Raw genomic sequence first — 72089 nt, forward strand, 5'->3', positions numbered from 1 at the left:
TAGAGAATAGAGGGTGCATTCAAGCAAATGTGATAGGGGATTGTAAATCAGAGGGAATTATATGTTTGCTGGTACAGCTTAAATATGGATATTGTAGGGAGATCGATACTTCTAAGCATTTGGATCTTAATCGTATTCCAAAGAATGGTGCCATGATTAAATTCTCTATCTCTGCTGTGTGACTTTGTATGCAGTCAGATCAATAGATACCTCATTTCATTTGAGTCCCCTGCACCTCCCAGCAACTAAATATATGACGCTGCTTCTTTTCATGGTCAAGTTCATTTTCCCACCCCTACCCTTCCTCATGTTACATTTGTTGATAAGAATATGCCATTAGCAAACACTGGATGGAGCTATTAAATTGCATTTAAACTCTAAATACACAGACACTGTATCTTAGTCTGAAGTAAGGAACACAGATCTACAGTAATTAATTCTTCTGATTGGCACAAGGATGGAAAACAAACAAATCACCCACCCTGATATACTGGCTAAGAACTAACATTAAGATAAATTTATAGAAAGATGGTCCCTTTCATTAATTTTTGGATTGAGATGCACAGCATGAAACGTCCTTCACAGTTATATTACCTATCCTCACTCTTTAGCCACTTGTCAGGGTTGATGGACACTGTAGTCCAACAGCTGGATCAACTAGAAGCCCAAAGGTTTCCTTTCTCTTATTGATACTCTTATCACAGAAATGTTAACTCATCTGTTGTACGCAATACTAAAAATCTGCCCTAAGTCAGGACTCAATAGGAGAGGACAGTGTTTAGTTTCCTGCTCCTAAGTACTTATTTCTTTTACTGAAAATCACTGCAGCTGGAGCTGGAAATGTGAACACAAAGAAGAACCTTCTTCCCTTCTGAAGCTTGCGTACCTGGCTGCAATGTGTCACATAGATTTAAGATGGAGCATCTGTCTTCTTCAGTCACATATTCATATTCATATTCAACTGCAATTTTTCTTTTCACAGTGAACTCAAACCACAAATCTCACAGGAACAACCCCAATCTGGTTGACCACTATGAGAACAGGATCCTGGACTAGATGGTCCTTGGGCCCCTTCCAACTCTACACCTTTATGTTTCTATGAGTGCAAGGCCCATCTAGTCCAGCATCTTGTTCTCACAGTGGCCAACCACATTATACATTGATGCACTCCAGATTTCCTATAGTAGCCAACACATAAACAGATATTATAATACAGTGGTACCTCAGGTTACATATGTTTCAGGTTACATACGCTTCAGGTTACAGACTCCACTAACCCAGAAATAGTGCTTCAGGTTAAGAACTTTGCTTCAGGATAAGAACAGAAATTGTGCTCTGGTGGCGCAGCGGCAGCAGGAGGCCCCATTAGCTAAAGTGGTGCTTCAGGTTAAGAACAGTTTCAGGTTAAGTATGGACCTCCGGAACGAATTAAGTACTTAACCTGAGGTACCACTGTATTGCATATTCATGAATACAAATATGATTAATACTTACAAAATTATGTTGCAGAAATATACTGCACAGAACTTGAGGCTTTTATGCATGTTATAGGTATAATGTGCAATGTGTATTTTTGAATAAAAAAATGTGTATAATTAGTTGGTGGGGGTTTTTTTCACTGATAGTGCACAAATGGCTTGATGCAAGAGGCAGTTGGTTGTAGGCAAATGCCTTTGGATTGGAACAACCAAACTGCATGTATAAATCAATTTAAAACAGATACCACCTCCCCTTATGCTGTACATTTCCCAGTGAGAGGCAATCCCTTCTAATTTGAACCCAGCCTTGCTTCAGGACCTGGGCTTGAGTTTATGCAGTGATCTCTGTCCTCTGTGGTTTTCTGAAACCAGTTTTCAGATGATTCTTTAGGATATAGAATAATATCTAGCCCCACCTTGAGACTTATGAGCTACTTACTGACAATCCAAGATCCAACCAAACATAACATTAGTCCCCATAACATTAGATGTCAGCCCCATTGGTGTGAAAAACTAAATTTCAGAGAGAAATAAATGTACCTAACTTTATATTGAGTTGGATCCAAACTATTCAGGAGCTTGATGGTCTGTGCAGTTAAGCGCAATAAATGTTTACACTATTAAAACATATTTAAATGTATATACCTCTGAGAATGTTACTACAGAACTAATAGATGCATTTATGCTGGGTACTTCCTTACATTATGGCAGCAAGACATATTAAGGTCACCAAGAAAATCAAAGGCATAAAGAAGCATTTGTACGGGAATGTTTATCTACTATATTAGAAAGGTAGGAGATCTGCCACACCGATGTAAATTGGCCCACATTCAGTGGGGCTAAGCCACATTTCTCTGTCTTGCTGTTCTGCATGCTGAGATTCTAGTAAAACTAGCCAAATTCAAACTCTCTTAGGCAGTACAATTAATTAGGTCATTCTCAGCAGTGTGATAAAAGGCATCACAAGGATAATACCATTAAGTCTTTGATGTTGCTGAAGACTCCCATTATGTCCAGGAATGAATGAATCGGATGCGTTGGTTGGAGGGCTGAATATCTGTCATTGTGAGCATCAACAAAGAGTTAGGAAACACATGGTAATATTGCCATGCCGTGGGTGTGCTCTTTCACATGAAAATTCTCTGATGTTTAGGTAGGGAATTGGACTAATAAACTATGCTTAAGTGCAATCTTGAATTGACATCTCTGGGGGTAAAATGACTACAGCTGCAAAAGAACTTTTTGGCCTAGAGACACAATGCCTCTTTATAAATAACAAGTAAGTCTTATTATTGTTATCCATTGCTCATAAATTAGAGTATAGATTTTGTGTTCTTTTGTATTAGAGAACAAGAAAGCTAATTCAGTGCACTTCAGGGGAAAATCCATACTAGAAGAAAAGCAATGTTTTAGCTGCTGACAACCGATTTAATAATTCTATGATAATTAGGCAAAACAACTGATGAGGTCCTGCAAGGTGTTATCAGCAACTCTTTATTTCATAGAAGGAATTGCCTCTGCATTATTATTATTTTTCTGAGCAAGAGGACTGCTCTCCTGTGCAAATCACTGAAGCAGATCTGTCAAAGAATCTCACCTAAAAGCAACGTTGGAGGTTAAATAGGAGGAGGTGAGTGAGGGTGATTCTGTCCATACGTGAAGGATATGATAGAATCAGAAAATTCAACAGGTCCAAAATGCAGAAGTTAGATTACTGGCAGGGGTTCCTTGTTACAAACTGCTCCACTGGCCACCAGTTTGTTTCCAGGCAAAATTCAAAGTTTTGGTTATGTTATGACCTTAAAAAAACCATATACAGATTAGGCCTAGGCTACCTGAAAGACTGTATTCTCTCACATGAACCTGCCCAGGCTCTGAGATCTTCAAGAGATGCACTTCTCTCAGTCCCACCACCCTCACACTTGGTGTGGACATGGAAGAGGGCCTTCTCAGTGGCTGCACTGGAATTCTCTTTCTAGAGAAGCTAGATTGGTTCACTCTCTGTTGTCCTTCTGCTGACAGGCCTTTAGGAACTTTTTTTTTAAGGAAAGGATGAATTTTTATATTGTCTTAATTATATTACAGTTTTTATGATAATCTTTTACATGTTTTTAGATTTGTGTTGCATCTGCCATGTTTTAATCTGTAGAAGCCCCTAAGTCCCAGTCCAGGAAAAGTACTGGATATAAACAGCAACAAACAAACAAACAAACAAACAAACAAACAAACAAAGAGGATGCTGGATCTCCAGGACATCATAAAATGGTGCATTGTCAGCAATGGGGCTCCCAGAATTAGAAAAAAACAGAACAGGATTGTTAAAAAGGTGAATGTTTGGGGCTTTTCCTCAGTTTCTGGACTCTACTTTTTGAGGCACTGTACCTCTGAATGCCAGGCAATGGGAATCACAAATGAGGAGTGTGATGCTATACTCAGGTCCTCATTGCGGGTTTCACATAGGCATCTGTTTGGCTACTGTGAGTACAGGATACTAGACTGGATGGGCCATTGATCAAGCAGGCTCTTCTTACACTCTTATGAGTTGTCATTTCATGGGTCAGTGGAACCAAGATTAGAGGTCCACTGGTGATGGTTCATAGGGCATCTGGTGTGATTTGGGTTCTGTTGAAATAGGGTGCTCCCTCACAAAGATGGCACTCATGGAGTACACAGAGGAATAGGGTCCAAATTCTAGCACTTGCAACTCCTGATAGGTCAGCTAAAGCTAGTGCAAATGCTGCAACATGGTACAGAGGAGTTCCCAGTTTCTCATTTATTGGTTGTTTTATTCAGTTTCATTTTAAGTGAGAGCTGGAGAAGAAGCAGCCAGAGACAGTTGAGGCAGTCATTTTTTTAAAGGGTGGGCATTTTGCCTAATATACCCCTTCCATAGTAGTACTTCTGTTCATTGACCCAATTGTTAACTTGTGGGAAAGCTTTCGCAAGCTGTTGTATATGCAGATTGTGGAATGCATGTATCGGAAAGGTGTTTAGCAAAGCAAATTGCAACACTCAATAGCTCTATCAATTTCATCAAGCAACATTTTTATATCCTCCTTTGAAGCAGTTTGAAGATGAATAATAAAACTGCTGGCAATCAGCTTTAAGTAGCATAAAGCTTGCCTTAAAAGGTGATTAGTCTCATCAGCAGGGTGTCTCAAATAAATTAGCCACAGCAATTCTAAAACCTGGTGGCAGTTAAATAGATGTTCTGAACAGAAGAATCACAACAATTTCCCCTCTAATGCTTTCCTTTTCTGTCTAGGCCATTCCTTAATCCCAGTCCTTAATCCCAAATTTGCCTTCTCAATTTGGTTGCTAACTAGCAACTAGCACCCATGTTCCTGACTGGGTTTTTTGGAAGTCCGACAGAGCAATCCTGTGCTTATCTACTCAGAAATAAGCCCAACTGGGCTGAGTTGGATTTGCAGCCTTAAGAGAGTTGAAAATGCCACTAGGGATACAGGACCTGATGTATACTGAGACAGTATCTGTTCCCAAAGATCTCTTGTTGACATCTATTAACAATTAGCTTCTTTTGACTAGCAACATTTTATGTGGATTGGTTGTTGCATTTAAGTCTCTCTACCCTAGAACAGATCTGTGTAATTTATTGCCTACAAGCTGCATTGCTTTGGATAACCCCACAACCTCTTCTAAACCTCAATTTGGGTCAAGTGCCACCCAACATGGAAGGAAAAGTGAACTGTCAGTGAAAAAGGAGATCATTCTGTTCCTGCCCTAGAACTATCCTTCCTTCCTTCCTTCCTTCCTTCCTTCTTTCCTTGAAAGAGAATGTGGGTGTAAAACTTTACAGAAGGGAAGTATGTGAGTGGGAGGCTGCTGATGGAAGGGATTTGTGGGAATGAGGACTGTGTGAATATGGGGATGTGGGTGGCTGTGAAAGAGAGAGAAGAGGCAAGGGAGACAGAAGGAAGTGAAAGAAGATGGCATGACAAAATGAGAGCAGGAAGAGATGTCCCTTTTTAGCCTGTGTTTCTCTTCTTCCCAGATATGATGAACGAACTGTGTGTGAGAGAGAGGAGGCCGGAAATAGATGAATTTATCCACAAATTGGGTTTTCTCAATTTCTCATCTTCATAATTTTAATTTCAATTCTCCACATTTCCACATTGATTTGCATAAAAAAGTAACCATGTAAATTCATCAGCATTTTGGTATGGATTTTCCCTAGTCACATATGTATGCAATTTTGCCTTAATACACATTTTTGCAAAGCAATGCATGCTGAATGTATGCTATTGTCATGAACTGGCAGGACAACAGGGAGGAGGAAGAAGATCCTGGAGAAGGGTTCAGCTGTGACTGGGACCCACCGGGACAAGCTGGGGATGGGAAAGGAGAGGTTGGGATTGTGAAAAGTACTCACAGAATGGCAAGGGGGTGGGGCTCAGTGTGCAGGGACCAGAAGAGCAGGACCCATCATCAGAGCCAGGGAGGCCCCTGTCTCCATGAACAAGATGGGCTCTGAGGCATATGGAGCAGCTGGAGGTACACTCTGGGAGGTTGAAGGAGGCAAGGACACACAGTCTAGTTCACTAGCTGGCCAGGTGGGGCTCATTAGCTCTGGGAAGAGGTGTGTGATTCTTCAGATGGATTAGGCTCAGGACAGGTGAGGATCACATGCCTCATCAAGCCCAGGTGCTACAATCAAGACAAGCAAGTAAAGGAGAGCAGAGCTTTGGTGCTGTGTCTACTCAACTGCCCAAGGTGATGGACATTGGCTTGGATTCTCCAGGACCTCTATGGGACTGTGCTTCTGGGCTGTTGGACTTGGCTTATGTGTTTTGACTCCAGACAATGTTTCCTGACCATTGAACTTTGATCTTGACCTACTGTATACATCAGCAGGACTTGCCGCCAGGTGCGCCCGGGGTTCAGGACAGTTATTTTCACTACTATATGCATTTCTATGGACAATTTATCCTGGAATGCACATTTTTGTATACTTTACTTGGCTGAAGAACTGCATCTCAAAATTTGGAGAAATGTGAATTGTGGAAGATGGTTGTTTTGGTTCATGTAAAAGATAAAGGTAAAGTTCAGTTGCAGACGACTCTGGGGTTGCAGTGCTCATCTCGCTTTACAGGCCAAGGGAGCCGGCTTTTGTCTGCAGAGTTTTTCCAGGTCATGTGGCCAGTATGACTGAGCCACTTCTGGTGCAACAGAGCACTGAAACCAGAGCAGTGCATGGAAACACCATTTACCTTCCCACTGGACCTATTTATCTACTTGCACTTTTTGTCGTGCTTTTGAACTGCTAGGTTGGCAGAAGCTGGGACAGAGCAACAGGATCTCACCCTGTTGTGGGGATTCAAACCACCAGTCTTCTGATTGGCAAGCCCAAGAGGCTCATTGGTTTAGACCACAGCGCCACCTGCATCCCATCCTTTGGTTCTTGTAGAAAGTGTTAATTCGGTAGCACCTCTAAATGCAAACTGAATCAAATTCCTCTCCCCATCTGTGTGAAAGGGGAGGGGGGCACAGCGGAAATATGAATGAATAATAAATGCAGAGGCAGGAGAAGAGAGAGGGATTTTCCTATCCCCTTTTTTCAGTCTCTGGTGGTCACTAATATGTAGCCCATGACAGGGTTGGGGAACCTTTGAAGCTTGACAGGCCAGAAGCTTGTATCTACAAGCCATGTAAGGCAAATTTAACAAATGTCTGTATTTATTGAATCATCCTGGAAATGCACTCCAGAGTGGAAGCCCTGCCTTTACCTGCCTTCTACCTGACATCATTTCTGGCAGTCCAAGTGGATGTGGTTTAGGAAAAATTGCCTCAAGGGCTCAAATTGGGATTCTTGCCAGACCTGATTAGGCCCACAGGCAGGGTATTCTCAATTCCTGCCCTAAAGCAGCAGTACTCAACTTGTGGGTCCCCAGATGTTGTTGGACTACAACTCCCATCATCTCTAGCTAGCAAGGGCAGGGATGATGGAAGTTGTAGTCCAACAACATCTGGGGACCCACAGGTTGAGAACTGCTGCCCTAAAGGAATGATAACCTTGGCACTCAAACGTTTGCTCACCGCTGTTCTACAAATAAATAAATAAATAATAATAATAATAAATGTCTTGCAGTTACGTCCCCCAGGAGCCCAGAACAAAGAATTAAAAAGGCACCTGAACTACTTCACTTATCTCCATTCAGCATATGAAGTAGAACTGAGACACAAGCTGTGATGGCTTCCATCTGAATTTCTGTGACCACAAGCCACTCCAGACTGAACAGCTCTTTTCTGCAAAATTGCAAGTCGAATTTCAATTAGTACTTTGCTGTAGCGCTCCAGCCTTTCAAAACTCAGGGTGAACTCTATTAATAATAATTTGCAAAATAATGATCCACACTATTTGAAATCAAGTGTAACAAAATGCAGCAATTTGGGTTTGAAGTCATTAATAAATCTAGCCTTTGTAGCTGCTGCCGTCATGGATGGGCTGGCAACCATTTGGACCCTTCAGTTGCTAAGGATAATCATACTCCTTTGGGGAAAAATTTACACAGATTTTTTGCAATAACAGACCTTTCTGACTATGCCCAGAGGCAATTAAAGTCTTTTAGGATTGTCACAGGAGAGTTCTTTTTAGGGTTTTCTCCTCACCCCCGTTTCTTCTCTGTAGTATAATGTTTTTTTTGTATCTGAACATGAAAATTGAATACCAGAATCAGATAAAGCTCAAAGTGCCTTCTAGGATTGCACCCTGGCTGTGACCATAGGGAAGCACTTTTTACATTTTTTGAGGGTGCCAAATGTAGAGAATTTGTCAAAGGGCTTACCTTACGGATGAAGTAGGAAAGGGTCAATTTCTTCTCTGGTTCTTTGACCCACCCACACCTTTGTCACCAGCTTGGGTAGTGGGAGCCTACTCAGGCGCCTTCATTTTCCAATAGATACCCAGTGGAAACATAGGGCTGGATTCAACTAAATCCTACTCAGAGTAGACCCACTGAAATTAATGAACCTAGGTTAATCATGTCCGTTAACTCTCCTCTGAGTAGACGAGCATAGACTATAACTCATACTATTCCCAGAGTGATCAATCCCTCTTTCCTGTAGCTCTGTGGGCAATAGGTTCTCCTATGAACTCTCAGTACCTTTGGACTACAGTTCTCAGGATTCTTTGGGAGAAAATATGACTGTTTTAAGTGGTATGATATTGCTTTAAATATATAATGCAGATGGGGCTTTCCTGTGAACGTATGGATTAATTTCCAAACAAATGCCATTTCATGCTACAGGAAAGCAAACAAGTTTGCCACTAGTTGTAAACTCAGGGCACATTTAACTTTCCCCCAGTTTTTTCCAGGCACAGGTCTGTGCTTAAGAGCTCAGTGTCCAAGAGGGGTTTTTTGTTTTTGTTTTGCCCTGGAGCTTTCCCTGTGAAAACCTGCTCTTCAGCACTCAATCAGAGCAAATGGCAAAAAAGGTTTTAAGTGGGTTGCTGTTTGCTCCGGTTGAGCTTTAAAGAACAGATTTTCACAGGGAAAGCACCAGAACAGGGGGGAAAAGGTGGGGGTGCACAGGCAATGCCTGGAAAGAGTGAAGTGTAAGTAAGCCCTCCGCTGGCAATAGCCACCAAAGTTCATGATAACTTGTTTGGTTTTTAATTTGACCCTAAGTGATTCATAATGCTTGCCTTATACATGTTATTTGTCTGGAGAGAGTAGAGCAGAAGGGAAGGGAATGTGCCAGGTGATGGTGTTTGGAAGAATCAGTTGCACTCTTGGTGATGTTTTGGATCTGATTTGGGTTTGTAAGTGGCTTAGAATAAACTGAACTATTTCTGACTTCAAACAACAACAACAGGCAAATAGATTTGCCACATTTAGTTGCCTACCAAACATCAGGGGAAGTAGTTGCCAATTACCGGTACTAGACGCAACAGGGAGTTACAACCCATCACAGCTCCCATACAATTTACTGGTGTGTTGAACATAAGAAGCTGCCTCATACTGAGTCAGGCTATTGGTCCATCTAGCCAATATTTCCTATACTGATTGGCAGGGATTCATTGCAGTTTCAGACTGAAGTTTTTCCCAGCCCTGCCTGGAGCCTTCCGCATGTAAACAGAAGCTGCACTGCGGATATATGGTCCTTCTTCAATAAGTTTGCAAACACATGTCAGATAGGTTATATGTATCAAACATTTTGAGGGGAGGAGGGAAGACACTGCAATCTTATCTTACCTTTTTATCAGCATGCCTAAAAAGGCAATGTGTGAATTGATCCTTTGTGACAGGGATGGGGGAAATGCGGATCTTCATCATCATTTACCTGTCTGTCACCAGTGGGTTACAACAAATTAAAAATTAGCATTAAAAACAGTTAAAACAAATTGCAGTCACATGAATGTGCAAGGGGAAGGTTTCCTGAAAACACACACCTCAAGTGTCGAAGGCAAGAGTAAGCAGGTGTGCATTCAGCATCTTCTAATTCAAAACCTACACAGTACTTCCAGTGCAATCATGCATATTTCCATCTTGCTATGCTTATGGAAAAGCCATTATCACTTTTTTTAAATCCCAGGCAGTAAAGCACATCATTATTTTACATACATAATCCTATCAAAGGCAGCCAGCTAGCTGCCAACTGAGCAATAATTCTGCCTGACTTCAGGGCCACTGAGTTGTATAAGGATTTCTAGATGCACAATGAGAGAGATAAGAGAGAGAGATTCTTACCTTGCTAACATTTTTTTCTGTTCATATCTGTGTGAGAACTCAGGACTCCTTATTGTGAGACCAACAGAGGAGAAAATCCTAATGAAGTTTGCAGGAGGTTCTGTCTAATGCATAGACAGCAGAGGTGAACATGTGCTGGTGAGAATGCAAAGAGATATGAAGTGAAGAACTTTGTAGCAACATCTGATTTCTTTTAGCGTTATGTATTTCAAAAGTTTCAGCTTCATCTCAACTGCAACTAGTTAGCAGGCTTTAAAAAAATCAATAAAATCTATGTGTCTGCTATGCTGTTAAGAGGTTCAGAAAATATTCTTTATGCTTCAAATGTTATCAAGCATTCTTTCCCTTCTTCCTCAGACTGCTGTTATTTAACCCTCTTATAATTATTCTTTGTACTATGGGAATCTTAAGAGGGTTTGAGATTCCAGAACTCCTGCGTCAACTCTTATATGCTCACAAGGGCTGTCCCATTGATTACAACAAAGGAAGCAGCCTGCATGGACATCTGATTAACATTCATTTAACATTTTCCTCCATTTGAATGAATAGAAAAGCATAGAAATCTGTTTTTACATATGAATTCTCCCCCCATTGCTAAAATTACTATCATGAATGGAATCATGTCATTGTTTTTCTTGCTGATGTTTTTATTGTGAAATCATTGAGATATTTTATGGGAAGTGATTAATAAATAGAAGAAAATAAAGCACGTCCAAAGCTCTAGAATACAATCAATTTCTCAAATGGGTAGTAGAATTCCTCAAAATGTAGCATTAAAGTCTAGAAGTAGTCTAGGTTGGATCCCCCCCCCAGTTGATTTACCTGGTTGCAATGTTATGCACATTAACCTAGGTTTGTTGCTGAGTAGACATCCATAGAATTGAACAAATTAATAACGCTAGCTTTGCTTTCCAGAGCATGTGCACACTGACTTGCATGCATGCACCACTTTTTAATAATTTCTCTTGAGTTTGTGTTCTCCCATTTTCCCTTATCAAAAATGCCCTATGCCTATTTTTTCAATTCCAAGTTACTTCTCAAATAAAAATGTCTTGTCCAAAGGTAATGAATGGTTTCTATACCACAGGAGAATGCTGATCTCATCAAATGGCATTATGCTTTAAACTGTAACACTGAAGAATAGCTCATCAAGGAGCCAACTGTGAAAGGAAATTACATATTTTGATAGATCTGGAGCTACAAATTGGGAACATAAAATTAAAGGCATTTTAAAGGATAGATGTAGGTAAATAAATGTCCTTATACACTGTGGCTGCATTCAGACATACTTGATTCTGTTTTGCATTGGGAAACCAGAAATAATGAGATAAGACACAATAATTGAGTAAATATATAACATAAGATCACAGTGAACTTATGCATAGGGGGCAGGAAATTAAACCATTTGTGCTTTGAGACCCCAACCACCCCCCAAAAATGAAGACACAGTGATGCAGGATTTTAGTTCAAGTGATTGGGCAAAATTTAGGTCACAACTTTATTGAATACAGAATGTGAGTGATATTGGCTTAGGCACTGGAATCATCCAAACTATATCAGACTCCCACCCACATTGCGGAGATTCTGATAAAAGGGTAAAACACTGCCAGAGGGAGCCCTGCCAATGCGAACCGATGAACTCCTTCCGGTGCCCCCGTGGGGTCCTGGTATGGCCCTAGCCCCTACCGTGGGGTTTCGGACAAGACTCAGGCCAACCCCTGATTCCTTTAACGGAATACCCTTGAGCTTGGAGGGGCAGGTGATGGCCACACCTCCCCTCCCCACACATTGCTGATCCAATGCCTAACCGCCTAACCTTACAAAGTTTTGGCGTTGCTACGTGATCGGTGAAAACCAAATGGCTCTGCCAATCTGCCAGATGAAAAATTCCTACCAGGCCCCCATTGCAAAACAGGCGACCAACAACATCCATAGCAAGGCCAACACACCAGATAAAGGGGGTGGGTTGGCGGGTGATCCGCTGTGCGAAGGCAAAGAGGTCCAGTAAACATTGCGCAGGGATTAAATAATGTTTTGCGGCCACCCCCCAAGCCAAGCCATTGGCTTTAGGGACCAAGTGACAGTGAAATGACCAACCAGAGTGGAGCAGGGCATAGCTCTGCCCACACCAGGAGGTGGGAGATGCCTGGGGACCCGAGTGCAACACATACCCTCCTTGAAGAGGATCCGATATGTAGGATATGACCCCAAATTTTATCAGGTTCCTAAGCCTGTTAACTAGGAGATACTGCCGTGCAGGGAATAAAGTTGCCCCTCAAGGTAGGGAGGGTGGTTTTCCTGAATCATGTTCCTTGGGACAGCAAAACACTAAGTGAATAACACTAGTTAACCTCAAAAGTGATCCATGCTCTGCCCCATGGATTGCAGAGTTCAATGTGCAAGATTGTGGCATTACTATTCACCTTAAATGTGCCAAGTTAACAAGGGCAATTTAACCAACCAATCTAATTACACAACACAGCAGTATGGAGTAGATGGGGGGGGGAATCCTTCTGCAGGCCAATCACAGAAAAGGACATACTTGGCTCCCTGCTAAGGTTACTAGTCAAACCAGTTAATTTTGCCCTTTGTCAACCAGACATGTGTGGTATAAAAAGGTTATGGGACTTCAGTAGGAAGTTACAGGACCACTGCAGGAAGTCACAGTGTGACCACCCCAAAACATTTGCAGGCACACACATTACTGAAAGGGGGCTGGTGTGACTGCCTTTATGTCATCAAGAGTACAAATCTTCATTAATGTTCAGTGAAAAGTGTGTCTGGAGCTGCTCACCCCATTTAATTGGTCTACAGGCCATAAACATAAAATACCATATAGGGTTATCAAAGACAACCGCAACAGAGAACAACAATATAGTTTCACAGAAATTGTGCCTTTAGAAATAGAGAATAACAAAATCCAAAAATGATCCCAAATCATTTAAAAATGTAGACAACTTTGATTCAGAACTCATCTTCCCTTTAATAATAAACCATTTTGCTATGTTTTGATGACTACTTCAGCTATAATTTCTGTAATATTGGGGTTTACCATTTAAATTAAAACGTAGAATAAGTCTGCATATTGTAGAGAAAATACTGGGGATATAAGAATATACATACCAATATAAAATCATGAAGTTATAATCCTCTTTAAAAAATACATGGGCTAACATTTCTACCAATGTGCTCTTGCAAGGACAAATACTCAAGTGTCTAGGCAACCAGGCAGGCTGACCTTCAATGGCTGCAAAAGAGGATTAGACAAATTCATGGAGGAGAGGGCAATGCTCTGCCTCAACAGTTGGAGGCAGTCATGCTTCTGAATACCAGTTGCTGGAAACCACAAGATGAGAGAGTGGTGCTTGAATCCTGCTTGTGGGTTTCCCACATGGATCTGCTTAGCCAATGTGAGAACAGCCATTGAAAAACTTATCCCAACTGTCTCATGTTGATCTAGAGGTTCTGAAGGAGGCTTCCGAACACATTTAGCTAAACATGATTAGAAGCTTCCCAGAGCTTAGGAACCCTTTCCTATCAGGGCGAAAGAGACTCGTGTGGAGAATGCTTGTAGAATGGAGTTTTTTGGGGACTGCCCTACAGATATGGGAGCTCTTTTACACCAACACAACCAGAACCTTAGTCTTAATTTACATGCTGAAACTTTTCTCTCACAAAACAAGTGAGAGAAAGGAAAGGAGAATGGAACCAGCCAGGAACTTTTTGCTGCCTGAGGCAAAGGACAAGATGGCACCCCCATTCCACATACCAAAGCTGACTAAAATGGCAGCTACTCCGAAACTGACAATGATATAGCACCCTCCTTAGCACCTGAGGGACACAGGCTAGTTTAGAGAAGTGGTTTAGAGAGCTGTTCAGAGGACATAATGGGGGAATGCTGTCCTCTTAGTATGTGGTGCCTGAAACAGATAGCTGACTCTATTTAATGGCAGGGCCAGCTCTGGAGAGGAAGTGGCAAATGTACAGGGATGCCTAAGACAATGTCTAGTCCCAGGAAGGTCCCCCTCATTTGATCTAGAGGTGTGGAAGCTTTTATTTTCGTACCTCCATTCATTCACATTCTTAAAAATCCATTTCTCTCCCCCCCCCCCGCCGCATTTGTTATGAGTTCATGTGCTTTAACTTTTTTTCCATTCATTTCTATTTCTCCCCGTTTGGTTTCATTGGGACACCCAGCCAGTATTATGCTGCCAGAAACTCCAGAGTTCGCTTTCCAAATGACAGTTTTTAGAAGTCATTCTGCTACCTACCAAGGGAAAGATTTGCCAAATGTCCAGATAGATTGTGGAATGAGTTCTCATTTTACAAGCTATATAAAAAGGCACACATCCTATAAGCTTCCGTTTGATTTAAATGGGAGACCCAATTGCAGTTATTGTGCTTGTAATTTCTTTGTGTTCATTCAAATGATTTTCTTGAAACCAAGCATTCTTCTCCTCTTCCAAAGGATAAATTCTGCAACACACACACACATACACACACACACAGAACAAAGGTACTCCATTCTAAAGACCCTATTTTGTATATGTCAGGTTCACTGCTATCATCCATATGACCTCTCTGTGAACTGAGCTGGCAGTTCCAGATTATGTCTCCAATGCAAAGTGTTTAGAAATGAATGAGAAAGGATTGGGATTTTCATTGGCTTCTCATTCATTTTAATTCCCATTCATTTTCAATATAAAAAATGAATGAAACCAACAACACTCATTCATTCATTCACCCCCTCCCCAGGTTGCATTTCAAATGAATGCACACCCTTAATGTGAACTCACTCTCCTCACATTTTGACGAAGATGAATTGTGTGAGTGGGGTTTCTGTAGGGTCAAACTGTCAGTGGGAAATCCCTGGCTATACTGCATTGCATATTTTGTAATCATTAACCAAGAATCAGTGGACTGAACATTAACATTGGTGCATTTATTCAAATTTCAACCAAGGGCCATCACCAAATATTAGGATTAAAATGCAAAAGATAGCAAAATAATTGTGGAATCCAGTCAGTAACATACAAAGGTTTTGCTTTTGTTTTTAATTTCTGTTGTCTTAAGTCTGAAATGCTCAACCACATAACCTAAAATGGCATTACTAGATCTTTTACAATTCAAGTAATTTTCAAAATTGGATTGTTCAAGTCACCCAAATATTTCAATGGAAAAAGTTGTGTTTCATCAAGGATCCTATTTAGATATGAGGGGAGCTATAGAGACACGAATATAAAAGAACTTATTGTATGTAAAAGTGCTATATACTGTGGCATTAACTTAGGCTAAAAAGCAGGGCGAAAGAAAAAGTGGATTACGGTGAATGAGATAATAGGATTTCAGCTGTATCATAATTTTAAGTTATATTTCCACTCATTGTTCCTTAGATAAAACAGAAATGCTGCACTCGGGATTTGGGAAGGGTCAGCCAAATCTTTGTAACTGGTGAACCATGTTTTCTGGAATGTGTAAATGGTCTGCTCTCCCTGTGTGAGCCTGCTGTTGTCAGTCATTTTTGGACTGAGTGCTTTATAGCTTACTTAGCCTAATGTGGCTTTCCTGCCTATTAAAATGTCACATGGATAAAAGAGTGTACTGACAGCTCTGACAAGATTATCATTGCTGAGTAAAATCACATCCCTGGTACTTGTATGTTCTGAAAATCTATTTTGCTCTGTTTTTCAGTATCGAGTGAACGGAAATTATTCATCCAGACATTGTGTGTGTGTGTGTGTGTGTGTGTGTGTGTGTGTGTATAAATATTATTTATACTCCGCCCATCTGGCTGAGTTTCCCCAGCCACTCTGGGCGGCTCCCAATCAAGTGTTAAAAACAGTACAGCATTATATATATATAAATAATCTGAGAGAATAATTGGTTGGCTTGTTTTCAGTGGAAGCTAGACTATTAGGGCAAGTGGCGCACTGCCCAAACAACCTCTTTCTATCCTCAGCCAGCCCCCTCCCCTGGCTTCCTGGCTTCTTAATTGCAACAATTAACAGGGGTATCACTGTCTATCAGTTTTCCCCTTGGAAAACACAGCCAGGGGGAGGTTAGAGACACAACTAGAAGTACAGTGGTACCTCGGGTTAAGAACTTAATTCGTTCCAAAGGCCTATTCGTAACCTGAAACCGTTCTTAACCTGAGGTATTACTTTAGCTAATGGTGCCTCCCACTGCCGCCGCAACATGGCTGCATGATTTCTGTTCTCATCCTGAAGCAAAGTTCTTAACCCGAGGTACTATTTCTGGGTTAGCGGAGTCTGTAACCTGAAGTGTCTGTAACCCGAGGTACCACTGTAGTTGGCTCTGGCTCCACCTAGTGTTGGCCTCCTTGCTTTCTGCCCCAGCAACGTCAGTTGGGCACCAAGTTCTGGTGCTTGTTTTTATTAACCAATTTCCCCCCTGCAATGTTAGGATAGCATTACCAATCTGGAATAAATAAAACAGTGTCCCAAATTATCTTTTATTTGTGGTGGCAAGTGATAGATGCTGTAGGTAAAGTTACAAGGATTTTGCTCCCTTTTACACCTATAAAAAGACTGGAAAAGCTTTTGGAGTTCGAAGAGACATCAGCTGCAACTAATACTGGCATTATTAGTGTGATTCTATTTCCAGGGGCCCCTTTGGATTTAAAATGCTTGCACGATTTCCGTTCCTGCAAAATCCTGATATATAGATTCTGAAATATCACCCCCTCAGAAACAAAACCTGCCGGTAGCTAATAAATCTTAACAATGTGCTTAGGATCAGCTGCAATAATCACTGAGGAGCATCTGAACAATCTGGGAGTGTACAGAATGTTTTATCCATATCTAACAAGTATCCTCTTGACTTGGGCTTAGCAATATTTGGGGCAGCATCTAGAAGATTATAATTTTATATTCGTTTATTCAAAGGAAGCCATGAGATCTCACTTTTGGTGATAGCCATAAGACTCTGGTGACAATGTTCTAGTGCAGGAACAGGAACAGGAATGTTGCAAGTGCTTCATTTAGAACTGAAGTGTCTTCTGCCTGGAAAATAAATGAACTCATGCAAACAAATCATTTAATATCCCTCTGCATTCTGGAAAGAAGGCATAGAAATGTATAAATTGGGTGGGGGTAACTTTTCCCCATAGGACTGGAGATCTGCAGATCTTGTTAACAGTTCTGTGTGACAGTTCTGTGTGACACCTTTAACACTAGCTAATTCAGGCCCCAGTACCTAGCTGGGAGCTTCCCCATGGAGTTTAGTGGTGCTTTTTTTTGAGTAATGTATAGTTATTGCAACATTAAGCCACACTAGAAATTATTTCAGCAGGGACCCCTCTTAAACCAAGGTTAGATATTTTCCAGTTTAGTTACTGGCTAAGTACTTATACATCTGCAATGCTTTAGCATCCCCACATTTGCAAGCAAGGAAGGTGGGAATAAAGCCAGAACTAATGTGACCTCATTGGTTCCTGCCCATGTGACCTTATTGGCCCCACCTCCTTGGCCACAGGCTGCTCCATCAGGCCCAAGCTTAACAATCAGCTAACAATACATTCCAACTGCTCCTCTCCCCATGGATTGATTTCTACACAGATTTAACATGAGCAGATCTATAAAGAAAAAGTAGTCCCTAAGGCTTTATGACTCAGGCATTCAAGATGAGAATATATTGCCCATTTCCATTTGTTCTTTTCATACTGACACGGTGTGGAAGTCAGAGAGGGAGAGTGACCCTTTGGTGTGTCGTGAAATGATTAATGCTTCTGTCCTTATTTGCTCTCCCTTTGAAATACACATTAGCCTGCCATTTACACCCATTTCCAATATAAATAATCAAAGCAAAAACACAGATTAGTCTGCCTCCATTGCACAAAGGGCCCGAGAGAATAATCAATTAAGGTTACATGTTACAAACACCTGCTCATTTGCAAACTGTCTTGCCACTTTCTAGTCATGTATAAGACTTGCAAGAGGAATTCAGTTCATTTCTACTCTGTAGATTTTTGTGGCAAATCCTCTGGCCAACGTAACACAGGTTTACGCAGGTGTAGTCTTAACACCTGTGTAATTTCCTTAGCTTGCATTTGATATAGAATGATATTACAAGACTACAGAAGATGGTTTTGGTGCAAAATGGTTAAAATATTGCACACGTTAATAAAAATGTTATTTATTTAATTGAAATGTTTATATACCCTTCATTATCAACTTCCAGGGATGTTTCAAATTCTAGGGAGGGCTGGGGCTGGTATGCAAATAGAAGAAGATTCACTTGGTCTAATGATTGAAGACTGTCTTTTCCCCTTCTCCCCCACATCCCCAGGTACTTTATTGTTGTGAGGGGTTTTGGGGAGGGGTAGGGAGAGAGGGGTGTTGGGCTGTATGCCCGCGTCCCTTCTAATCCATGGAACCAGCAAGCATTCAATTGCTAGAATAGCCCGGTCAGGTTATGGGTAATGGCCCTTAATGCTGTGAGCTCCTCCATTGTAGGCTCAGGTTGTAAATATATGCAAATAAACCATATATCCTAAAGACACCACAGTCTCTGCTGTTCTTCATTCGGAGGAAACCAAACCCTGGATAGGCACCTGGAACCCCTGGAATCTCGCACCACTTGGAGATTGGGGTGGCATTTACAGTATTTTATTCTGTTTCAATCTTTTGCCTGGCAAGAGTGCAAGCCTTTGGCATAAGCCAACACAAAAGGGCTGTAGTCCTGTGGTTCTCAGCCTGGTTTGCTAGCCAGGAAGTCATCAGTGGAGCAAGGGATGAATCAGGCTATGTTGCTGGTGGAAAAGGGGAGGTTAAATCAGACTGGCTACCAATGTGAGTTTATGGTGACCTTTATGGCCACCTTGACTGTGAGGCTGTTGTTTGTGTCTGTTACCAGTGCTGATTGTTCCTTTATCAGGTGCTGAGGTTACACAGTACCATGACTGTTATTCTATAGATGGGAGTGAGTGGATGGAAGTACAGTATGATCATGTCTTGAAGTGGGATTATGTTCCAGGGACGAGGAGGTATGTGCAAAACCACATATACTTAAATTACCCCATTGGAACCATCTCTGGCTGAAGCATCCTTGCATTTTTAGAGCCATGTGCTGAGCAGGCCTTGCCCCCAAACAAGGCAGAAAGGTTTTAAGCATGATGTGGAGAAATAAACATTTTTCTTCCTCTCCCATAACACGACATCAGGGCCATATAATGAAGTAGAATGCTGAAAGTCTCAGGACAAACAAATTGAAGTACTTGTTCACACAGTGTGTGGTTAAACTATGGAATTTGCTTCCTCAAGAGGTGGAAGCTGAGAAAGGGCTGTTGCTCAGTGGTAGAGTATTTGCTTTTCTTGCAGGAAGTCTTTGGTTCAATTCCCAACATCTCCAGGTAGGCTTGGGAGAGATTCCTGCCTGAAACCATGGAGAGACACTGCCAGTCAGTGTAGACCAGAGCTCTCCAAACCTCTCATGCTGTTGACACACTTTTTAGACACGCACCATTTTGCGACACAGTAATTCAGTTTTACTAGCAAACCAGAGGTTAGACTAACCCCTTTCCAGCCCCGGGGGAAGCGATCGCACAACACACCTACACACTGCAGCTGACACACCTAATGTGTTGTGATGCACAGTTTGGAAAGCTCTGGTGTAGACAATACTGACTTAGAGGGAAGCAAGGGTCTGTCTTAGTGTAAGGCAGCTTCCTAAGTTCTCCCTTTGTGGTAATGGCTATCAGTGTGGATGACTTTAAAAAAGGATTAGACAAATTAATGGAGGGGAAGGCTATAGGTGGCCTGTAGCCATGATGGCAATGTTCAGTGGCCACTGTATGAATGCTAATTTCTGGGAGTCTCAAGTGGGGAGAGTGCTGTTGCAATCAGGTCCTGATTGCAGGCTTCCTATAGGCTGGCCACATTGAAAACAGAATGCTGGACTAGATGGACTATTGTCTTGATCCAGCAGGGCTCTGCTTGTGGTCCACACTTCCTTGGAATGTCCAAAGCAGCTCTCAGGAGGCCATCCCAGGCTCTGTTCACATTCCCATTTACTGTGTTTTCAGGGCTGAGTTTCTAATCTTTGTTCAGACGATATCCAGAATGCACATGTACCCTGTATTTTGTTATACAATCTGTTTGATGTGTTGTTTCTCAAATCAGTTTCACACCGGCTGGAGTCCTTAAACCATTCGTAATTCATCTCTAGCCAAGGTGTTGAAACCTTTACCTAGGGTGAATAGATCCCTGCCCCATCAGCACCCCACTGCCCAACTGTGCACACAAATAGAAATGAATATGACACTAATGAAGTTGTGCTGATGTGAATCGCTGAGGGGAAACAGCCACGAAGCACACCAAAAATAGTAAGAATAATTCCACTGTGCTCTAAGGTAGTAATGTGAATGCATGCCTATATTCCATTTAACACCTTGAAAAGTCTATTGTTGGCACCAAATAAACAATTTTCTCTTTCTTACAATAAACTCTTGAGTTTGTCCTCATGTTATTTTGGCCCTTAACAGGACGAAGCATAGTTGCTGTAGGTTAAAATCCTGTTTAATGAATAAAATTGCTGCTTTTGATACAACTGCTTTGAAAAGAGAGAGAGAGGCCCTAAGCAAAGTGAAATCTCCTTTGCTTTCAAGTCAATTCCTGTCTGTGGGTTTTTGCCATTGTTTGCATCTTGTAAAAGAGTACACATTACACAAATTGCCTCTGGCTATTGTTGTCTGAAACATTTTATAGCTCTTAACACTGACAGTGTGCTGCCAAAAGATCCTCTAGCTGCTTACTCTAGAGTGAAATATAACCTGGAAATATGTGCAGAGTGTACAAGTCCTTGAGAAATCCGTAATTATGCATTCTTGGACATTTTGTTACTTGAGGACATTTTTACTATCCACCCTTCTCTACTTATTTTGTGTGTTTTTATAGCAGCAAAGTTCAAGAAACTGTGGAGAAAGGAGTGTCAGCACTTTTTGTTGCTAACTTGGATTTTAGAGTTTGTAACCTAGCTTGCAAAGAGAGAGAGAAAAAAATAAAAGCTTCTTTCTGGGCTGAATCTTAGCTTGGTGCATTTCAAACTGAGTAATATTTTATTCTAATTAAAACAAATATATATAGGGGGGGAGAGAGTCAGTGTGGTTATTTTTAGGACAGACATAAAGAACAGAATGAGTATTTGGATGTTTTAGAAAGTTCAGTTTCACTCCATTGGGTATTTTTGATGATTCTTTAAAATCTTTTGTTTTGCTTAGTTTGCCAAGTATAAGGATGAGAAAGTTGTAAAGAAAATGCCAAACAGGTCACTCATATGGTCATGTGTCAGTGAGCTTCAAAAGGTTTTACAAATAAAAATAGCAATCCTAACTATGAAGTTATAAAATAAAAAGCACACATTCTATCCACAGCCAAAACAACAAACAACTTTCACTGAAACTTTAAAAAACCAAAAAGTTTTCATCTTCTTTCTCATGTGGTTCTTAATTCTTTCTCTGGAAGAAGAAGAAGAAGAGTTTGGATTTGATATCCCGCCTTTCACTCTCTTTAAGGAGTCTCAAAGCGGCTAACATTCTCCTTTCCCTTCCTCCTCCACAACAAACACTCTGTGAGGTAAGTGGGGCTGAGAGACTTCAGAGAAGTGTGACTGGCCCAAGGTCACCCAGCAGCTGCATGTGGAGGAGTGGAGACGCGAACCGGGTTCCCCAGATTACGAGACTACCGCTCTTAACCACTACACCACGCTGGCTCTGGGTGTCATGAATTTGATAAATCAGCAGCAAATTGATGGTTTTATAGTACAAGCTTATATAAATCTACTCAAAAATAAAGTCCTAGGTGGGGATAGGTAAATCTTAGTTTCTCTCATTTTTTTCTAGTCTTCAGTTCAATCCTTGGGATTTCTACATATATTTGCACTTTTCAAAACAGTATTCTAGTACAAATTTATTGGAATACACACATCATTGTATGGAATTGTGCCTAATATACACATCCTAACATACACATCTTTAGTTAACAATGTCCTCTTATGTAGTGCATTTTGAATGCTATTCATTAACAATTGCATTTTAATATAATTTGCCCTATTTTTTATACTTGGCTACATTGCAAAATTCAGAGAAGTCCATATTTTAAAGTATAGCTGTGTTGCAGTTTACGTATTGTTTTGGAAAGTGGACTGAATTTCCTATCCCCATCCTGTATTTATCAAATTCAGTGTGGTTTCTTTCTTCTGCAGTTCATCATCCACCCAAAATTACCCTATTTGTTTCACTAAATGCAATCTTAATGACATAAATTATGTTGCCATTACATCATTCCACCCCATTCTTTTCAATGCAAAGAATATGCAATGGAAATGTGGGGGGGGGGGATGACATAATAAATTACAGTACATATCATTTGCAGTCTGAAAGCAGCAGCAGCTATCCCTCCCCACCTTTCCCGCCCCGATCTGGCCACAGTGTTCCATGCGACGGTCACCTCCAGGCTTGACTACTGTAATTCACTCTACACGGGGCTGCCCTTGAAACTGTCCCAGATACTCCAGCGGGTGCAGAATTCTGCAGTGAGGCTCCTCACGGGGTCCCTGCCACTGGAGCATATTCACCCAGTGCTTTACCAGTTGCACTGGCTCCCGGTGGAGTATCAGGTCATGTTTAAGGTGCTGGTTTTGACCTTTAAAGCCCTTTGTGGCTTAGGGCCCTCGTACTTACGGGACCGCCTCTCCTGGTATGCCCTGCAGAGGACCTTAATAATCATAGTTTAGAGGTCCCGGGCCCTAAGGAAGTTAGATTATCCTCCACCAGGGCCAGGGCCAGGGCCTTCTCAATGATGGCTCCGACCTAGTGGAATGCTCTGTCCCATGAAACCAGGGCCCTGCAGGATTTAACTTCCTTTTGCAGGGCCTGTAAGACAGAACTATTCCTCCTGGCTTTCAATTTGAACCTGGCCTGATCTTTTGTTCCCCTTCCTTCCCTCCCCCTCCCCTTTTTGTGAAGATTGCTCGCTCTGGGATCCCACAGCTGGTTCTCCCCTGGTCTCCTCGCTGGCCCAAGTGGGACTAATTTAGCCAGCTAGCCCTGGTGATCATCTAATGTTTATTGGATGGATTTCCCCCCTAAATTGATTTTTGATTCTTTATTTTATTGTTATTTACGCTTTATACCATATTTTATGCTGTTTTTTTTGTAGCATCAATTAAGTGTTTTAAATTTGTTGTTAGCTGCCCTGACCCCAGTTTCCTGAACCGGGAAGGGCGGGGTATAAATAAAAATTTATTATTATTTATTATTATTGTGGTCCCAGTATTGCTCAAACTCTTATGGCTGCTACTTTATGCATGAGAACACAAGGGGGGGGATGTGCACTGTGGCACAAGATTGTATTTACTTGGACCTTAGGAAGTGTGTTGGTTTTCTTCAACCATCCCTGCGCTACAGCTTATGAGCAGCCTTGTGAGAAGGGAAGGGCCATGGCTTAGCAATACAGCATCTGCTTTGCATGCAGAAGGTTCCAAGTTCAATCCCTGGCTGCCAGTCAGAAAAGACAATGCTGAGCTAGAAGGGCCAATGGTTTAATTTTATATAAGGCAGCTGCTTCTTTTCCTACTGTTGTTAGGCAGAAGATTACAACCCAATGTGCCTTGATATGGCTGATGCTGCTGTTAGCACTTGCTGTTAGCACTTGCTGTAGAGTTGGAAGGGATCCCGAGGGCCATCTAGTCCAACCCCCTGCAAAGCAGGATTTTTCAATTGAATCAGCAGTGCTGAAAAGCAAAAAAATAATAATCACATTTGTTTCATTGTTAGGAATTACAAGTGCTTCGTTTGATTATATTTTCTTTGGGTTTGTAAGAAATTATCTTTATTCTACTGTAGATGAAAATAATAAAAGTAATTATGGATTAGTCTTATTTTTAAATGCAGAAAGGGAGCATACATTTAATGAACAGAGCTGCTTAGTCATTTTGAAATTGATTTCAAAGCTATGGAGGTCAAGGGGATAGATGGGAAAAAAAGGATAAATATTACATATATTAATTCTGGCCAAAAAAGCTTTTTATTACACAAAAGCCCAGCAGTTCATAATGAAGTCAAACAATACCAATGACAGAAGTGAATTGAGTTTAGAGAGTGAATGCTTGTTTCACAGAATCAGAGAATTGTAGAGATGGAAGGAACCCTGAGAGCATCATCCAGTCCAACCCACCGCAATGCAAACCTACAACTTTTGGCATTGTCAGCACCATATTGTAACCAGCTGAGATATCCAGTTGGTTTGGGAACATGTTTTTTTTTTCTTTAGCCAGTCTAATGCAGAACACAAGTTGATTTGCTTATGTATGTTTGTGTGTTAGAGAGGAGAGGTGTGTGACTGGAGCTTACTGGGATTGGTAGAGCAGAAGACAGAGAGACCAACACTTGTTTTCACTGTTTGAGATAGAGAAAAGCCATAGCTTAGTGGGACAGCATCTGCTCTGTACACAAAAGTTCCTTGTTTCTTTCTTTTTTTTCAAAAAACCCAACAATTTTATTAGTGCTTTTCAAAATACAATAAGAGATAATAGAAAAAGAAGAAAGAGAAGAAAGAAAGATAACAAGAAAAGAAAAAGGTAAAAAGGACTTCCAACTTTCCATCTGTCAGTTACATATGCAATAATTTTTCAAAACAGTCAAATGTTCAATCTAGATTAATATTCTGCTAGGTGATATTTTCCCAGTCTTCAGTCGAGGACTTTCCAGTTCATTCCTTTCTTTTGATGCAAGGTAATTCTCCAATTGTTGTTAAATATAATAGTCAACAATAGCTTTCTTCCAGTCCAACATCACAACATTACCTCCAATCATAGAATCATAGAATCATAGAATCATAGAGTTGGAAGAGACCACAAGGGCCATCGAGTCCAACCCCCTGCCAAGCAGGAAACACCATCAGAGCACTCCTGACATATGGTTGTCAAGCCTCTGCTTAAAGACCTCCAAAGAAGGAGACTCCACCACACTCCTTGGCAGCAAATTCCACTGTCGAACAGCTCTTACTGTCAGGAAGTTCTTCCTAATGTTTAGGTGGAATCTTCTTTTTTGTAGTTTGGATCCATTGCTCCGTGTCCGCTTCTCTGGAGCAGCAGAAAACAACCTTTCTCCCTCCTCTATGTGACATCCTTTTATATATTTGAACATGGCTATCATATCACCCCTTAACCTCCTCTTCTCCAGGCTAAACATGCCCAGCTCCCTTAGCCGTTCCTCATAAGGCATCGTTTCCAGGCCTTTGACCATTTTGGTTGCCCTCCTCTGGACACGTTCCAGTTTGTCAATGTCCTTCTTGAACTGTGGTGCCCAGAACTGGACACAGTACTCCAGGTGAGGTCTGACCAGAGCAGAATACAGTGGCACTATTACTTCCCTTGATCTAGATGCTATACTCCTATTGATGCAGCCCAGAATTGCATTGGCTTTTTTAGCTGCCGCGTCACACTGTTGGCTCATGTCAAGTTTGTGGTCAACCAAGACTCCTAGATCCTTTTCACATGTAGTGCTCTCAAGCCAGGTGTCACCCATCTTGTATTTGTGCCTCTCATTTTTTTTGCCCAAGTGCAATACTTTACATTTCTCCCTGTTAAAATTCATCTTGTTTGTTTTGGCCCAGTTCTCTAATCTGTCAAGGTCGTTTTGAAGTGTGTTCCTGTCCTCTGGGGTGTTAGCCACCCCTCCCAGTTTGGTGTCATCTGCAAATTTGATCAGGATGCCCTTGAGTCCATCATCCAAGTCGTTGATAAAGATGTTGAATAAGACCGGGCCCAAGACAGAACCCTGTGGCACCCCACTAGTCACTCTTCTCCAGGATGAAGAGGAACCATTGATGAGCACCCTTTGGGTTCGGTCAGTCAGCCAGTTACAAATCCACTGAGTGGTAGCATATTCAAGACCGCATTTTACCAGCTTCTTTACAAGAATATCATGGGGCACCTTGTCAAATGCCTTGCTGAAATCAAGGTAGGCTACATCCACTGCGTTCCCTTCATCTACCAGGCTTGTAATTCTGTCAAAAAACGAGATCAGGTTAGTCTGACATGACTTATTTTTCAGAAATCCATGCTGACTATTGGTGATCACAGCATTCCTTTCCAGGTGCTCACAGACTGTTTGCTTAATGATCTGCTCCAGAATCTTCCCTGGTATTGATGTCAGACTGACTGGGCGGTAATTATTTGGGTCCTCTCTTTTCCCCTTTTTGAAAATAGGGACAACATTTGCCCTCCTCCAGTCTGCCGGGACTTCGCCTGTTCTCCAGGAATTCTCAAAGATGACTGCCAGTGGTTCTGAAATCACATCTGCCAGTTCTTTTAATACTCTTGGATGCAGTTCATCTGGCCCTGGAGACTTGAATACATCTAGACTAGCCAAGTATTCCTGTACTATCTCCTTAGTTATTCTGGGCTGTGTTTCCTCTGCTGAATCATTTGCTCCAAATTCTTCAGGTCGGGCATTGTTTTCTTTATCGGAGAAGACTGAGGCAAAGAAGGCATTGAGGAGTTCAGCCCTTTCTGTGTCCCCTGTTTGCATTTCACCATCTTCTCCTCTGAGTGACCCCACTGTTTCTTTGTTCTTCCTTTTGCTACGAACATACCCATAAAAGCCTTTTTTGTTGCTTTTAACCTCTCTAGCAAGCCTGAGTTCATTCTGTGCTTTAGCTTTTCTGACTTTGTGTCTACACGTGCTGGCTATTTGTTTGAATTCCTCTTTGGTGGTTTCCCCCCTTTTCCATTTTTTGTACACATCCTTTTTTAATCTTAACTCAGTTAAAAGTTCTTTAGATAGCCACCCTGGCTTCTTTAGGCACCTTCCATGTTTCCGTCTCAATGGTATTGCCTGAAGTTGTGCTTTTACTATCTCCCTCTTAACAAACTCCCAGCCATCATGAACTCCCTTTCCTTTTAGTATTACTGTCCATGGGATCTCACCCAGCACTTCCCTCCAATATTAGGTCCTGCTTTCAATCCCTGGCACCTCCAGGTAGGGTTGGGTGAGACCTTTGTCTGAAACCCTGGAAAGCCACTGCCAGTCTGGTAGACAATAGTGAGCAAGAAGAACCAGTGTTGTGACCCAGTATAAGGCAATTTCATATGTTCCTATGCCTCATAGAAAGCGATTCATAAACCTGTGTTACTCTGTGGTAGTTTGGTAACCTCTCTGCAGGCTCGTATTCTGTTTTAAATGAGACTCGTTGGGTATTCCGTGATGTTCAGGCAGCTATCTGTATTCATGCGGCACACAAAGCAAAATAACCATTTGAAACATTTAGCTTGTGCACTCTGGGAACAAAATATAATTTATTCTAGTCTTTTCATTGTCACATTCTAATCATTACGTTGATGAGAGTGGTAGCTTTGAAGAAGAAAAGAAATATCGAATGAGACACCATAAAGTTCTCTCATGCAATTATTACAGGTACAATTGGCCAGAGTTACAAAGGTCTCCAGATGACTGACTGTTCATAAACCAATGCCCTTTAATTCCCTTTTTATAGTTAATGGAATACGTCATTTAATCATTTTAAAAATAATTTATTGACGTTAAATTGCTTCTCTCCCCCCCTTTCCAATCTTATCATTCTTATTTTTTCTAAATGAAAATCTCATTTGTTTGCTATGCCATTTGAACATAAATTTCAGAATGTAATGGAGTGAAAATGGAAGACCGTTGGCATCAATGAAGTTATTAATTTGGTAACCAAAAGATTCGTTTGCCTGATTTAGACAGATTTCTTCTGCAGCAAAGTTTATCTCTGGACTTAATTAAACAATAAGACACCACATAAATAAGGGTTCTGCATCAAAATCTCCTAAATAAATTGGAAAGGACATCTTCATTATTGATATGGAGATTAATTTGCAAATCATTTACTTTTAATAATTCTAGCTAACAACTAAAAGGGTTTGCACCCTCAAAAGGCCAAACATCAAACCTTAAGAGGTTGCTGTGGCCAGAATTTAACTGATATAAGCAGGCAGTACATTCTATCAGTTGCCTTGCCTCCTGCTTTAAATATAAATAAATAAATAAGTTCCTGAAATACAAAACATCAGTACACAGATCGACAAAGGTATTTCCCGCTGCCCCAAAGCCAAACAAGGATTTATTGAAGCACATTGCTCCAAAGGTGAAAGTGTGTCGATGATGAGGGGCAAATCTGAATATGTTTGTTCATATGTGTTATAAAAGGGTACCAGTAAAGTTGTCATCTGATAGTTGTCTTTTGATGTTTTCACCTGTTTTGTGAATTTTTCCATGCATGTAATTTTCCATTCTTTTTGTCTCCAGTTATGAATTTGCAAATTGTCTAACTTTTTCCAGTTTTGAGCTGGGTCCAAAAGAAAAATAACTAGCTCTTTATGTTGGAAGTCCTTCTGTTCTCCATGAAAAATGATTTAAAAAGCAACCTGTGGGGTGCCTTGTATTGTTTGTAGAGTTACTGAGCTGATTATGTGAAAAGCATTATTCCAGTCAGGCTTGTTAAGTCAAATGCCCATAAATGTGAAGCATAGTACCAATGCAGTCAAAACCCTTCTAACATTGGTGTCAAACTTGTAGCTTAAATCTGCTACTGTGTGAGGTTAAGTATTTTTTAACATAGACTTACCCTATTTTTAGATTAAGTTTTCATCAGTTAGGGGAAAGTAAGGTTAAAGAGTGGGTTTAAGAGAAGCAGTATGTTTCGACAGGAGAGAGGAGAAGAAACATCGTAAAAAGGATGAGTATATGTTATCCACAAGAAGGACAAGAGCACTCTTGCCTCCCATGATTTTCAGCAACTGACATTAGGAGGCCTACCAACTCCAACAGCTGAGGTAGAACACAGCCATTGTGACTACCGGTAGTTGCTGTTGATAGCTTTATCCTTCATGAATCTGTCAAAGCATCTTGCAAAGCCATCCAAGTTTGTGGCCGTCACTATGAATTACATAGTTTAACTATGCACTGTGTGGAAAAAGTGCTTTTTTTGGTCTGTCCTGAATCTTCCAACATTCTGCTTTGTTGGATGACCCTATGTTTTAGCATGACAAAAGAGAGGCAGAAAAACTTTTCTCTGGCTGCTTTCTGCATACCATGCAGAATTTTATATACCTCTATCATGTCTCCACTGATTGCCTTTCTCTAAACTGAAAAAAGTCCCAAATGGTGTAACCTACTAGTGAGGAGACAATGCACCAAGTCAATCACTGACCAGCAAAGACAGCAATGACAGGTATACTGCTCAGTATATACATTTTAAGGGGAGATTTTCTGCATATGAAATGCACTATAGGATTTGAATTCCCTCCACCTCTTTGATTTTCTTCTCCTCGTAAAAACTTGGAATAAATAATTACTTTACTGAAAGCATTACAAAGCCAGTATGTTAAAACAGAACACGTCGAATCCCCCATCAGCCTTTGATTTGACATAGCATTAAAAATGGATGAAAAGAAAAATAAATAATAAATGCCATTGTGCCATTGTTGTGATTCATATATCCCTTCCTACCCTCCTTCCCCCACCTCCAACCCCAGTGATAGGCAAGGGCAGCCAAATGCTCTTGTTGGAAAAGTACAAGACACAATGCACATCCTTTTCCATTTACGATTAGTGGATCCCTTTCATTTTTCATTTTTCTTTTCTCTGCTCTTGCTCTGCTTTGCATTCCACCTTTCATGAATGCTGGTGTTAACCAGAAGAATTTCCCAAAAATCATTTCCAGATTAAAGCCTATGCAGCTTTCGTTTTGCTGCAGCTTTACATCTCTAAGTGTTTAGTGGCTGCTGTGATATGTGTGTGGCTACCTCACCTGGCAAGCTGCTGAACTGAAGGTGACAGCCTTGTTAGGGAAGAATGTTCCAGACTGACTCTGCCCATCTAACCTGACAACTGGATCCTTCTGGGTAGGAAGGGGAAGGAAAGACTTGCTTTTGCATTTGAGCTTTCCTTGAGCACTTTGGTCTTCTTGAGCATTGGTGTATACATGTGTTTTGCTTTCATTCTGACAGTTCTTCTGTCCTGACTTGCTCTTTGGTCCTGACATGGCTTGCTTGCTTTTCAACCCAGCTGGCTGGTATGTTCTGTAGTCTGGCTTGCTCCATGGCTTCTGATCCCTGACTTGAGGCTCACCTGAGATTGCTGCTCATAGCCCAGCCCTGACATTATTTGAATATGGCCTCATTTATTCAGGCAGCAAATATGTAGCCAGTGTGGGTTGTGTTTGGCATGTACAGCATTGGCCAAATTGAACTATTAACCACAATCCCACAACTCCCTTGTGCATTGGTCAATTACATGAAGATAGCAATATAAATACCTCTAAAGTAGTGGCGAGGAACACTTTTCAGCCTGAAGGTCATATTTTCTCTTGGCAACCTTCTGTAGACCACATTTCAGTGATGGGTGTGGCCAGAGGCTAAAGCAGGTGGAGCAGCAAATCTAAATTTTACCCTTGTCCAGTAGCCTAGTTTCTACAGATGCTCATACCACTCTCTATCCTCCATCCAGGCAAACACGAGGTAGTATAAGATTTCAAAATGCATGGAAATTGTAAAGCAGGGATGGTGAGGCATGTGGCCTAGGGAGAGTCCCATGGCCAAACTGAGAGCTCTGAGGAGGGGGCACATACGGCCCTTAGACCTAGGGCTCTCCACCTCTGCTGTAGCATCACTACCTATCTGCCAATTATTTTGGTCACTATCGTCGTCCAAAGAATGTCACCATCAAGGCCAAGTCCCCACTGCAAACAGCCAATAAGAGGAGGGAACAAAAGAAACTGCCACCTTTCCCCCCAAGACTAGTTGAAATGAAGCCACTGAACATAGACGTAAGGTGCAAAGTGCTTCCGCACTGATGTCTGGATTTTGCTCTGAGCCTGGATGAGCATACCATCCATTATTCAGTACCCAGCTAGATGAGTGGATTTACTTTCATTTTAAATCCAAAGTACTCTGCAGCTCACAAAAGCTGTACTCGCTCATATGCAAATCCAGACCATTTAAAGTACTGTGCTACTTTCCCCCTAGAGACATGCATGCTTTAAAAGCAGAGAGGGAGAGAGAATAAACACTTAAGAGAAATAAAATAAATTAGTATCCATTAAAAAGCCATAACAGTCCTCTTCATATGCAGGGGAGAGGAGGGGAAGAAGGCTCAGAAATTCTTTGATACCAAAGATCAACCAAGATGAAGTCATTAAAAGTGGGGGTCCCCCCAAGTTTCTGTACATACTTAAAGTCATGTAACTTAGCTCTCACAGACAATCACCCAAGTTATTTTTCATGCATTATTTACCAGCATTGTGCATCTTCTAGCTCAGTGGTAGTTTAGATGTGGTGTTGAGTCGATTTCCCACCTTTCGCTGCTTTATTACAGGTGTTCCAATGCCCCCTGCCTTTGTCTAGAAGCCCCCAAAGCTCCTGTGTTCTTTGCAGCAGCTGAAATGTGGGGCCACGCAAGCGTACTTCCATAGTTTAACTATGTGCTGCCTTTTATCTGTCCTGAATCTTCCAACATTAAGCTGTATTGGATGTCCATGCATTCTAGTGTCAAAGAGAGAGGGAGACAAACTTTTCACCATCCAGTTTCTCCATGTCATGCATAATTTTATAAACTTGCATCATGTCACCTCTCACATGCCTTTTCTCTAAGCTGTAAGTCTCAAACTCTGCAACCTTTCCTCATAGCAGAGTCACTCCATCCCCTGGGTCATTTTGGTTGCCACTTTCTTAACCTTTTCTAATTTGACAATGTCCTTTTTGAGGTGGGGTCACCAGACTTGTACACAATATTCTAAATGAAGTCACACTATAGATTTGTTTAATGGCATTATGATATTGGTGGCTTTAGTTTCAATTCCTTACCTAGTGATTTCAAGCACGAAATTTGCATTTTTCACAGCTGACACACACTTCATCAAGCTATCTATCATTACCTCAAGATGTTGTTCCTGAGTCAGTCCCTGCTAGTTCATACCCCATGAATGTATATGTGAAATTCAGATTGTTCTCTTTTTGAGCTGATATGCACCACTTTACGTTTGTGTACACTGAATTGCGTTAGTCATTGTACTTTGGAGAGATTCTTCACAATCTCTTTTTGTTTTGATAACCCTGAACAATTTAGTATTGTTGACCATATTCTTGCTTAACTTTTAGTCCACAAAATTACAGAGATGCTTTTAAATATATGCAGGTGCTTGTTAGCTTTCCACAGTCAGCTACAATCTAGTAAGCAATTCAAAGTCTACATAGTCCAGCAAGGTTGCCTTTAAAGTAATTGATGAATCTCATAAAAAGCATTCAAGTAACAGTTTCAGACAAACATGAGCTAAGATTACACTCTGAATTCCCCAGGGTGCCATCTGTAAAAACATCAATGATTTTGACCTTTTGGGTAGATTTGTCTTTTTAAAAAGATATATAATTATTATGCACATCAATAATAGGGAAGAGAGCAAGGAAATAGAACTTCTTAGATATCCACATTTGAAACTCTGCCAAGACTGTATATTCAGCTGGCTCAGTCTTGTCAGTCCATAATTCAAGAAAATGTTGAAGAAAAAAACTCAGAGATGGGGCAGAAAGCTATATGGAAAATTCTCTACCCAAACACTAGGTGTAGACCCTCACACCTGGCTCCAGATGGATTGGCGTTCTGGCAAGAAAGATTGATTTTCTATGGGAGACTACAGGATGCACACCCACATGTGAAAGTCCTTTGAGCAGAGCTTCCCTAGCACCTAAACGTCAGCTGGTGGTTGTGCTCTTGGAAAGTACAGTACAAGGGACTCTGGCAACCCTATACTTTGGGCTTGGGCAGTGCCGAGCACCAAGCTTGCAAAACAGTTTGTGCTGTACTTTCCAAATGCCTGAAAGCCAACTGGGTCCTGGGCTTTGCCAAAGTTGGCCAGTGGCTACCTGACCCTGCCATAAAGATCAAAGCCAGCAGGTAGATTAGAAATCTACTGGGAGCTCATGGAGCTGTTTCAAGATTGGAGTGATCTGCTTATGGATGGGAGAACCTGCCTATTTCTGGTTTCTGTCACTTTGTCATATATTTACCTAGAACTCCATTTCCACATTAATCTGTGCAGTGGCACTATTAGGTTTGGAATACAAAAAACACAATAGTCCAGGAATTCTGGATTAGGGCAGTTGGTATTGGAAATCACATGCACGCACACATACACAAAACCACATACAGCATCCCTAAGTATGCTTTGGGGAGGAAAAAAAATGGGTGGCCACACTATTACATTCAACCTAAATTAGGAATGTTGATGTGATGAGACAGTAAGTCAAAATGGCTATGGCTTCCTCAATTAAACAAGTCACATCTGTTCTTCACTTCCCCCAACATATGTTGCTTATGAAACATGAGGTACCCAAGTCACTCTGCATTGTTCTTCCATCTGTAAGCCTTATTCTGTTGATCCTGTATAGTGCTGATGATGGATTTAACAAAGGGCACTTTTGCACATTAATCAGAATTTTTACCAATTGAACACTCCTTTTCAGTAGAAATGAAAGTGGCTTTACAGATAAATGATTGCCAAGAATATTAGGATCACTTAGATCTTAGTACTTAAAGTACTTTGTGACAATTGTGTGCACTGTCCTGTCAACAGTGAATGTATATTGAGAGGTGCCAGACATTATGTGCTTTGCAGTAAAGATAAGGGCTTTTCAATATGATAGAGCATGTATTTTTCTCATTTGAATGACAGGATTTTTCTTCTGCAGTTATCTGCCAATGTACGTTTAAAATGGCCCATGAATCATTCCATGGTCACCCAAATTATTCTAATCCACGTTGCAATGAAGTATTGTCTAAACCTGCTAGATTATGTTTGTACATAGTCATGACACATTACACATTTCAAACATGGCACATTGTTATTGGATTTATAGAATGGTGCATGTTCTCTCTGTTGCTTGCTGAGAGTCATTTCCTTTTGAAAGAGGAAATCCAAACAAGAATAAACCAATATGGTCATCACTGAAATCTACACTCTCTCTCTCTCTCTCTCTCTCTCTCTCTCTCTCTCTCATCTCACAAGATGATTAAAAGCACAATAGTCCTGCTGGATAAGAGCAAAGTTCTATCTAGTCCCTGCTTTCCATATGCCTCTGGTCCATTCATGACAAAGGGGTGAGGGCAATTTCTCCCACTACTGACTCACTCCCAAGCTACTCTGTAACAAAAACCAGATCAAACTTATGACACGTCAGGAATGTTGGGTCCATGATGTACTGAAATGGACACATGATAGTCATGGCATGGCAGCCATGAAATCCAGAGTTGACCTAGAAAAGCAGGCATGCTGTGAAAGCTGAAATCCCATAATACCAATGGCTGAGGTCACTCAAACACCACCCCAGATATCACTTCTGGCAGCACAGCCAGGTAATAATTTTACCTGCAGTGAGTGTAGCACAGTAGCAAAGTTCTTGTTATGTTTCTCTGACTCAAAGAACACCAAGAACAGAGTCTTGAAACTGGCTCCCAAATGTATTTGTTTCTTAGACGAAGAAATGGAATTCCCATGGTAAACTGTGAATAACAATTAACATTTCTCCTGGCCCTCCAACTTAGATCCATCCTAGGTGGACAGAGATGGGTCAGATCAGGTCTTCACTGAAACCAGAAGAGTTGGTATAGTCAGGTCTCTGGCATGCCAGACAACTTTCTGAAGGGATTTGTTGTCTTGAACATGGTACTACAGTCTCTTAGAAGGCACTCCTGAATAGGCAAATTCAGTTGATCACCCAACATACAATTATCCTGATTGTAATAGTGACTTGTATTTCAGTTTTCTGTCATATTGGAGGCAGTATGCCCCTGAAAGCCAGGTGCTGGGAATCACAAGCGGAGAGAGAGCATGGTTGCACTGTTACAACCTTTCTGTAGGCATCTGGTTGGCCTCTGTGAGGACAGGATGCTGAACTTGATGGGCCTTTGGCCTGATTCAGCAAAGCGGCTAGATGAAACAAGTGCAAATTTGAGCCATGACATGAGAAAAATCACTAGTCATCCCTCACCCCAACACCACACCTCTCTCTGGCAGAGAAAATGAGTCCTGGGTGGAAAGTAACTGTTGTCTGCCAAATTGGTGATGAGTCACTGAGGAGAAGTTGACCAATTAATACAGGTCACACAGTACGATTGCTTTATGCATTGCCATACCTGACACTCAGAATTGGATCTATGAGGTGCCTTGGCAGGCTATCTGGTAAAGCAGCCAAACAGGAACCTATCCTCCAGGGATGCCAGCAGGTGCTAAGTGTATGTTAAGCTTCTCTCAGCTGGAAACTCGCTCTTTCAAGGTTAAAAATGATTGTCATGCATATCCAATATATATGGCTGAGCTGTTCGACTAGAAGCACTGGAGGAATAAAGATTGCTTTTATCCATTTGGGTACATCATGAATAGTGAAATGAGCTTGCCTCTCTCTTTCAAGGAAGGAAAAGATCTATCTGGAGCAATTAGACTCTATTGACAGCAGCTTTTGCAGAGGCAAGAGAGTTGCAGGACTTATTTCCACAGTAGTCACATTGCTGAATTGGTAAACTGTACCCAGGTCTTCTTGCCTTAAATTCCCTGTTAGGGAGGCAGAGAAATGGTGACTTGATGCAGGAGAGAGGAACCTCAAACCCAGGGGTTGTATGTGGCTATCCAGACCTCTCCATTCTGCCCATGCTTCCTCTCAGACCACACTCCTCACTGCCTCTGCTACATGCCCTTTTGCCTGGCTAGAATTTGCCCTTGTTTGCCTGGAGGGGGGTATGCTTTTGTAGAGACCTCTGATGTTTTGCATGATTTGAATGTTGACTACTCTATAAAGGTATGTGTTGTCCTACCTACTCTTACCTTTGGCCACCCCCACCATTGACATGTGGCCTTCAGAAAGTCACACACAGAAGAATGCCTCCCTTGGGCTGAAAGTGGTTCCCCACACACTGCTTGCTTTATTTTTTATTATTTTGTTGCTCACTATAAAAGTGTCTCAAAGTCACTTTTCAGTTACCAGGAGTGCCTTCCAGAACCAGCTACTTTGCTAACTATGAATAGGGAAGAAAACCCTGGCTACACCAGAGATGGCCAGGGCCAGGGATGGGCCAGCCTGGCATAGGGGGAAACCAAATATCCAATCAGATAGGATCCTGATAGTCTCAGGTTTACAGGAAGGCAAAATCTAGCACCTTCCCTTCTTGCTAGATGGTATTAATCCAGGAAACCACTGTCCGTTGGATTTATGCAAAGCTCAGACTTTGTGCTTCAACTGCCTCACTATTAAAGAGGCACAGGGGTCTTGGCAAACATATTATCAGAAGGGCATACCCTCCAACTGCCCTGAATTTTCCAGGACTGCCATGAAAACAATTAAGCTATCACAGCTTCTTCCTTTGCCATGAGGAGTCTCTTAAAGGGGCAGTGGACTTGCAGCTAGCTTGCAGCTTTAGCAAAGATGCCATTTTGACCCTTTAAGAGTGGGGAGGCACCGTTCACTGTTCACTTTGTTTGGCTAAATGCCTTCCCATTGTGATAACTGCACCAACTTCTCCCCCCACACCTTTTCCCAGCCCATCTTTCCCCTCTTTCCTTTGCTCCCCACCCCATCACCAATTCTGATCCTCATTCCCCCTTTTCCAAAAAATGTCCTTATCCCATCTCCCCCCCCACTTCCATTTCTTCCTCCCTTGGGTTCCCTCCTTCCTTTTCTCTTCCCCCAAGGCACCTCTTCTCCCCAGTTTCTCCTTTCTTTCTCTCCCCCCCTTTCCTTCCTTCCTGTTCTCATTTCCCCAGTCCTCCTTCCTTTTCTTCCTCACCCACTTCCCCTTTCTTCCCTCCCCATTTCTTTACTCTTCTCCTCTCCCATTTCCCCTTTCCTTATTCCTCTCTTCATTTTCTTCTTCCCGTCATCTTCACTTTCACTCTCTCTCTTTCTCATTCTCCCTTTCCTGTTTTTTCTTTCTTCTGTTTCTCAACTTCCCCTTTTCTCCTTCCTTTGTTCTTTCCCTCCTTTCCTGATTTTCTCTTCCCTTATTAATTACAGTAACTGTTTTCTGTTAAATTACATTTCATAGGCAAGACAAAATATATCACTATCTATCTATAGTTAAAAAGTTAATTGGGAGATGTTATACATTTTCTAATGAGCACAGAGGCTGTAACCCTATGCACACTTCCGCATGAGCAAAGGCCCTGGAATGCAACTAAGACATCCTAAAACAAGGCTCAGAGACTACGAGGGCCAACCCACAAGCTTTGCTCTTTTGGAGCTTGGGGCATCTGGAGCTTGCTCCAAGGTAACTAGGTGAAGACTGTGCAGTCTTACTCTGCAGTCCTAAGCATTTTTACTCAGAAGTAAGTCCCACTGAGTTCAATAAGATTTACTCTCTAGTAAGTTCCTGATCTGGGATGCAGGTGGCGCTGTGGTCTAAACCACAGAGCCTAGGGCTTGCCGATCAGAAGGTCGGCGGTTCGAATCCCCGTGATGGGGTGAGCTCCCATTGCTCAGTCCCTGCTCCTGCCAACCTAGCAGTTTGAAAGCACGTCAAAGTGCAAGTTGATAAATAGGTACTGCTCCGGTGGGAAGGTAAACGGCGTTTCCGTGCACTGCTCTGGTTCACCAGAAGCGGCTTAGTCATGCTGGACACATGACCCAGAAGCTGTCTGTGGACAAACGCCAGCTCCCTCGACCAGTAAAGCGAGATGAGCGCCGCAACCCCAGAGTCGTCTGTGACTGGACCTAATGGTTAGGGGTCCTTTTACCTTTACTTTTACTAAGTTCCTGATCATTCTCACAGTTTCTGTTGTTGTCATTGTTATTCCCCACATTTTTTCCCTGACAGGGACTCAAGGCAGCTTACAGCTAGCCCCCCCCCATTTCATTTATCTGTTGAAAATATTCTACATAATCCCTTCCATTACACATTCTTTTCTTCATAACAATCCTGTGAGGTAGGTTAGGCTGAGAGGTTGTAATAGGCTCATGGCGACAGATGTATATGTCTATATGACATACTGTATATGTATGCAGTACGATCAAATGTGAAAGAAGCTTCCTGATGTAGAATGGTATGTCCCTATTTTCATTTGAGGAACACTGGAGGGTATGAAAGGGTCTTGATGATGAACATTTTGGATTCTGAGCTGGGATAACTCAGTTGTTAAAGCATGAGACTAAATCTCAAGGTTGTATGTGCGAGCCCAATGTTGGGCAAAAGATTCCTGCATTGCAGGGGGTTGGACTAGATGATACTCATGGTCCCTTCAGCCTTTACAATTCTATGATTCTATGATAAGGTTGGGAACTGGGCAAGCAAATGTTATCCCACTTCCTCTTCCATGCATTGATTGTTTCCATATTTTAGTTGCCTGCACAGACCTTTTGAAAAATCACTTAGAAACAAAACAAGGGGTAGGACTAGCTCAGCAGCTCCATAAAAGAAGATCCCCACAATTCATTTCTTACGCTTGCATGCATGGAGGTGTGGGGAATAGTTTTTCATGCCAAAATATTCAACTTGGGTTAGCTTCATTAAAGTGAAATGAGATCCATTTCATTAAAGTGACAGGCTGAAACGAATCCAATCTTTCTTGATACAGTGTTTTATAGACTAAAGTGTCGGATATCTCTGAACATTTTTTTTAAAAATGAAAAGGTTTAGCTGCAAATAATAAAAGAATGGACTTAAGCATTCAAATGCAGACTGAGTGTCTTTGAGCATATTACTGTTATGCCAGCATAGTAAAGCAACTAAACATAAAATGAGGCATATAGTCCATTAAGGAGGGGTGAGGAACATGAACTACAACTTCCAGCATTCCTGATAATTAGCTATGCTAATTATCCAACCATTTTTGCTTCAGGATGAGAACAGAAATTGTGCTCCGGCGGCGCGGCGGCAGCAGGAGGCCCCATTAGCTAAAGTGGCGCTTCAGGTTAAGAACAGTTTCAGGTTAAGAACGGACCTCTGGAACAAATTAAGTTCTTAACCCGAGGTACCACTGTATCTGGTCTGCAAGCTGCAACAAGCAAAGAAAGCAGCAGCCAGTAACAGGGGGATGTTATGGGCAACACATTATTCTTTACCAGGAATAATACTTCAGCGGTTGCTGATTTGGTGCAGAGCTAATTTCAAGGTTCTTCACAAAGCCCAAAGGACCGTGAGGACTGCCTGATCCATTATGTTCCACCTCAAGTACTATGGGTTCCCGGATCCATCTCAACATGCCTCCTTAATGGCACAATATGACTTGGAACATGACAGTCTGTCCTGTATCACCTCAATTTACCTCACTGCTTTGGGTATATATAGAGCCAATACAGAGCATTAGAACTCATTAAGTCCTAGGTGGAAGACATGTCTACTCCTGCCATTGAAAGTGCACCAGACTTGCGCCCAGATTGGCCAGAGATGAGGAACTACAACCGAAAAGGCCCCCTCCTCAATCATTACCCACTTGACCTCTGAAGCTGACTAGACCCATAAAAAGGTTCACGAAATAACTTAATACTTGCACAGGATCATGAGCAAAAATATGGTCCATCAAGTGTGCAGTTTCCAAGCCACCCAGAACCTTAACGGTCAAAAGCAGTGTCTTTGAATTGTTCTAGGAAACAGACTAGTTTCAAAACAGCAGAAAATAACTCTGGCACATTTCATGGGAAATGTCAATGCTCCATTTTTCCTTCCAAGGTAAAGCAAAAAAATGGCTTCTTAAGCTCTCTTCCTAATTAAAAACCCCTTGGCTGTCGTTTAAAAAAGTATAAGACAAAGGAAGCTGGAGTGTAGAATACAAAAGGAGTACAAGATATACTAGAAGAAGTGCCTAGCCAGCTGCTGTTGGAATTAAAAGCTCTTCTGTAATTGAAGAGTGTCATCTGACATGACTTTACAATAGTGCAAAGGAAGGGGGAGGGAGAACAGACAAAGGAAGGAGATCTTCATTAACAAAACATTCTCATAAATGGGACCTCCAAAACAAAAGTGCTTTGGAGGACTGGCATTTTCCATTATAAAGGTAAGAAAGTTCAGCATGGAACTTTTCTTTTTTCTTGAAACTTTTCAGCATACAATGCAATACATTTTTTTTTAAGGAAACTGCAGGCAGCAACCATTGTGTGAGTGTCCAATTGATGTGCAACCACTGACACACAGGTCCTTTTGGACATGGAAGAGGGTGGAACAGGGTGGGCTGAGCTTACGTGAGCTCCGCTGATGTGTGCAGGGGCTAGGAACAGAACCCCTAAACACAATGGTCATCGCATGTAAATAAAAGCAAACAAATAAATAAAACAGAAAAGAGAAAAAAGGTGGAAAAATACACTTGAGAGCTTCCCTTTCTTCTCTGAACCTCCCACCCTGGGAAATACTCCCTTCCCCACCTCTCATATAGGGCCTACATCAGTCATCCATCACCTTCCTGTGTAAACCCTCCTTAACCCAGAATAGAGGACATCAACAAATCAAATCAAAACAAAACAAAACAAAACAAAACCAAGAGTAAAGTGGATAGAAGAAGAAAGAAAAAGAGAAAATGCAGGGAATGAAGATCATGAAGAATAAAAAGAAAAAGAGAAAGAAATTAAGACTTCTGATTCCCCAGCTGTCAATTATGTATATAAAGATTATTCAAAATATTCCAGAATGGTATCCAGCTGTATTCCAGAGAAATATCCAGCTGTTCCTCAATCTGCTAGATTTTTCCAATCTTCAACACCAGACACTTCAAGTTCATTTATTTTCCTTTCCACACAGAAAAAAATCCAAAAGGGGCTCTTCAATTGTTGTTGTTGCTAAATGTCCAGAATAGTCTTTTCTAGTCCAGTATGATGACTCTATCTCAAAGAAATTCCAACATCCAATATGGCAGCAGGGTCAACATGTTTTAAAGGACCAGTTCGATAAACTGGATGCGACTTCAACAAAGACCCTTTCTCTGGTAGAAAAAGCTACATTCAAAAGAAAATGTAGAGGAGAAGACCCTCTGAAGGCCATTCTAACTCCCCATTCCCACCCCCCTTTACAGGCTTCAACCTGTAAAAATGAGGAAAAACATTGTTTTTAAGGTAAGAAAGTCCTGATTTACAACAGGACTTTTAATAAGTTCTGCCAGCTTACAGTAGCTGGGCTTTTTAGACTATGTTTAAGAAGCTAGGAACTACTACATAAAATTCTAAACTAGTAATTGATTTGCAAGGCATCTTGCTTTTTTTGTTTAGTAGCAAACCAGGCTTGTAAGCGTAAGATGATTTTCAGTTAAGACACAACATAGAATTCAGTTAAAGCATATATAACAGTGTCATCTTCTTATTCCTTTGAATATCTATCCTGTTTCAGCTTACCATTTGAGGAGCACTCATTAACTCATTTGTCTGCAAACCACAGACATTTTAAAATTTACCACAATACGCCCCCCCAAGCAAAATCATGCCTGTGCAGTGGGGGGAATGGGTGACTTACACCTATTCATTGTCACCATCATTGCTGGTAAGCCTGCTGGTGCTGAAGGGAGTTGGCACTCATGACAGGGTAGGACACCGATGGTGCTTTGGCAGCTGTCTCCAACCAGCCTCCCAAGGGGAGTGTACACTACGGAAGTCCAGTGTGACCATAAAGCATATTAGTTCATATTAGCGATGGCTCAGGCTTTCAAATGGATTGAAGTTGAAGCTGATTTTAGATACAGCTGAGTGTTGAAGAAGGGGTGCTCATCATTCGCATTGTGGAGTGTCATTTAGAACGGACTTAAAGCAGCTCTTCAAATCTCTGTTGAGCAGGTGGACACTATTAACAGAATTAACAGGGTATAAATCCAAGGATTCCCTGGCAGACGAGGGAGGGGCATCCCTCGCAGAGGATTTGAATGCCTTTTTTGCCCGTTTTGAAGTAACATCTGCAGCAACACCTGCTGAGGCTTTACCACCACCACTCCCTGTGAAGGCTTTGCCATCATCACCACCATCACCATCATCAGTACAAAGGAATAGTAGTCTCTGTGGAAAAAGAAGAGATGAGGAAGGTGTTGAAGGGAATTAACCCAAGGAAGGCCACAGGGCCAGATGGGGTAGCTGGAAGGGTATTGAGAGACTGTGCAGATCAACTAGCAGGAGTTTTCACTGGGATTTTAAATCGATCACTAGCCCAGGCTATTGTTCCATCCTGCCTAAAGTCCTCTATTATCGTTCCAATACCAAAAAAATCTAACCCGGAAGATCTGAATGACTTTCGTCCAGTAGCACTCACACCTATAATCATGAAGTGCTTTGAAAAGCTGGTACGAAACTATGTCATTGCCTGCCTACCAGAGGGACTGGACACATTCCAATTTGCTTATAAAATGAAAAGATCAACTTTCTTTGAACTGACTGACAATCTGGATTTGATTGACATTTGGAGAGTTAAGAACCCCTTAGGAAGAGAGGGAACATTCTTTTCTGAAGCCCAAATGACATGGACAAGAATTGACCAAATATGGATAACTAGAGGAACGGCACCAAAGGTTCGAAAAGTGGAAATTGCCCTAAAATCTGCTCCGACCATAATGCTGTGAAAATGGATATGAAGCTAACATCAACCGGCTCCTTCAGATGGAGGATGAATGACACCTTGTTTAGAGACCAAGAGGTTCTCAAGAAGGCCCAAAAAACTTTGAAAGACTATTTTGAGATAAATTTGAACACTAATATTGAAAAAAGAATAATCTGGGACGCAAGTAAAGCAGTTATGAGGGGGTTTCTGATTCAACAGAACGCAATAAAGAAGAGAACCGAAAATGAGAAAAAAGATAAAATTTTAGAAAAAATAAAAGAGGGTGAGAAGAAACTAAGAGCGAAACCAAAGTCACAAGAGATTCTGAGAGACATAAAGTTATATCAAGTGCAATATATGAAAATGATGAATCAGGAAATTGAATGGAAAATCAAACAAATGAGACAAAGGACATTTGAATCGGCTAATAAATGTGGAAAATTGTTAGCCTGGCAAATGAAAAAAAGACAAAAGCTCAATACCATTACTAATTTGGAAGTGGAAGGAAAGAACATTCAGAATCCAGGGGAAATTAGAAACTGTTTCCAGAGGTATTTTAAACAGCTATATACACAAGGGCCACAGAAAGAGTCTGACATAGACCAATTTATAGAAACAAATGGATTACAAAAAATCTCTCAAGAAGATAAGACAATGTTGAACCATAAAATCACAGAACAAGAGATAGAAGGTGCCATTCAGAACATGCAGTTGGGCAAATCTCCAGGGCCGGATGGTTTAACCTCAAAATATTACAAATCTTTGAAAGACTGGCTAATCCAACCACTAAAGGAGGTTTGTAATGAAATTTTGGAGGGGGGGAAAGCACCAGAGTCGTGGAAAGAAGCCTACACCACCCTTATACCGAAAACTGAGTCTGAAAAGACACAACTTAAGAATTACCGCCCCATATTCCTACTTAATGTGGATTACAAAATATTTGCTGACATTTTGGCTAATAGGTTAAAAAAAGTATTAATGGAAGAGATACATAAGGACCAAGCTGGCTTTCTCCCAGGTAGACACTTGTCGGACAACACGAGGAATATAATCAACATTTTGGAGAAATTGCAAGTGAATATTAACACTAAAGCAGTCTTAATTTTTATAGATGCAGAGAAAGCCTTTGATAATATTTCTTGGAAGTTTATGAAGAAAAATCTTCAGGGGATGGGGGTCGGTCAAGGGTTTGAAAATGGTATAAGTGCAATCTATTCAGAACAAAAGGCTAAGCTATTAGTTAATAATGTGATGATGGAAGAATTTAAGATAGAGAAAGGGACACAACAAGGCTGCCCAATTTCCCCATTGCTATTTATCTCGGTCCTGGAGGTTTTGCTAAACATGATTAGAAGGGATCGGCTGGTCAAAGGGGTACAGGTCGGAGTTAAACAATATAAATTGAAAGCTTTTGCAGATGATTTAGTTTTGACGTTACAGGAGCCGGAATCTAGTACAAAAAGAGTGTTAGAACTGATTCAAGAATTTGGTCATGTGGCAGGATTTAGGTTGAACAAATCTAAAACTAAAGTTTTGGAGAAAAACTTAACACCACTTGAGAAAGAGAGGTTTCAGAAAGAGACAGATTTGACAATAGTTAAGAAAGTAAAATACCTAGGCGTTAATATGACGGCTAAAAATGGGAACTTATTTAAAGACAATTATGAGAAATGTTGGACAGAAGTGAAAAAAGACTTAGAAATATGGTCAAATCTGAAGCTTTCCTTGTTGGGTCGAATAGCAGCTATTAAGATGAATGTATTGCCAAGAATGTTGTTTTTGTTTCAGTCATTACAAATTGTGGACAAAATGGACTGTTTCAAGAAGTGGCAGAAGGACATTTCTAGATTTGTCTGGCAGGGCAAGAAGCCCAGAATAAAATTTAAAATACTAACTGATGCAAAGGAAAGAGGTGGATTTGCCCTGCCAGACTTTAAACTTTATTATGAATCAGCAGCTTTTTGCTGACTGAAAGAGTGGCTACTTCTTGAGAACACAGACATTTTAGACTTAGAAGGTTTTAACAATGTTTTTGGGTGGCATGCATATTTGTGGTACGACAAGGTTAAAGCACATAAAGCATTCAAAAACCATATTGTCAGGAAAGCATTGTTTAATGTCTGGATAAGGTATAAAGACTTATTGGGAAACAAAACTCCAAGGTGGTTGTCACCAATGGAAGCAAAGGCTCTGAGAAGACCCAATATGGAGGCCAAATGGCCTAAAAATTGGGAAATTTTGGAACAAGAGGGAGATAAGTTGAAATTGCAAAGCTTTGAGAAACTAAAAGACAAAGTGCGAGATTGGCTTCATTATTACCAAATAAGAGAGGCTTTTAATTTGGATAAAAAAATTGGATTCCAGGTGGAGAAATCAAAATTGGAAACAGAACTGTTAGAGCCCAAAACTAAGATACTTTCAAGAATGTATAACTTGCTGTTAAAATGGAACACGCAGGACGAGACGGTTAAATCTGCTATGATTAAATGGGCACAGGATATAGGACATAACATTATGTTTGCTGACTGGGAACGGTTGTGGACCACTGGTATGAAATTTACGGCATGTAATGCCTTAAGAGAAAATATTATGAAAATGATATATAGGTGGTACATGACACCAGTCAAGCTTGCAAAAATCTACCATTTGCCCGATATTAAGTGTTGGAAATGTAAGGAGACTGAAGGTACATTCTTTCACCTTTGGTGGACGTGCCCAAGGATTAAGGCTTTCTGGGAGATGATTTATAATGAAATGAAAAAGGTATTTAAATACACTTTCGTGAAGAAACCAGAGGCATAAAAATGGATCTATTTTTTCCCCTCAATTTCTTTTCTTTTCTTTTAATTATGTGTTTTTACTTTTTCGATTATTGTATTTTTCTTTTCTGTATTTTTCTTTTTATTTTTCTTTGTAAACTTTTGTCTATTTTTTGTAAAATCTCAATAAATATCTTATAAAAAAAATAAAATGAAAAGATTGACAGAGGATGCTGTGGCGATTGCCCTCCATGCCATCCTTGCACATTTGGAGCAGCGGGGGGGGGGTATGCCACACTGCTTTTTTTAGATTTCAGCTCGGCATTTAATACCATTCTACCACAACGTCTGATGTCTAAACTGGAAGATCTGGGGCTTCCGTTATCACTTTGAGGGTGGATATTGGACTTTTTGTCAGACCGCCCCCAGAGGGTTCGGTTGGGCCCTTATACCTCTAATATGCTTAAGACTAACATAGGAACACCACAGGGATGCGTACTCAGTCCGCTCCTTTTTATTCTCTACACGTACGATTGTGTCGCTGCTCACCCTAGTAATAGGGTTGTCAAATTTGCAGATGACACAACCGTGATTGGGCTCATCCCTGAAAGGGAGGGTGAAACGGATTATAGAGATGAGGTGGAGTGGCTGACAGAGTGGTGCAGAGCTAACAACTTGCTCATAAATACAAGGAAGACAAAGGAGCTTGTGGTGGACTTCAGGAGACAGAAGAGCAATGTCCAGCCACTTTTGATTGATGGGGTCTGTGTGGAGAGGGTAACAACGTTCAGATTTTTGGGCATTGAATTACAAGAGGATCTGTCCTGGAGTGTCAACACAAGGGGGCTTGTGAAGAAGGCGCAGCAGAGACTGTACTTTTTGAGAATTCTAAGGAAAAACCATCTTCCGCAGAAACTGCTGCTTGCCTTCTATCACTGTGCCATTGAGAGCGTGCTCACTTATGGCTTATGTGTGTGGTACGGAAGCTGTACTACCCAGGACAGGATGGGGTTGTGCAGAGTTGTTAAGGCAGCAGAGAGCATTGTTGGCTGCCCACTCTCCACCTTAGCGCAGATTTATGCCACAAGGTGCCATAGGAAGGCACTGGACATAGTAAAAGATCCATCGCATCCTGGTCACTGTCTCTTCGAGCTCCTGCCGTCAGGACGGAGATACAGGACGATGAAGACAAGAACAAGCCGTCTTAAGAATTAGTGTTTTTATGGAGCAGTCAAGTAATTTCGTTGTCCCCGAGAGGGGGCAATGACAATAAAGATGATATTATTATTATTATTATTATTATTATTATTATTATTATTATTATTTTAGATTTCTCATTCATAAGGGCCTTCTGATGGTTATTTCCTCTTTCTGCTCCTTGAGTGCACCATAAACCAGTTGTCGGTGTTACAAATTATGTGCGCCCAGACTTTTTATACACAATTGGTGATGCTGTGGTTGTATGCATATAGGGTATGATCACAGTGTTGGGTGAGCATATAGATAAGGAGGAAGCCCAATGGGTAATGAGACCACTGATCCATAAAATGAAAGCAATAAACAATGTACTGCAGTCACACAATCAATCAGTCAGTAGCTGAACTGGGTTCCACACAGCCACAAAAACAAAAATGCAAAATAAATAGCGAAAACAGACAGACTTCAGCGTAACAGTCAAAATGGAAGTATGGTACTCAAATCGGAAGTGTAACACTCAAAACGCAGCATGATTGGCTTCTGAAAAAAGTTCGCAAACCGGAATACTTACCAGGTTTGCAGTGTTTGGCTTCCAAACTTTTTGATTACGAAGGTGTTTGAGAACCAAGGTACCACTGTAAACAACAACAACAACAACAACAAATTATTATTTTTACCCCGCCCATCTAGCTGTGTTTCCCCAGCCACTCTGGGCAGCTTCCAACAAAGATTAAAAATACATTAAAATGTCACACATTAAAAACTTCTCTAAGCAGGGCTGACTTCAGATGTCTTCTAAATGTCAGATAGTTGTTTATCTCTTTGACATCTGATGGGAGGGCGTTCCACAAGGAGGGCGCCACTACCGAGAAGGCCCTCTGCCTGGTTCCCTGTAACTTGGCCTCTCACAGTGAGGGAACCGCCAGAAGGCCCTCGGCGCTGGACCTCAGTGTCCGGGCAGAACAATGGGGGTGGAGACGCTCCTTCAGGTATACTGGACTGAGGCCGTTTAGGGCTTTAAAGGTCAACACCAACACTTTGAATTGTGCTTGGAAATGTACTGGGAGCCAATGTAGGTCTTTCAGGACCAGTGTTATATGGTCTCGGCAGCCGCCTCGCATCACCAGTCTAGCTGCCGCATTCTGGATTAGTAGTAGTTTCTGGGTCACCTTCAAAGGTAGCACCACGTAGAGCGCATTGCAGTAGTCCAAGCAGGAGATAACTAGAGCATGCACCACTCTGGCAAGACAGTCTGCGGGCAGGTAGGGTCTCAGCCTGCATGCCAGATGGAGCTGGTAGACAGCTGCCCTGGATTACATGTAATCCAAATGCAGATAAAACCTCTCTATTCCATCAGGTGGTGGGGAGAATTGCTGAATTTTTACTAAACTGTCAGCTGCTGCAAATTGAGATGTCTTTCTTCTTTCTTGTAGACCATTTGTGAAGTTCAGCTTCTTTTATCATGCATTTATCATATATATTTTCCCATGTTTGAGATACTGAGGGGTTCTCTGGAGCCAATTGTCAGAATAAAATGTATTTAAAATGATATAAATGACTCAAGCTTTGAAAGGGTCCATATCCCTTCCTCAAGGCCACCACAGGCTACTGTACATATGGGCTCTAATACTTAATGACTATTTAGAAAAGATCACGAAATAGATTCAATTCATTCTCCCCACCCCCTTTTAATGAATACTGGGTACAAATAAAGCTTCATTTAGTAAACATCAAGCAACATGCCATTAAAAAGGATTCACAGTTTAAAATCAATACCTGCATTACAGGTCAGATGAACGTGTTCTCTCTCAGCTTCATTCTCTCCCTCCACTCAACCTTCTGATAACTTGCATTAATCCCATGCCCTTTGGTGGAGCTTTACTGTGAAAAGCTGATGTAATATTTATTGATTTACAAGCAACTCTGCCTTTACATTGTTTTCACTCATTCCCAGTTTTTCCATATTCTCTTTTCACTTGAATGCCTGAAACAAATCACTGAAAAATCCATGCAAGGAAGCCTCTCTGGGAACTAATCTTGTTTTCACAGGTTGAAGTTGCTGCCGGGAGACAACTCTGGCACCAACAAAACAGTAAGAATTAGTGAATGACTTTGGGTCAATATTTGGCTGGGGCACATTCTGCCCCCCCCCCGACTCACTCCCCATTTCTGTCAATATTTGGAATCTGAAATTACAGAACAAAAGGTCCGGACCTTCGGCTGCTAAATCAATAGAACTTCAATTAATTCAATGGGGCTGCAGCAATTTATGCAGGCTGATGGCTTGGCCTTATATTATTGTTCATTTTCGTTATCAAATTTGATTCAGGTTCCTGTTCTTTTGAGCACAATAAACAGAGCAGGTCATCGGCTGCATTGATCTAAGGTTAAGCTCTTTCATTAAATATTCCATTCATGCTGCTTGATTAAAAAATGCTCCGGCTTTGAATTCAGTGAAGGAAATGAACTTAGTTGCAGAGATTAAACTTTTGAGGGCTGCTTTTGTGAATGGGCATATGTTGGGGAACAAAATAAAGCTGTATTTATCAGGAAAAGGGAAAGATTTTTCAGTGCTCACTTGAAGGAGCCACTGTGGAAAATTCAAGAAGGTCCCCTCTGCCAAATATAACAACTGAGAAGGGACAACCTTTCAGATATTTGGGGCTTAAGTTGTTTAGGGCTTTAAACACTAACGTGAGCACCTTGACTTGGACCCAGAAAAAGAAAAGGTGCAGTGCACCTGTTTAGAACAGGGGTCATGTGAGTTCTAAACTGAACCTCTGCCAATAATCTGGCTGCCAAATTTTGGACCAGTTGCTTCCTAGCATGCAGGGCTGAATGTCATACTACAGGGATGTTGCCCATACTGACTGGGGCTGATGGGAGCTTTAGTTTGAAACATTTGGAGAGCAATATGTTGGCTACCCCTGTCCTACAACATCTACACACATCATTTGCTCTTTCAAAATCATTGCATGTACAAACACCGTTCATCATTATCCATAATAGTGCCCCTTTTCAATGGTTGACTAACCACAGACAGTTGAATTATATCACTTTTGTCAGTTTGAACAATATAAAGAGAAAGCTGGTGGAGAGGAAATGCTCAAATGGAAGCATTTTTGATGTGACAGACAACAATAAATGTTGCTTTCCACATTGTAGCTTTTCATATGGCCATATGGCCAGACAGCTTTCCCTGGAGAATTCTCTCTCTCATACAGAAAAATGAAATAAGGTAGGAAGCTGTTGGAAAAAATAGGAAATATAAACATCACAGATGGCACAGGTGATAGTACTGAGATAAGAAAAAAGAGACTAAAACATCAGCAGCAGCACCCATCCTTCTAATTGGCAGCACTGAGATTAGATGCTGGGAAAAGCTCTAGTTTCAAGCACTCTACATCTGCAGTCATTTTCATGTTTGCATTCACTTGTGGTCCTAATGCAGAACTGGGGAAGCTGTGAACCTTCTAGAGGTATTCGACTACTGGCTGGTTGGGGCTGATGGGAAGTGGCTTCCACAACATTTGCATAGCCACAGGTTACCCCTATCTGTCCCTGGGCAAATCTGCTCTTGCTTTGCTTTGGTATTTGTATAAATAAAGTGTTAGCAAAGTCACTAAAATAACACTGATGGAGTCCAGAAAGGAAATAAAACCCTGATAACACTTTACTGGGAACACCAAACAAAACCCAGTATATAATCTGCAGAGAAAGGAGCATGGTGGCTTTGTCTTTCTTACTTCAGGCCTTGTGCATAGCAGGTAGATATTGAACCAAACTTACAGAAGAAAAATTACTGCAGAATTGCACAGCCAATCAGAGCATATGTTACCTCAGTGGAGCCCATGCTACCCCCCACCAGCGCTGGATTTAGAGTGGTATTGTGGTTCCCCTGCACAGGGTGCTGAGCTGAGGGGGTGCAAAATAACGATAATAATAATATAAAACCTATATTTATAGGAGTATCAACTGAGAAGGTCCAGAAAAAAGCAACTGTACCAAAAGGAATTATTGTGAAAATAAGAAATATTAAGGGGATGCACCAATTTTTGTCCTCACTCACGGTGCCTTATTACTGAAGTCCGTCCCATCCTCACCTTTAAATTCGTTGATTGAGATTTGAAATTTCTTCAGTGTGAAGCATTGTATATTGGGAAGGGCTGGAGATGAAAGGATGAGACAGAGGTACTTCCATGAATGATTTAGGGGTCATAGTAGGCAAGCCTGGACATAAGTCAACAGCACAATGTTGTGATGCAATAAGATGGATGCAGTCAAGGTTGCATTAAAAGGATCATCTCTTTTCTTTCTTAGATGTCCTGCCCTTGGCCCTCAGACCTGTGGCTTCCCAGCCTTGTTGCATGCTATCAGAATAACTCAAAATTCACTGGCCTTAACATACTGTTTTCAGTGCACCTTTATGTCACCTTTCTATCTTCTTCTCATGACTGAATCTAGCTACTTGTTCTCTATTCCAAAAATGACTACCCAGTTTTGTGAGTTGGACTATTCATGTGCAGCCCTAACTGCTTGGTTGGGTTATTTATTTATTTATTTATTTATTTATTTATTTATTTATTTATTTTATTACATTCCTTTATGTAGTACATAGAATCATAGAATCATAGAGTTGGAAGAGACCACAAGGGCCATCGAGTCCAACCCCCTGCCAAGCAGGAAACACCATCAGAGCACTCCTGACATATGGTTGTCAAGCCTCTGCTTAAAGACCTCCAAAGAAGGAGACTCCACCACACTCCTTGGCAGCAAATTCCACTGCCGAACAGCTCTTACTGTCAGGAAGTTCTTCCTAATGTTTAGGTGGAATCTTCTTTCTTGTAGTTTGGATCCATTGCTCCGTGTCCGCTTCTCTGGAGCAGCAGAAAACAACCTTTCTCCCTCCTCTATGTGACATCCTTTTATATATTTGAACATGGCTATCATATCACCCCTTAACCTCCTCTTCTCCAGGCTAAACATGCCCAGCTCCCTTAGCCGATTCTCATAAGGCATCGTTTCCAGGCCTTTGACCATTTTGGTTGCCCTCCTCTGGACACGTTCCAGTTTGTCAGTGTCCTTCTTCAACTGTGGTGCCAGGACACAGTACTCCAGGTGAGGTCTGACCAGAGCAGAATATAGTGGCACTATTACTTCCCTTGATCTAGATGCTATACTCCTATTGATGCAGCCCAGAATTGCATTGGCTTTTTTAGCTGCCGCATCACACTGTTGGCTCATGTCAAGTTTGTGGTCAACCAAGACTCCTAGATCCTTTTCACATGTACTGCTCTCAAGCCAGGTGTCACCCATCTTGTATTTGTGCCTCTCATTTTTTTTGCCCAAGTGCAATACTTTACATTTCTCCCTGTTAAAATTCATCTTGTTTGTTTTGGCCCAGTTCTCTAATCTGTCAAGGTCATTTTGAAGTGTGATCCTGTCCTCTGGGGTGTTAGCCACCCCTCCCAGTTTGGTGTCATCTGCAAATTTGATCAGGATGCCCTTGAGTCCATCATCCAAGTCGTTGATAAAGATGTTGAATAAGACCGGGCCCAAGACAGAACCCTGTGGCACCCCACTAGTCACTCTTCTCCAGGATGAAGAGGAACCATTGATGAGCACCCTTTGGGTTCGGTCAGTCAGCCAGTTACAAATCCACTGAGTGGTAGCATAGTCAAGACCGCATTTTACCAGCTTCTTTACAAGAATATCATGGGGCACCTTGTCAAATGCCTTGCTGAAATCAAGGTAGGCTACATTTATATCCCATCTATCCTCTAGTGAGCTTATGGTGGTGTTCATGGTTCGCTTCCTCTTCATTTTATCTTCACAACGACCCAGCAAGGTGGCAACACTGCACATATCACCTCTCTGTCAGCTCAATTTCTCACTGAGCAAAGAAGTTTTCTGTATTTGCACGACCTCTAGTTAAATAGACTCCTATCCGTTCACAGGTCCTTCAGTCATAGCTCATCTGCAGCATACAGATTTGAAGGAAAAGAGGTGGAAGAATGTCCTGAATTCATTAACGGAACTTGTTTGTCATAAAAACCACTTCATCACCATCATTTTTAAAATTTGTTTTGCTATTTGCTGTAAATCTCTGGAATTAAAGTGTCTTAACCTTATTGTGTTTATTCATCAATCATAAAAAATTCTTTCCCCATAATTTAGGCTTTGATTGCAATCAACTGTTCAGTGCTTCATGGGCAAAGGGGGGAAAAGAATGAGAAACAACCGACTGCACTTGCAGTCCCTTTTCAGATCTTGCTTAGGCCCCATCTGCACTATACAGTGATACCTCGGGCTACAGACGCTTCAGGTTACAGATGCTTCAGGTTACAGACTTCACTAACCCAGAAATAGTACCTGAGGTTAAGAACTTTGCTTCAGGATGAGAACAGAAATCATGCTCCGGCAGCGCGGCGGCAGCAGCAAGCCCCATTAGCTAAAGTGGTGCTTCAGGATAAGAACAGTTTCAGGTTAAGAACAGACCTCCAGAACAAATTAAGTTCTTAACCCAAGGTACCACTGTACATCTAAAGCAGTATCATGCTAGTTTAGGAAGTCATGGCTTCATCCAAAGAATCCTAGTAAGTTTAGTTTGCTAAGTATGCCAAGCGTTGTATGGAGACTCCTATTCCCCTCACAGAGCTACAATTCCTAGTGTTCCCAGGGAAGAGGGGTTGTCTATTAAACAATTCTGGGGGTAAATGTAATCAATTAATTATTCTTTGCAGATTGAAAGCAACAACAACAAAAAACACTGGCAGTGGTGTCATGGGAGGAAGTCACTGGTGATGTCATGGTGCCATTTCCAGTGATGTCACAGACAGGCCCTGTAATGAAGGTCAACTGGGAGAGGGGAGAGTGTCTATACTATAATTTTCAGACAGTTCCTGCTGGTGCTGAAGCTTGCAAGCTACATGCACCGTATTCTTAACATTATTATTATTTTTTAAAACTATTAAAGGCATTCTCACCCACCTGAAGATTTAAGCCCTTTATTTGCCATGATTGGGGGGTGGGGTGGGCAGGCAGACATGGATACCTCAGGCCAGACATGAAGGTCTGGCAACCCTAAATAGGACGGATGATTTTCAGAGCTTTTTCATGCAGAGCTCCAAATTCTCTCCATCAAGGAAAGGGAATAGCTTTCCATTTTTCATAATACGTTGCGTAGCAGTCTTGAGTCAATGATGACAGGTGACATAGAAGTCCTTTAAATAAAGGAATGCATTCCTTCCTTCCTTCCTTCCGTCTGTCATCATTTCTTTCTTGGCAAGACTGGCCTCCTATTATACTCAAAATAAGCAGGTTTGCAATATAATACCAGTTATAGTGAAGTGAATCAAACATATCTGAGAACGAATGAATGAACGGTAATGAGAGAGTCCCTCCTGGCATCATTTCTGGGATTAGTAATTTGCAAAATTGTGGCAGTGTGAGGGAACAGCATGGGAAAGCCATTTCCTCCCTCCTTTGTCCAGTCTAAATGCAAATCTGAACTTTCTTGGCAGTTCATTTACATATTAATGTCTCTCCTATTCCACTCCAGAGATCTCTTTAGATTTTCTAAATTAAAGTAGGTGGGCTGATGGAAAAGGGGGTCATTCTGTTCCACCAGCTACATCAACCTGAGACACCTATCACAGGGAAGACCATTAATATGCGGGGGGGGATGCATCTGATCAATGCCCCCCTCTTCCCCTACCTGCCTCTGTTCAACCTGTTTGGGGAAAGGTTAGAGGTGAAAGGACAGAGAGAAGGGAGGTGACCCCAGGGCTAGGCATATATTTTGTAACTGCACTGAAACACAAACACAATAATGTTTGGAAAGGGTAAGGGTGCACACTGGTCTAATTAGCATTTCTTCCTTGTAGCTTGCAAAATGTCAGCTACCAGTTGGTGGAAAATAAAGATGTAATGTGAGCAGTAATGAATTAAATTGTGGCTATTTGCATTGGAATGCTAAGACAATGATCTGAAATTACTATTGTAAATATTCCCCCTGACAGTTCTAAATTGGACTTAGAGCTAATAGTACTTTGGATGAACTTTCAGCCACAAAAATCACTTTTAATGGTTTATTCTCTGTTTTGGTGATGACACTGGCTTTCTAAAAGATAATACACCTCTAGGTTTGTTCAAGCAATTTGGTAATTGTCACATAGATCAATAAAGTTTAATGAACAACCACGGGGGGCTGTTTGGCTCATTCACCAAGTTAGAGTGAAACAAACTTGATTATTACCCATCGTCCAAATGCTCGATTAGCCTATAACACAGACTATAAGTACTGCTGAGGGTGTCTCCCCACCCTTCCTGTCTGCTTTAGACAGCATCAAAAGGCAAATATTTTCAGAACCATTGAACACTTAGATACACTTTTCTCATGTTAGCTGTGATTTACAGCTCACTGTTAGCATAAGAAATTGGCTGAGAAAATTTATTTTCCTTTGTCTACAGACTAGAAGTCTTGTCACAGTGAAGCTACAAAGCAATCTGCAGAATCACCAGATACCTTGAGAAATACCTCTTGCCTGAGTAGCTCATCAGAATCAGTCTAATATGCTAAACTACTACTGATGATGTAATATTATTCATGGTATTTTCTTTTACACCATAAAGCCTAACTGCATTTTACTCTACACAGAAACACACACACACAAAGAGAGAGAGAGAGCAATTATCTTAAGAGCATAATAAGAGCCTCTTGGCCCATCTAGTCCAAAAGCCTGTTCTCACAGTGGTCAGCCAAATACAGGGCTGGGAGTTGGTAGCCGTCACCACATTGTGTGTGAGAGAATTCCATTGTTTACGATGTACAGTGTGAAAAAGTATAACCCTTTGTCAATCTTTAATATTCCAACATTGAGTTTCACTGAATGTCCCCAAGATCTAGTATCATTTTCTAATCTTCTCTCTTCACACCATGCATAAATCTACATGCCTCTATCACGTCTTCTCTTACTCACAGTTTTTCCCAAAGTTGTAAGCTTTCATCATAAAGGAGTTGCTCTGCCCTTTCCTTATTTTGGCTGCCCTTTTCTGAACCTTTTCCAGCTCTATAATATTCTTTTTGAGGTGAGGGAACCAGAAATGGACACATAATTCCAAGTGTAACCTCACCATAGATAAGTAGCCAATCAAATAATTTGTAATATAACTGAGCCTGCTATGTTTTGAATTCAATAAGAGTTTGGAGAAACCCTTCACACTATTCCTCATGGAATGCTTGGAGATCCAAGGTTAAAAATCGGAACATATGTGCAATGTCATCCCATTACTTCCTCCAAATACCTCCTTGAAGCACACTAATTCTGTGAAGCCTATGTACAACCCCCTAGTGTGGGATGCAATCTACTGGGAGCAGTCAAGTACAACATTGCTTGTTTTCCTAGAGTGGACATGCAAGGGAATGTTTGGTCCAGACAGCTGAAACTTCCTGGTCCTCCTAGCCTGGAGCATCCTTCCTTGCACGTGACTAGTGGGTGGATGTGACCTTTCCAGACCTGGAAAAAGGACAAGGCATGCTGCCACTCTCTTTTCCATCTTCCTTTCATCCTGTGAACTGCTGGACTGCTAACCTGCAGTCACTAGGTAAATCTCCCTTGTGGGGTAAACCTGTTTGTATATGTTTGAAACTTTAAGCCTAACGCCTGCCTTCAGGGATCACACTGTAGTCTGTCTGATCATGAGTAAACTTTCTTTTTGTTACTTATGAATAAGATTGTGGAGTCTTTATTCTTTTAGGAGGGATTCAAGGGGTCTTAACAGGAAAATATTAGAACACATTTCAATCTGGACAAACCAGATTGAATTGCATATTGTCTTAAGAAACTCACACGAGTTTGCAACAAGTCTTCTGCTGTGTAAAGGGGAAACTAAAGGAACTTGCTAATGTAAGTTAGGAAGGATATTAATAAACAATATATCCTCGCCTACCGCCCTGAACATTCCCACACCTAGTTCACCTGACAATGTAAACATGCAGTGTGGAGTGGAGAAGGTATTTACTTGTGTTCACTTGAACATGAGTAGGACACCTCATCTGATGAGGGACCCTGTTTTATCAGGTTGCTGAGTCACACAAAGGGTTTTAACTGTGTCCAAGAAACTGTGAATAGAAGCCTCTTGCAGACCTTCGCTACTTACCACCAAGATAATTAAATATAATTACATGTAAAACCTCAAACCTCATTGTATTTTTACATTCTATTGGAAACTGCCCAGAGTGGCAAAAATTATTATTTTTAATAATTTTGATGGTATGCTATGTATGTTTGTTTCTTTTTTTGCTGTTTATTTTATACTTCTTAGAAAGCCATGTAAGCACTTTATACACAAACTGTATTTAATAATAGTAGTAGTAATAATTCCTGTGCCTATCCCAAAGAGAGCCAACAAAAGAGGGGCAGTGTGATGGTAAGCAAGAATTTCCATGCCCTTATAATAAAAGGAACACAGTGAAACAAGGATGAATTGTGACAAGGAGAGGCTGAGGAGATGCCCCAGAAGGTTACAGCATTTGATTGCCTAGAAGTTTGACCTATTCAGTATATAGGTCAGCCTGCCATGCATTAAGAGAGGCTGCAGTGTGCTGTTGATGCTTCTGCAGGAAATGGCTGCTTGCTAGAACATCAAATGTTTCATCAAGCGCAAGGATACCAGCTCCTGCTCTGGACCATTTTGGCATCTTACAAAGATAGCCCTGAAGTATGGGTGTATTTATAATCTCTCTCTCTCTCTCTCTCACACACACACACACACACACACACACCCATATGAAGGAGAAATTCATTTGGCCTGCATTATAAAGTGAACCAACCTAATTCACCACACCTAGATTTACATGCAGATCACAACACAATTATCAATTAGATTTCCACTTCTTGAAATTTCGTGATGCAGTTTTGGTTCAAAACATGCACACACAGAATCCCCATTTACACGGAACAATACATACAAAAATATGTGCTTTTCAAAACATTTAAAAATGTTTTTTTTTCCCAGGGGAGCAAAAGTGCAGAAGAAAAGAAATCTGCACAAAATATAGCAGGATCTATGACTGAGTGCACGAGAAAACGACATGGAATGGAAATATGCTGATCCATTCATCACTAATATTCCCTCTGCACAAGGCAACCCAGTGGATATGGTGGAATCTGAACCCATCTCTCCTTGGTCTCACCAATAGTCCTAAATAGGCTCTCACAGAAGCCCCAAATAATTTCCACCCCCATTAGCATCTATTGAAATATTCAAAGCAGGGATTCTGGCATAGAGACACTAGCAGGTATCCTAGTCTTTGTGCTACCTGGCCAGTTTTTGAGAAAGGGGAAATTTTTCGATCCTGTACTTAAGTGGCAGCAACACAACTGGTCAGAGTATGATGCACCCCACCCGACCCTATAAATCTTGGAAACTGACTTGATTTGTCACAAGCTTTAACTCTCATCTATACAAATTCATGGGTATGGGTGGTTGTTTCTGGTGACTTCCTACTTATTTTTGCAGAATGCTTGTTATGTTGTGTCATTCCATGGCATTTTTTTTTGGGGGGGGGAGGAAATGCCAGCCACAACTAGGGATGGGGGAAGAAAAATTATTCAGTTTGTATTTAAAGGTGAAACTACCTATTTCACACTTTCTGAAACAATGTGAGAACCAAAACACAGCTATCCTTCAAAATTTCGTAATGCTGTTTTCCAGCCAAGTAATGTGGAAAAAAGGCATATGTTTGGGTAAAGGGTCCTTAAAGAGTAGTGAAAACAACATAGGGAAATGCATAATTTTAGGGAAAGTTGTTTTCCAAAGGTGTGTATTTTAGGCAAAATTGATAGGAGATTTATGGAGATTTATTGATAGGAGGTTTATGATAGGAGAAATCCACAAAACTGAGGATGAATTTTCATAAGGATTTTAAAACACAACAAACTGATATGGAAATTTGGAGACCTGAATTTCTGGTGGGGGAAACGAGAAGCAGGGAGAAAGTGAAATTCAAGCATCCTTAGCACTACACACACACATAAACACACAACTCACTTTTGGGGGCCATCACACACACCCCTCTCAAATTTCCAGGAATAACATTACATCCTGTGCATTCTGGGAAAATGAAATGGTGTCAATTGAAGCAGCTGCTGCTTCTAGTCCCATAAAAAGATAACCCCTCCCCCCGAGTAATAAAAATTTACCCATATGATTCAAACTTCAATCCATCCCCAAACAAATGCACAGCCTTATATATATTTTACTACAGCAGGAACAGTCTCGTTACAGAAGGACTAGCTCTATATGTGCATGCAGTATTGACTCTTCTCTCCCCACTCCACTTTCTGCTATTTGCCGAGATTGATACATTTTAATGGTTGCCCTTATTGATCTTGCAGTTTTCACCACTCTGACTTAAGTTTATGGGCCCATTTCATTTTAAATGGGGACTTGTGTACTCCATAAAATTAAAGCAAATAAGTGCATTTCCTTCCAGTTTATAAAATCTTTGGCGGAAGAGCCTGGTGGCTGCAACGGAAAGGATAGGATGTCTCTTCTTCCCAAATAATTAACCTGACTGAGAAAGATGTGGTTACAAATGTAGCTTAATCTCCTGTGCAGGGTCTTAGGAAGTCAGTACGTAAGGGTGACAGAGAATTACAGCAAACTGGGACAATTTGCCAAGCCAATTAAATAAACTATTACATTTGTGTGATTTTCAACTTAAATTGATTTATTTTTATCCAGAGCATGCTAGGGTTTTTTTTGTGTTTTTTTTTTTGCCAGCCTCTGTTGTCAAGACTAAGCAGATTTGTGTGTGTAAGTGATACTCCCCATTGAAGCCTCCCACAGTGAATCTTTTCTTCCCGAAGTGGCAGGCAAAATTAGTAATGGCAGACTCAGCAGTGTAATGATACCATGCAGTGATTCAAGTATTTCCCGTACATGTGACAAAATAGCATTACCTGGTGCTTACAAGCAAAGGCTCACTTAAGGATTCCTCCATGCAACATATCCTTGTTACTGATGATGCCAAAATTACGAATTACCTGACTGGTTTTACAAATTGGGCTACCTCATAAGATTGATCATAGAATACAGATGGACAGATCAGATTGTTTCTGATGCTCATTCAGAAATTCTCTTTCCATGATAATCTGAGGGTTTAAAAAAGTACAAAAATGGGTTAAATATATTTAAATATATAAATATAAATATGTTCTGATCTCTGTCTTAGTCTGGGGCATGTGAATTAGGTCAGTTCGTTTAAAAACAGGGAGGAAATTCTTTTTCATTCATAGTGCATAATGAATTGAGCTTCCATTCATCCAGACTGTCTTATCTGGATCAGAATTTAACAAAAAAATATCTGTGCAAGTGTGTTGTCCATGTTCAGGAACCAAAAGTAGCTGAACTTGCTTATTGCTGACCCCCTTGCTCTCAATTCAGTTGCCACCAATTGCTGTGAAACTAGGCTTTCCTTAAATATATATTTCAAAGATAAAGTACAAAAGTTGCAAAAAAATTCCTTAGAAAAGAAGAGGGAAAGGCATTCAGATACTAAGAAGAGACCTTCTGTGGTGTAGCTGAGGGAAAAAGTGGGGGAATACTGCCCTGGGACAGTCACAACTCTGGTAAGTGAATTAAGTTATCAGGCTGGACTCTACTTTCCTTTTCTTTAACATGGTTCCCACTTCATGCTTGCAGTTTAAATGGTAAGATTTATTTGCGAGGTTAAATTGCATTTCCCATTAAAGGTTAATTCTGTTCCTTTTGCATATGGGAGGAGGAAACATTTGCCACACCCTCCTCCCCTGCAAGAAGAGAAGAGAAGAGAAGAGAAGAGATTCTCCTGCAGGGGTAGTGTGGGCAACCATGTGGGAGTGCTTTTCCCTATAGTGGGGAGGTGAAGATCAGACTATTTAAGTCCGCTCCACCCTGCACTCTCCCCTCTTCTCACTGAGAAACCCACTCTCCCACCTTTTGGTAGTGCGGGTTCTGTTAGTTGCCTTATTTAAGGGGACTGAGTAGGATTTTTTGTGTGTGACACTGATTGGTCTGTCACCCCTTTTTCACACTGTTGTTGTGTTGTCTATGTGATTGGAGTGTTATTTATTTGGCTAATCAGTATTTGGTTTGGGCAGATGAGTGGATTTTGGAAAATATATGCTAATATCTGAGCCAGAGTGGTGTTTGGGCCTCTCAGGTGCATTGGGGTGAATGTTGGCAAACAGGTTTATGGTGCTCATGTCCTTGCACCCAAGGAGGACACAGTGAGAAAGGCGGTGTTTTTTCAGGCCTTTCTGCAAGATCACAGTGTGCAGTTGCCAGCTGCCTCAGGAGATGGGGCAGTTGAGACGCTCACTGTCCAGGTCGCATTGGTTTTGGTTAATTTGGTTGAATTATTCTGATGGGCAAACTGAAATATTTTAATGAATATAACTTGTTACCCATCTTTCTTGTCTCGAGTTTTTTTTTTTAGTGTGTTGGCAAAGCTTGCATTTCAGCAACCTGAATATCTTTTGTCAAAGGTCAGTGATGTTTACTAACTGAATTGATTATATGAATATCTATTTATGTACATATGGGAGTAAGTGGAACAATAGAAGCACACAGCTGCTTGCAGTGTTTGGATTCTCTTTGAGGAAGTGGCTGTGGGGGTTCCTGCACTTATACGACTGGAGGCCATTCGATTAAGAAATATGTGCCAATTTATAACCTAGCCAAAATCTGTTCCCTAACATTATCAACAATAAATGCACAACTCCAGAAATGGTTCAACCATTTCCACTTCTCAGTTAACTCTTGCATTGCCGTATCTTGCCTTACATGAGCTTTAACCAAAGCAGTCCCCTTACTCATGACCAAACATACAAGGCTTCTGTGGCCATTACATTGCAGTTGGGATTTTTTAGAGAATAACAATTTTTGGCTATAGAGGCATCCCTGTCACTTTCAACATATTGATGATCAGAAAAAAGCATTCTTATTATTTAAAGCAGGCATAGGCAAATTCGGCCCTCCAGATGTTTTGGGACTACATCTCCCATCATCCCTAGCTAACAGGACCAGTGGACAGGGATGATGGAAGTTATAGTCCCAAAACATCTGGAGGGCTGAGTTTGCCTATGCATGATTTAAATAATTCCTTGTAGCATTAGAGTAAATGTTCTAAATGGGTTTGCAGTTAAAATGTAAGAATATAAGAGCCCTGCTGGATTAGACCAAAGGCCCAACTAGTCCCACACTTAGTTCCCACGGAACCCACCCAGATGCCTTTAGCAAGCCCAGAACCTGAATTCATTGACACTCCTTTCACCTATGATTCACAGCAACCTGGATTAACAGACATTCTGACCATGGAGACAGAAGATTTATTACATTGAAATAAATGCCAAAAATATATTATGGTAGCTAAATGCTAGCTACTACATTTCACAGAGATTACTGTGTCCCGGTTTGCTTCCTATTCTCATGCCGGGCATCAGAATTGGGAGAGGGGAGACTTTCCTCGCTTTTGTTCCACTTCTTATCCAACCCGGTGCCTTCTGGATATTTTGGACTGCAGCTTCCATTAGCCAAAGCCAGCCTGGCCCATTCTCTGGAATGACTGGTACTGTAGTCCACTTGTATCTGGAGGGTGTCAAATTGGGGGCTGCTGGTCTATTGCTACAGATACTGTTATTTGCACCCAGTTGGTAGGAGGGAAAATAAGGGTTGAGAGAGGCTGGGAATTAGCTCCCCCTCCCCCAGAAAAAAGTTAGATTGGCTAAGAAACAAGTCAAACACCTTATCAATTTGGAGGCAGTTCACTCATTTTTAGAGTCAAACTGATGTGACCAGGTTGTATGGCTCGCTAAATATTCTGGTTCCATTCATCACTCTGTAATTATGCCTGCACTCTGTATATCTCTCCAAAACGATGGTTGCCAAAATAGTACAGAATAATACAGAAAGGCAACTGAAGACACCCATTTTGTCCTAGGAGGCAAACCATACAGTGTTTGCCATTATGAAAGCCATAAGCTTCCATACTCATACACCATAAATTGAATTTAGGAGAGAAGAATTATCTACTTTTAGACCACATTGCTATATTCGCTGAATAATGCAGACAATTGAAAATGTTAATCATTCCCCCCCCCAATTTTTTTATGTATTTTCCAAAAAGTTTTTTAAACAAACAAATAAACAAACAAAACCTCAACCGTATTTAAACCAATTTTAGTAGCATTGTTAAGTGACTTCCTCGTTTCCCCCTGGTTGAATTTCAGTGTATATCAGAAAATGTTAATCATTTTTTAAAAAATTGCTGTTGTGCTTTCTTGTTGAAAGAAAATAGCCCCTCTCAGATGAGTCACTGGTCAACACACTGATGTCTAGCACTATCAATGACCATCAAAAATCACAGGGGGAGGGGAACTATCCAAGCACAATTATCACATTAAAGGTGAGATTGACAAGTTCTTACTTACCAAAACTTCTTTTTTGTGATCCATGTGCACTCTCTGCTTAGTGAGAGACAGACCTAAGTTTCTCTCTTTCAAACAAAATCAATTTTTAGCCTTAAAAAGTGCCAACATTTTGACAAGCATCAGCATGTGTGGTATTTCTGTGTTTTCCCCCAGTTATGAATAGTGCATGAATAGTGATGTATGCCCAAATCCACTAAGGAAAGTTTTTCTTTTCGTTTTATTCTGTATAAGGTTGTAGCAGGAGAGAATTTGATAAATTCATTAACAAGAGTTTAGAAGTACAGGCACAGCCTGCTCAAAGCTAAGCATATTTAGCTCTTCCGCTGACATAACTGAGACTTCAAAAGACTTAAATTTCGCTGGATTACTCCCTAATCTCACCTCTTGGCTCTCTGCTTGATCACTCAGGTATTCAGTGACCTGAATAGCCCCCGAAAGACCCCCTTTTTTTATTTCAGTAGGCATTTTCAGTGATCTCTGTTTTTTACAGTTTTAAACTGATTTTATCTGTATTGTATTGTTACATACCACCCCAATCTTCACCCCAATTGTGGCTGACTAGTTAGCAACCTCCTTTCTTAAATTCTAACCCTCACTGGTTACAAGACCCTAAGAATCGGAAAAGATTTAGGTATGGCTTGGGGAGAATTCTGAGGACCAGGTATAAAGACCTCAAGGGCCCAGATTTGACCTCTGGGCCCAAGGCATACCCTCCAACATTTCTTGAATGAAAATATCCACAATGATAATTTTACTATTTATACCACACACGTCTTACTGGGTTGCACCAGCCACTCTGGGCAGCTTATCTTACCAAAACTTATTCTTCTTATAAAAACATAATAAAACATTAAAAAAAACAACAACTCCATACTCTCCAACATTTCTCCAATGAAAATAGGGTCATCCTAAGGAAAAGTGGGACATTCTGGGATCAAATCAGAAACCAGGATGGCTTCTCTAAATCTGGGGTGTCCTTGGAAAATAGGGACGCTAGGAGGGTCTGCCAAGGTTTCCCACCCTTTGTTTATGGACTGCCTTCCAGATACCGAAAGAGGTTACAGATTAGATCAAGCATTAGATCAGGCATTAACAACAGATGCCATTATATGATATCTGCCACCCAGTGCTTTTTTCTGGCAGTACTTAATATACCATTGCAGTACCAGCAACTCCCTGCCCCCAAACAACAACTGATCAACCACAAATCTCAGCTAAGAAGCACAAAAGAGAAGGAAAGTACCACAATGTTCAGCCAGCCCAAACTTTGGAAGCTCTCCATTTCCACTCGTGCTCTGTCTCATTCACTTACTCTCTCACTCACCCTCTCTTCCTTCTGGATCAGTAACAGGGATGGATACAAGAGCTCGGGGCACAGGAAAGGAGAGGCAGCAGCAGACAACTAAAAGCAAGAGGAAGTGATCCCTGCTCCCCTTGCACTACCCTGCTTCCACACCCAGACACCAGCACCAAGTGGGAGTCCGGCCCAAGGGTGGGCGGCTGGAGAAGCCTGTGGCTACCAAGTCAGTGGAGTCACATTGCTGTGAGAAGGTGGAGGCACAGGTCCCCATTCACATGTGGCAGGCTGCAGGAGGGAGGAGGGATGGGCTGCCGCTGCTGCCTGCACTGGTTACACATGCTTGCTCACTGCTCACCTGCTCCTGTCCTGCCACGCCAGCCACTGCCTCTGGCCACCTGTTCAGTGTCTCCTCCTGTGTGCAGCTAGACAGCGGCTTGCCTCACTCCTGCAGCAGAGAAAGGGTCGGGTTGTCTCCCTGCTAAAGCCATGCATGGCATTGCTGTTTGCAGTCCTCCCCCTGCCCCATTAAGGGGTCAAGTGCATGTCCATTCACACTGGGTATCTGCCTAGGTATCTTCTTTCCTCAGAGTGGTGGTCCTTTTTAAACTTCCTATGCATATCCTACCACTTTAAAAGTTTTGCCCCACTTCCTGGCTGATTGCTTTCCTGCTATCAAATTTATTCCAGAGTAACTTCTGTCTTGCAAAGCATTTTCTTGCCTAGGGAGGCCACAGACCTAAATGATGTTGGTGCGACAACTTCATGCTGAGTATTGGCACCTTTATTTGTGGGGGAGGGGAAGCACTGCTGCCACCACAGAACTGCCAGGCAGTTAGTGAATCTACTACTAGGTGATAACTAACAGGAAACATTTATCTTCAGGTAACTGGACCCAACTCATCACATAACAAGTAGCTATTTTAAAATGCTGCGGTAGATTATAGGTGAGAGAAAGGAACCATAAACACTAAGCTACCTTTTTTGCATAAGCTAATAATAAGCAGAAACCTTGTTTCCCTATCAGAAGCATCATTAATTATGACAGATTATGAAAGCAGAGGGTACAGAGGAAGAAAGAAAGAAAATATAACCCACAAAACAAAGCCTCTGAGTTAAGGGGGGATCTACTAATAAGGAACCAACCCTTTTGTTTGTTGTAATATGATGATGAATGGAAGCTGTGAATAGAGACTGATCAGATGCCAAGAAGAGGGTAGAGAAATGAATTGCTCAAGCGTAGTCCATCCTCTGCAGGCATAGCTGCAGATATCAAAGAGGAGATTAGCAGAGGTCTCCGTGAAGCCCTCTTTCCTCCACTTATTTATTTATTAGTTCAATCATTCATATATGCACACTTAGCAGGGGATTCAGTTTACACCATCCTAATCTGTACTTTCTAAAACAATAAAAGTCCACAGGTATCCTTCAAAATTGCCCAAGAAGATTCACGAGACAGAGCTGGAATAAAGGTTCTCTTTTATTAAAATAGAACTTGTCAGAGGAACTGCCAACCAACATTAATGGAATTAACCAAATTCAAAGAAGTAGAAGCAAGTGAGGATTTATCTGACTCTGGTAGGGAAACATCCCTCCAGCCATCTAGGCATGCGATGAAGCAAGATGCTACATGTTCCCAACTAAGGATGGGGAGGAAATAACGCCCTCATTGCTAGGTAACCCTTGAGTATGAACACAGCATTCACACTTGGGCCCCATTTTTGAGTGCACATAAAATGTGCATGCCAAGCATAAGGGGGCACCCCAAGTCCCACCAGGCATGCCAGGCACAGTCAGATCTTTGAAGGGTGCCCTTTAACCTATTAATGCCTCAGTTTACCTACTGCTATCACCTTCCTGTACTCAGTGCCAGCCACAGGTTGCCCTACCATGCCATTCCCATAAAGCCAAACAAATTAATCCCAGAAGTGCAGAGTAGGGGGACCCAGGACCTCATCAGGGAAACCTCCACAAAAATCCATATTCAGCCCCTTCAGCAGGTGACTGGGAGGGAGGAGTCTTCATAACTGGGTGGAAAGTGAAAAGGGTGCTTAGTGAGACGATAAAGATGCAGGAGGTTACCATAGGGATTGGTTTTGTGCAATGTGGGGTTGCCAAAAAGGAGGCAAGGAGGCATGGATATGGTGCTGAAGGTGAAAACAGGGTTGCAGAAATGGGGTTGGGAAAGTGAAAAATGAACTCAGTTGCATGCGATGGGAAGTGGAAGCACTAGGGGGTTGGTGTGTGGGGAAGGGTAGGTGGATTGTCAAGCAGAGTGAGCAGGGCTGCCGCCGTGTGTGTGTGTGTGTGTGTGTGTGTGTGTGTGTGTGTAGACACACAATATCCTAAATTGTGACTTAGAAATCCATCATATAAAATAAAAATTAGATACTACCCATATCTTACTTTTTATCCTCACCACCTATCTCAATGCTGTTCTTTAAAGCCTATGAACAGAAGCACACTACCTCAAAGCTTTGAACAGTTGGCATTGCATAAATAGTACTGGGGAAAAATATTTATCTGACCAATACAGTGGAAGATGGGGGTGGGCGACCTTCTTTTCAAAAAGAGCAAAACAAAACCCTTCAAACACCAGGTTCCATCCAACTAAGCAGTACCCAGAGTAGACCCACTGAAATTAATGAACCTAAATTAGTAATGTCCACTAACCTCAATGGGTCTAAGTAGGAGTAACACTGGCTACAACTCATTCATGCTAATCACAAATATTTAAACAGCTGCCGACAGGCCTGGAGATGTTGTGGGGTGGGTCTTGCACACCCACGCACTGCTCCCAGCTGAATCATGTGTTGGCAAATGCCTGCACATGTCTCATATGTATGGGATTTCATCTGCCCTTGTAGGGATAAAGTAGGATGGGGGAATGAATAAAATTAATCCTGCTTCATTTGATGAAGGACACATTTATATCAAAGACATTCCAAGAGGTGAAATAGATCTTTTACCTAATAGGACAGCACATGGCCCCTTTTTTCAGGCCATCTGACTGACCAACCACATTTTGGCTTCAGAAGGATGGTTTCTGGGTTCTCTGGACACTCCACATAGATTGGCTTACAGTCTTATCACTGTTTATTTTAGCAAAGAGTTCTTTCTTCCTCCCTGTTGCCTCTGAACAAAAGCAATACATTTATTTTTCACCCTCAAAGGGAATTGCCGCTTGGATGATTTCACAAAAGCACATCCTTCTCTCCTTTACCATGAAATAAATTTACAAGACTAAAGGCATCATCCTATTTTTAAATCCTCCCCTTTGTCACAGACTGACAACAAAGGCCCATCTTTAAATTAGTAAGGTAACAGCAAAGCAAAGTATATATTATTTGATAGTTCTGTGGTGTCTGGTACCAGCATTGTGTACGTTGTAGACATCAAACACGGAAGTGACAGCCTTTATTATTATTTTCTTTCATAGCAAAGAAAATGGGGGAAATGGGATTATTTGTTTATAGATTTGAAAGTACTAAGAAGCCTGTACATATTTCAGTTGACTTTATCACAAAAGAATAATTTATTGCACGTACCTAACAAAAAGCTCCTGCCCCAATCCAACTGGGTTCCTTTTCAATGCTACCGTGGAAACTTGTCTTCCCGTCTTTCTAGCTTGGGGCTGGCAACTGGCCATCATTGTGCTAAATCTGGCCTCATTAATACCAACTGAGTTTGTAATGGGTGCTGCAGCTAGGTTCTGAGGAATGTCGGGAAAGGATTGTTATCACTAATCAATCAATCAACTTTTACCAAGGTGATTTACAGGCACAAAAAAGCCAAGGACTGTGCATGCAATCTGTCTGAATCCCAGATCCCAAAATGAATCAAGCTATTCCGCTCAACCTGGGATTTGGCTGAACAGGTCGAGGCAGCTCCAGACTGCCCTGGATCAAACTAGGCAGTCCAAGGGAGGAAAGTCTAGCAACATGGGGTGGGTGGGTAAGAGAAAGAGACATACAGAAAGATGATGTGCATCACCTCCCCCAAACCTAATCAGAGGTTTAAGAGATTTTTAAACCCATTTCATCTTATGGTCCTAAGGCTAGGGGTAGAGCATCTGCTCTGCATACAGTGGTTTCCCTAAACCCTGAAAACTGTTGCCTGTCAGTGTGGACAATATGTATCAAGGGAGCTTCCATGGTTTCTTAACTCCAGCTAAGAAATTGTAAGTGAGCTGCAAGATGACATACTCCCCCCATTTCCCCCCTTCTTTAGCTGCAATTAAGTGCTTTTACTTGTTACCAACTTTAACTATGATAAAATATAACAGATACTCTGACTTCAGCTTCCTATGTTCCTTAGCCAAAGGTCACATGGAGAAAGTGAGTTTTATAGGGATATGGTAGCAAGGGAGAGAGGTGGCATCACAGACATGTTCCAGAAGGGAGTTTCATGTGTAGGAGTCAGCAAGAGAGGACAGAGGCCTATGTACACTCTGTAAACCTAGTTCTAGACACCCAGGTGGTAACTTTCTGTTAAGTTCTAAAAAAAGAAATGTGTGTGTTTGTTCTCCATATGCAGTAATGAAATTTGCCAGATTTTCATCTAGCATGAATTGAAGTGGTTTATTTCAATTCTGTTCAGCTATTGTTGCACCACAGCAAGGAAAAGAAAAGCCAGCCCCTTCAGAGTTTATGGCTTTCTTCCAAGAGCTGCAATCTGCTCAGGTTCCTAACACAAGTTTCATTTGGACAAAAGAGCATTTGAGTACTCCCAGTCAGAAGTTTCAGATAACTGCGCCCCACCAAATAACAATCAGCCCTCTGAATCACTGGAACTGGCAAAGAAATAATTAATTCTGACATACACTTTTTCATAGTATATGCTCTGTTAAATTATTGATAGCAATCTAGAGAAGAAAAATGGTAAAGTGAGTCTGTGTGTTCCACCTCCCCACCCCTCTCCATTTAACTGCTCCTTCCCAAGAGCAGTGATAACATTTATTTATTTAAAATATTTATAGACCACCCCCCTCATATAAAATATCAAGGCTGTGAACAACAAAATATGCAAGTGTAATAAAACATTAAATACCATCAAAGCAATGCGGTGAGTGTGAGTAAAATATATTCAATTATTTTCATGCTGCATGGTTGGGACGCAAGCAGATACGCTGTTTTACAGTGCTGATCTGTGTCACTGTTGCATGTTATTAGACTTAATTGCACATCACATTCTCAGCTAATTAAGCCCAAACCTCTCTAAGAAGAAGAATGCAAATGTGAATTGTTATTTTGCACCATATGTACCATTGGGGTGGGGGCATGCATCATCTTCTGTATCCAGGCCCAGTAAAATGAAACTGCACCTAAAAAAAGAGAGGTAGGCATGCTGGTCCATAAGGAAAAAGTAGGTAAAGGTACCGACCCAGCTGTGGATTTTAAAATACTGTATTTTCATTGCCAGTGATAACACTGACAAACCATAATGTCCCTAGTGCAGGGATGGAAAACCTGTAAGTCCTTCAGACGGTGATGAACTCCATCGTCCCCCAGCTGGCATGGCCTGATGCTGGAGTGCTGCAAGTTCCCCATCCCTGATTTAGAGGAAAGCAACCAGAATGCCGAGGGACCTGGAGGCCAAGATCTAGGACAAATAATTGAACAAACAAAATAGATTATTAAGACAGATGAATGATGGTTGGTCTCCTTCAGGAGGAAGAGTGAGATATAATAAATGATGATAGATAGATAGATAGATAGATAGATAGATGACAGATGATAGATAGATAGATAGATAGATGATAGATAGACGATAGATAGATAGATAGATAGATAGATAGATAGATAGATGATAGATAGATGATAGATAGATGATAGATATCTAGATAGATAGATAGATGATAGATAGATAGATAGATAGATAGATAGATAGATAGATAGATGATAGATAGACGATAGATAGATAGATAGATAGATAGATAGATAGATAGATAGATAGATGATAGATAGATGATAGATAGATGATAGATATCTAGATAGATAGATAGATAGATAGATAGACAGATAGATAGATAGACAGATGATAGATAGATAGATAGACAGATGATAGATAGATGATATAGATAGATGATAGATAGATAGATGATAGATAGATAGATAGATAGATAGATGATAGATAGATAGATAGATAGATAGATATAGATAGATAGATAGATAGATGATAGATAGATAGATAGAGATAGATAGATAGATAGATAGAGATAGATAGATGATAGATAGAAAGATGATAGATAGATAGATAGATATAGATAGATAGATAGCTGTCTTTGACTATCTATCTACTTGTTTGCTGTTGTTCCAAAGAGACAAGTGAATGGAAGTTGCTGGGAAACAGATTTCAGCTAAACATTACATCAAGCTTCCTAGTGGTAAGAGGTGAGTGATACTGGAACAGACTGCCTTAAAAATACTTATTCACTAGAAGTATTTAAGCAGAGGCTGGATGACCATCTATCAGGGATGCCGCAGTTACAGTTTCTTGTACTGAGCCAGGAGGTTGGACTTGATAACCCCAAAATGTACCTTCTAACTCTAAAATTCTATGGCCATCTTGTGAGAAGTTCCAGTCAAACATAACTATGCACGGGAGCTACTACATGAAAGGGTTAAGACCACAGAACTGTGTTCCTAGACTCAGGTCATACCCCTTCACCTCCAGTAAGGAAGTGAAGCAGCTTCTCTTTCTTTCCTCTCTCCTCTTTGCGCCATGTAACTGACCAGGATGCTTGAAACTATGTTCTGTATTTTGCACTCAATGGTATACCACCTGTGTTCTCCTTGCTGCTGCTGGAACAACACATGAACCAGACCTTTGGATTTAGTCAGTAAGGCATTTTAAACTTACTAAACAGTGTGTGGTCTGTTAATTGCTAGAAGGGTATATAGAGCATAGCAAGGGGTCAAGCATTTAAAGGCAGGCAAAACAGGATATGCAAAAGGGTTCAATAACCTATATTCCATGCTATGCTGCTGGTCAACTCAAAGTGTTTTTAATTCTGCTGGGGGCTCTCTCCTACTGAACAGTGTGCAAAGCCCCACATTTTCAAGCAACCAGCTGATTCTTTCTGTTAATTACCCACACATGGGTCAGATCTATTTAACCTCTCCACACATCTCAAGTGTGCTGCCTGTTCAAGGCATTGACCTGGAATAGCATACTTGTTGAAAGTAAAAATGAAAGGCTGTTTCACATGGTAAAATCTAAGGTTACAACCCCATTCACATTTTCATGGGAGAAAGTCTCACTGAATTCAAAGGAATTTACTTTTGAGTAATCACAAAGATTTGCATTGCAAAGCTTTTAAAATGAAAGAATGAAAGCAGCTTTCTGCTAATCCTCAAATGTACTGAGCACCGAATGCACAAGGAGCCGCATCAACTTCTAATTAATATCACACATTCCAAGCCATATTGTCGATTTACACAAGTCTCTTTCCCCACAATTCCCCAGATGGGAGATGCTATTTCTGTGGCCACAACTGAATACTGAATACTGACACCAATATTTCTGTCATGCTCCCAGTTGCCGCAGTGAAATCAACAATATCAGGTACTTTGACAGGCATGATCTTAAAATAAAAATTGAACTCAAACATATTTCAAACCGATGC

The sequence above is a fragment of the Podarcis raffonei genome, chromosome 8 (genome assembly GCF_027172205.1).
Source record: "Podarcis raffonei isolate rPodRaf1 chromosome 8, rPodRaf1.pri, whole genome shotgun sequence".
Taxonomy (NCBI): domain Eukaryota; kingdom Metazoa; phylum Chordata; class Lepidosauria; order Squamata; family Lacertidae; genus Podarcis; species Podarcis raffonei.